Genomic DNA, 72,089 nt, shown 5'->3' with positions numbered 1-72,089 from the left:
TGCATATTGTTTGAATACTTGTTGTCTATGCTGGATGAATGATTTATACATGTTTTAAATGATTTAAACTGTATATTTATTTTATATCTACAAATATGTTGGGATAAAACATGGGTAGATGAAGTAGTTTGTGAGTGATGAAATAAAATTATGAGAGATAAGTGATGATAGGAAGGTGATGATAATTAGGTGAGGATAGATAGGTGATTATGAATCGGTGATGTAGGATACTACGACCTTGTCCGACAATGCGGAGATGTAGTCATCTACCAGACTATAGATGGCAACCACGGACTATTATAGACAACCCCGTGGAAACACCAGCAGGCTAGTAACCTGTAGGTGATGAATTACGAGTTCAGGCGATGTTGTAACTACGTATTCATGCGATGATAGTCTAACCCTTATTATGATGTACGAGTCCAGGCGATGTTGCGGCTACGTATTCATGCGATGATAGACCAACCCTTATCATGATTTACAAGTCTAGGTGATGTTGTGACTACGTAATCATGCGATGATACCCTAACACTTGCTAGACACATATTGAGGGAGTAATCCCCGGATTAGTATTGTCTATGCAATGTAGGCGATGATCCTTAGGTAAAGTTCGTAGGAACAATCACATAAGGAAATACGATGTAAGGAGATGAGAAGTAAGTATGATATAGGAGATGACCCTTGAAATAATATCTTTAGGGAAGACTAAAAGAAGATAATGGGGATGGGTAATTGGGTTGATTGTTTGATTGTTTAAACATAATAACTATATTATTGTGGGTTGAAAACCCTATGTACTCACCAGGTTTCCCAACCTGACCCACTCAGTTTATTTACATCACAGGTGACGATATGAAGTGACATTACACTGAGAGATTTAATGAGATATAGATCACTAGTGTAAATAATTGTAAGTTCTGTTTATGCTTATGTTTCTGTATTAACAATGACATCCCAAACGTTTTAAAATGAAATAGATACGTTTCTTCGAAAATGTTTTAATAACGTATTTATCATGATTTTCTGGGAACAAATTCTGCAACCTTTTTATAAAACGAAGTACTCTGATTTTTATAAAGCATAAACAAAATCGGTCTTTTCTGGCCGTGATAATTGGGGATGTCACAGTTGGTATCAGAGCATTAGTTTAAGCGAACTAGGAATATGGATTTATTTCTAGACTTAAACTTAGAATGATAAGCGATGATTGTGAGGTGTGAGCACTAGCTTATTTTAGGAATGATGCCTAAAATGCTTTTATGTGCTAAATACTTGTGCCTGATATGCTGTTAGTTGTTCGGATCTATGGTCTGTTGCCGACCGGATCTGGAAACCTTATGTGTTTAGGATTCTAAACGTACGAATACGATATTAGAACTAGCATGTAAACGTTTCGGAGTGATAAGGATGATTTAAACGTCAATCCTAAGTAAAGGTCTAGATTCACCTCATTAGGTGTATAGATCAAGATGGTAAGAACACGTAGCGGAAACGTGAATGCAAATGGGAACCGAGATCAGCCCCCAGTGATTGAGCAAATACCGGTGATGGAAGCCACTGCTGAGCTAGTCACAATGGCCGGAGTGCAAGCGATGATCCAAGCGATGTTGGATCGTCAAATGGAGGAAACCAGGCATTTGCTCCAGCAAAATCGAGAGGAAGCGACCATTCAGATCGAACGGCCCGAGTTGAACGAGGGGCAGACTGAGGAGGGAAACTACAGCGGGACTGTTGGTCAAGCCAACCCACCAATAGTTAGGCAAAACCACCAGGATGGAGGAAATGATGGACGTGGATGCAAATACAAGGATTTCATGGCGTCCAAACCACCGAGTCTATCTGGAAGCCCGACACCGGTGGAAGTCATAAACTGGATCTCCGAGATGGAGACGATGTTTGAGAGTTGTGAGTGTAGCAACAGGCAAAAGACCGCTCTCGCGGTTCCTCTGTTGAAATCTGGAGTACTAAGCTGGTGGAAGCTACTAGCTGATTCGATGCCCAAAGGAGAAGCGAGCAAGATGTCATGGGAGGATTTTCTGGTGCAGCTAAAAATGCAGTACTGCTCTGAACAGGATCTTCTGGAAATCAACAACGAGTTTCAGAATCTAAAGAAGGGAAAGATGAGTGTCATCGAGTATGCTGCAAGTTTTACGGAGAAAATGAAGCTTGTTCCTTATCTAGTTCCAACTGAACTCTCCAAGGTCAATAAGTTTGCCCATGGATTACCAGCAGACTTTGGTCCAATGGTCAAACAAGCAACCACTTTGAAAGCCGCCATCTGGGCAGCCAAGAATGTTGAGACACAAATAAGAGAAAAGGGTCTAGAGGAAGTTGGAGTTGGTGAGAAGAGGAAGTTGGAAGGATCCTCAAGACCTGATAATAAGGGAAAGTTCTCGAAGTCTAACCTGGACGACCGAAGGAATGAAGCCAAGTGGTGTGAGAAGTGCAAGAAGAAGCACTTCGGAAGATGCGATGGTGAAGTGACGTGCTATAAGTGTGGTAGGACCGGTCACTATTCCAGAGATTGTACATTCAACAACAAGAAGTGCTACGAATGTGGAAATGATGGGCATATTTCAAAGAACTGTCCAAAGAAAAACGAAGCTGCAAGACCAAATGCTCCGCCGAAACCAAGGGCATTTCACATGATCCTTGACGAAGCAGAGAACCATGCGAGGAATCAAGGATGAGGACTTCATATCCGAAGATCAAGTTATGCAGTAGCCATAGTATTGTATGATGTGGCCTATTAGAGGCATAGTGATAGTTAGTTTTGTTTACTTCTTTTTATAGTTTATTTTAGCATATTTTGATTCATAATTTAGATAATTTCCATGCATATTTTCCATTTTGTTATTTTATGACCATTTCGGGGTACTTTCTAGTTTCTTGAGCATTATTGCAGATTTTCTTGGAAACTAGCGGGGCGACACTCTTGCGAGGCGATTGGGCTTGAAGGGGATTGGAGATTTCATGCTTGATGGCTATGAAGGTGATTCATGGGGTGGACTTGTCAATTGCTTGAAGGCTTGGAAGAATTGAGCTTTAAATTTGAAAGATGCGGGGGAACATTCAAGCGTATGAAAATTATTAATCGGGCGAGTTCACGAGCTTTGGAGGATTTAGAGAGGTCAAATTGGGCTTTAAATGAAGAAAAACTTGAAGAAAATGGGCTAGGAGGTGATTGGATTCGATCTGGGCTAGTGGGATATGCTTTAGAGGCCCAAAATCTCAAAGGAGCCCATGTCAGGTACCACCCGCGCAACCCACCCGCGCAGCAGCACGCGGGTCGCGCAAGGCCCTGCAGGGGCAATTTCGGAAATCCTTCTTTTGAGCTATTTGAGGAAGGTTGGTGCCCATCTTTTGGAGACTCTTGGACATCCGATTTTTGAAGATTCTCTCTGGAGTTTTGGAGACTTTTGAAGGACAAGAACCCTTGAAGAACATCATATTTTTACCTCTTGATTCTTGCTTAATGTTTGGTACAAATTTCTCTAACTTTGTTTCTTTGTGTTTAGCCATGCTTGGCTAAGCTAATCTTGGTTGACTTTTGGTTAATCCTTTGAACTTTTGTTGAATGTTGAAGAATCCATGAACATGTTCTTAAATCTTTATGGGAATGTTTTGTGTTTTAACATCTTATCACTACTTGTATGTTTTAGTTCATGAGTTTAAATGTGTTTGTGGTGATTAGTTGGCTAATTTCTTGATTAAGTAAAGGATCCTCAAATTAGCAAGCAACAAATGATTTTTGTGTTGTTTTTGCTTCACACAATCATAAAAACATTTCCTCCAACATGGTGGTGAAAGCATTTGACCCCTCTTGGATTTGGTGACTTTTTGGTTCTTAATGCTAGTTGACTTTCACTAATTACATGCTATTTGGAATTAGTGACTTTGACTAAGGAAATTGTTGTGAGCTTCTCTAGCCATTTCAACAATTAAGAAAAGTCTAGGTAATCTCAAGCTCCTTGGATTACTATAGCCAAATTAAGGATTTAAATCAAAGTATTGCACCATTGGATTCTAATGATATGTTCATCAAAAGTCAAAGTGAGGAAACTTTAAGTCAACCATCTCTCCCTTATTGATTTTACATCAAACTCTTATTTTTGTTGCATTTGTCTATTTAAATCATAGTTAATTCTAGTTTGTTTCAAGTATTTCAAAACACCAAAACCCCCCATTTTATTTTTATTGTCATTTTACAAGTATTTTTACAAAGAGATTTTTCATAGAGTTATAAATTGAACCAATCTCCGTGGATTCGATCCCTTTACCACTATACACTATTTTAGTGTGTAATATTTAGGGTTATTATTTGTGTTGGCCTCGACAACCACCAAATTTTTGGCGCCGTTGCCGGGGATTGGTTTTGATTTAATCAGTTTGTTTCTCTATGCCTATATCTCATTGTACAGGTACTCTAATTTAAAACCCCGAAATTAAAAAAAAAAAGTATGATTTGGAAATGAACATTCCTTGCACTGAAGACCAACTTTCTGAGCTAGCTCAGTTAGTTATGATGATTGAAAGTGACCAAAGTGTGCAGTCCACACCTCTTCTTTGTGATTTTTGCGCCCAAAATGGACATCATTCCGACATGTGTCCATATTTACAAGGAGAATGGGAAGAAGTGCAAGAGAAAGGAAGCTACTACCGGTCAAACCAATGGAGTTATGATCAGCCTCAACATGATCAATGGTGGGACAACAACCAAGTTTGGGGAAATAACCATTACCAAAACCCATACCAAACATGGGGAAATAACCAATACCAACCAACTCCACTGTTCCAAGAACCCTATCCTTATCCTCCTCAACAAACTGAAACACCAAGCATGTCCTTAGAGGACATTGTGAAAAGCATTGCCAATTCTACCCAAATTTTCCAGGAAACAACTCAAGTTAGCCTCAAAAGCTTAGAGCAACAAATAACACAAATTTCTCAATCATTGAGTATGGTGGAATCTCAACATAAATTACCATCTGAAGAGAGCCCATGTCATAACGCATGTTGCATTCCTTTGAAAGATGAGAAAACTTTTGATGGCCCAAGAGTGTTATATGAAGAAGAGGAAGAAGAAGTAGAAGTGGAAGAGGTTGTTAAAGAAGAAGAAGAAATTGAAAAAGCTGACAATGAAACTATAGAGGAAGTGATATGGGTTAATGAAAGAGAGTTTGAGCCACCCACTACCATTGAGAAACTAACTCCATTAGTAGACCAACCACAAGAGCCAGAAGCGATAAATTTGTCGGACTCTTCAAATGATACGTATCACAAGAAAGAAGACGCCCAACCGGTCACCTACTCAAAAACCATGTCCAAGAGTTTAGAAAAGAAGGAAGAGTTGGTCACCTTAATGAACAAGTACAAGAAAGAATATGATTGGATGATTGCTATTATCAAAGGTCTGAGTCCGGTATGGTTCTCCCGTAAAAAGAAAGTCAAATACAAGAAAAGAGTCTCAATGGAGGTGTGGAAATTAAAAAATGTAGACATGGGGCAAATTTGCAAGGTTAATGGACATCGATTGAAGCCATTCAATGAAGGTTTTGATTCAAATGTCCAAGATGTCGTCCATTTGGACGCCCCAAAGTGTTAAAGTGAAGTTTGGAGGCGTCTCGCCAAAGACGTTAAAGAATGGCATTTTTGGAACGCATTGTGTTTTCGTGTTTTTAATTTCAATAAATGAGTTTTGAAGATGCTTTTGGGATTCAAAAGAGTTGTTTTTTGAATAAATCAAGAGTTTCTAGGTGTTTGGGGCTGTCCGAAGCAAGAACGGGTGAAAATCAAAGAAAAATGAAGCGAAAATGAAGATCAGGATCAGGAGGTTGCGCGACCCGCGTGCTGTTGCGCGGGTGGGTTGCGCGGCCAGGTGTGATGAAGCGACATTGGCCCAAGACTTAACTGCAAGGTCTGCGCGACCCGCGTGCTACACTGCGCGACCCGCGCACTGTGCTGGGCAATTTGGGCTATTTTTGGCTATTATTTGACCAAGTGTTGACCAAAGGTTTTAATGAGTTGACCTTTTGACTTTTCTTGACCAACATTGACCGAAATTGACCCTTTTTGACCCATAGATTAAAATGTTCAGCTTCCCTTCTCCCTCATTTAATCATCTTGACCTCCCACTCCATTCCTCTCATATAACCTTCCAGCACCCACCTCACCGGAAAATTCAAGATTGTCGGAGTTCTACTGGTCGTAATTTCACGAAACCACCGCCACAAACATCTCCCGTCATCCAATCCTCCGATTTAGGTCATTTTTGCCCTTACCTTAAGCATTGAGGACAATGCTTGTTCTTAAGCTTGGGGTGGGGCATTTCATTTTCCTTTTATTTTTTCATGCATTTTTAATTAGGTTGCATAACATTTTAGTTTTAAGCTAATTTTCATTCATTTTTTAATTTTTTTTTAAATCCAAAAAGATTTTATTTTTTTTTCTTTTTCACCTTTTATATTTTTGCATAACATTTAGCTTAGGCATTAGCATTCATGCATTTTTGTTGTCTGTTTATTCCCACCTCTCTTGGATGCCATAGAACAGGTTCATAGTTATTGTATCATTATTGGTCCAGGATCTTGTTGCTATCTCCCCCATCGAACCGGGACCACTAGCTGCAGTTTGGGATTTCATACTTGGGATCAGATGCTGGTAGATTAAAGGGGTAAGTGATTATGGACAGGTAGTTTTCATGAAGAATTATGCATACAATACTAACAACTGTAGGATATACTATAGCAATGGGTGTTCTTAGCCTTGCGGTCACTACCGCGGAGAGGATCACACTTGATCATGTTTGAACTGTTAGGATGAAGCATTGGTGCTTGTCCCCGAGTAGAATCCATATCCGGTCTCTTTACATCACCATATCTTTTTGCGATTTTCTTAGAATTTAGAGAGTCTTTTAGTCCACATTTGGACATTTTCATTATCTTTTAAAAACCACAAGTTTGAAAAGGAGCTTACATTACATCTTTATGCTCCACACATGGTCATTTTCACACTTAGGCCATTCGGATTATATCATTACCCTTTCGGTTCCACCTACACACTTTAGGAACCAAATTTTGAGTCAAAGGGTTGTTATTACATTACCTTCAAGTACCAAAAAAAAAAACCAAAAAAAAAAAAAAAAAAAACCAAAAAAAAAAAAAAAAAAAAGGGGCAGGCGAGTTCCCAGCTGCAGAAATCTGAGAAGGGTGACCGGTTCAATTATTGAACTAAATCTTCCAACATTTTGGTCACCCGGCGTTTGATATTCATTTATTTAGGTATGTTTTAGTGTATATAGATCGAGTTGTTTTTCGCAAATTGGTGATGTTAGAGAGACTGTCGAGTCGGATACTACGGGAGGTTTGGGCCAACACTAAGTGAACTGATTCCTACAACGGTGCCCGAGCGATTAAACCTAGTTACACATGAGAGAAACCGGCAAATGTGAGATCAGAGTGTACACTTAAAGAAGAGCTCCACCCGAGCCCATCCAGTTGCTTTCTCCCTACTACAGATGTTCTTCATTGTATACATGTTCCATTGAGGCTGCGACTGCTCATCCCTCCTTACTCACCTAAAGGAGTTGTCCTGGCTGTGGTTTATGGTTCCATTGTCATCGGATGAAAAAGTTGTGAGATAGCAGCGAAATCAATTCTGACCATGTTGACTAACGTCGAACAGGTTCCATGGCTCTATCCATTCTTTTTATTTTCTCTAGGATAGTTCATCCCATGTTCATTTTAGTCTTGTCTTACTTGAGGACAAGTAAGGTTTAAGCTTGGGGTGATTTGATAGTTAGTTTTGTTTACTTCTTTTTATAGTTTATTTTAGCATATTTTGATTCATAATTTAGATAATTTCCATGCATATTTTCCATTTTGTTATTTTATGACCATTTCGGGGTACTTTCTAGTTTCTTGAGCATTATTGCAGAATTTCTTGGAAACTAGCGGGGCGGCACTCTTGCGAGGCGATTGGGCTTGAAGGGGATTGGAGATTTCATGCTTGATGGCTATGAAGGTGATTCATGGGGTGGACTTGTCAATTGCTTGAAGGCTTGGAAGAATTGAGCTTTAAATTTGAAAGATGCGGGGGAACATTCAAGCGTATGAAAATTATTAATCGGGCGAGTTCACGAGCTTTGGAGGATTTAGAGAGGTCAAATTGGGCTTTAAATGAAGAAAAACTTGAAGAAAATGGGCTAGGAGGTGATTGGATTCGATCTGGGCTAGTGGGATATGCTTTAGAGGCCCAAAATCTCAAAGGAGCCCATGTCAGGTACCACCCGCGCAACCCACCCGCGCAGCAGCACGCGGGTCGCGCAAGGCCCTGCAGGGGCAATTTCGGAAATCCTTCTTTTGAGCTATTTGAGGAAGGTTGGTGCCCATCTTTTGGAGACTCTTGGACATCCGATTTTTGAAGATTCTCTCTGGAGTTTTGGAGACTTTTGAAGGCCAAGAACCCTTGAAGAACATCATATTTTTACCTCTTGATTCTTGCTTAATGTTTGGTACAAATTTCTCTAACTTTGTTTCTTTGTGTTTAGCCATGCTTGGCTAAGCTAATCTTGGTTGACTTTTGGTTAATCCTTTGAACTTTTGTTGAATGTTGAAGAATCCATGAACATGTTCTTAAATCTTTATGGGAATGTTTTGTGTTTTAACATCTTATCACTACTTGTATGTTTTAGTTCATGAGTTTAAATGTGTTTGTGGTGATTAGTTGGCTAATTTCTTGATTAAGTAAAGGATCCTCAAATTAGCAAGCAACAAATGATTTTTGTGTTGTTTTTGCTTCACACAATCATAAAAACATTTCCTCCAACATGGTGGTGAAAGCATTTGACCCCTCTTGGATTTGGTGACTTTTTGGTTCTTAATGCTAGTTGACTTTCACTAATTACATGCTATTTGGAATTAGTGACTTTGACTAAGGAAATTGTTGTGAGCTTCTCTAGCCATTTCAACAATTAAGAAAAGTCTAGGTAATCTCAAGCTCCTTGGATTACTATAGCCAAATTAAGGATTTAAATCAAAGTATTGCACCATTGGATTCTAATGATATGTTCATCAAAAGTCAAAGTGAGGAAACTTTAAGTCAACCATCTCTCCCTTATTGATTTTACATCAAACTCTTATTTTTGTTGCATTTGTCTATTTAAATCATAGTTAATTCTAGTTTGTTTCAAGTATTTCAAAACACCAAAACCCCCCATTTTATTTTTATTGTCATTTTACAAGTATTTTTACAAAGAGATTTTTCATAGAGTTATAAATTGAACCAATCTCCGTGGATTCGATCCCTTTACCACTATACACTATTTTAGTGTGTAATATTTAGGGTTATTATTTGTGTTGGCCTCGACAACCACCAAATTTTTGGCGCCGTTGCCGGGGATTGGTTTTGATTTAATCAGTTTGTTTCTCTATGCCTATATCTCATTGTACAGGTACTCTAATTTAAAACCCCGAAATTAAAAAAAAAAGTATGATTTGGAAATGAACATTCCTTGCACTGAAGACCAACTTTCTGAGCTAGCTCAGTTAGTTATGATGATTGAAAGTGACCAAAGTGTGCAGTCCACACCTCTTCTTTGTGATTTTTGCGCCCAAAATGGACATCATTCCGACATGTGTCCATATTTACAAGGAGAATGGGAAGAAGTGCAAGAGAAAGGAAGCTACTACCGGTCAAACCAATGGAGTTATGATCAGCCTCAACATGATCAATGGTGGGACAACAACCAAGTTTGGGGAAATAACCATTACCAAAACCCATACCAAACATGGGGAAATAACCAATACCAACCAACTCCACTGTTCCAAGAACCCTATCCTTATCCTCCTCAACAAACTGAAACACCAAGCATGTCCTTAGAGGACATTGTGAAAAGCATTGCCAATTCTACCCAAATTTTCCAGGAAACAACTCAAGTTAGCCTCAAAAGCTTAGAGCAACAAATAACACAAATTTCTCAATCATTGAGTATGGTGGAATCTCAACATAAATTACCATCTGAAGAGAGCCCATGTCATAACGCATGTTGCATTCCTTTGAAAGATGAGAAAACTTTTGATGGCCCAAGAGTGTTATATGAAGAAGAGGAAGAAGAAGTAGAAGTGGAAGAGGTTGTTAAAGAAGAAGAAGAAATTGAAAAAGCTGACAATGAAACTATAGAGGAAGTGATATGGGTTAATGAAAGAGAGTTTGAGCCACCCACTACCATTGAGAAACTAACTCCATTAGTAGACCAACCACAAGAGCCAGAAGCGATAAATTTGTCGGACTCTTCAAATGATACGTATCACAAGAAAGAAGACGCCCAACCGGTCACCTACTCAAAAACCATGTCCAAGAGTTTAGAAAAGAAGGAAGAGTTGGTCACCTTAATGAACAAGTACAAGAAAGAATATGATTGGATGATTGCTATTATCAAAGGTCTGAGTCCGGTATGGTTCTCCCGTAAAAAGAAAGTCAAATACAAGAAAAGAGTCTCAATGGAGGTGTGGAAATTAAAAAATGTAGACATGGGGCAAATTTGCAAGGTTAATGGACATCGATTGAAGCCATTCAATGAAGGTTTTGATTCAAATGTCCAAGATGTCGTCCATTTGGACGCCCCAAAGTGTTAAAGTGAAGTTTGGAGGCGTCTCGCCAAAGACGTTAAAGAATGGCATTTTTGGAACGCATTGTGTTTTCGTGTTTTTAATTTCAATAAATGAGTTTTGAAGATGCTTTTGGGATTCAAAAGAGTTGTTTTTTGAATAAATCAAGAGTTTCTAGGTGTTTGGGGCTGTCCGAAGCAAGAACGGGTGAAAATCAAAGAAAAATGAAGCGAAAATGAAGATCAGGATCAGGAGGTTGCGCGACCCGCGTGCTGTTGCGCGGGTGGGTTGCGCGGCCAGGTGTGATGAAGCGACATTGGCCCAAGACTTAACTGCAAGGTCTGCGCGACCCGCGTGCTACACTGCGCGACCCGCGCACTGTGCTGGGCAATTTGGGCTATTTTTGGCTATTATTTGACCAAGTGTTGACCAAAGGTTTTAATGAGTTGACCTTTTGACTTTTCTTGACCAACATTGACCGAAATTGACCCTTTTTGACCCATAGATTAAAATGTTCAGCTTCCCTTCTCCCTCATTTAATCATCTTGACCTCCCACTCCATTCCTCTCATATAACCTTCCAGCACCCACCTCACCGGAAAATTCAAGATTGTCGGAGTTCTACTGGTCGTAATTTCACGAAACCACCGCCACAAACATCTCCCGTCATCCAATCCTCCGATTTAGGTCATTTTTGCCCTTACCTTAAGCATTGAGGACAATGCTTGTTCTTAAGCTTGGGGTGGGGCATTTCATTTTCCTTTTATTTTTTCATGCATTTTTAATTAGGTTGCATAACATTTTAGTTTTAAGCTAATTTTCATTCATTTTTTAATTTTTTTTTAAATCCAAAAAGATTTTATTTTTTTTTCTTTTTCACCTTTTATATTTTTGCATAACATTTAGCTTAGGCATTAGCATTCATGCATTTTTGTTGTCTGTTTATTCCCACCTCTCTTGGATGCCATAGAACAGGTTCATAGTTATTGTATCATTATTGGTCCAGGATCTTGTTGCTATCTCCCCCATCGAACCGGGACCACTAGCTGCAGTTTGGGATTTCATACTTGGGATCAGATGCTGGTAGATTAAAGGGGTAAGTGATTATGGACAGGTAGTTTTCATGAAGAATTATGCATACAATACTAACAACTGTAGGATATACTATAGCAATGGGTGTTCTTAGCCTTGCGGTCACTACCGCGGAGAGGATCACACTTGATCATGTTTGAACTGTTAGGATGAAGCATTGGTGCTTGTCCCCGAGTAGAATCCATATCCGGTCTCTTTACATCACCATATCTTTTTGCGATTTTCTTAGAATTTAGAGAGTCTTTTAGTCCACATTTGGACATTTTCATTATCTTTGAAAAACCACAAGTTTGAAAAGGAGCTTACATTACATCTTTATGCTCCACACATGGTCATTTTCACACTTAGGCCATTCGGATTATATCATTACCCTTTCGGTTCCACCTACACACTTTAGGAACCAAATTTTGAGTCAAAGGGTTGTTATTACATTACCTTCAAGTACCAAAAAAAAAAACCAAAAAAAAAAAAAAAAAACCAAAAAAAAAAAAAAAAAGGGGCAGGCGAGTTCCCAGCTGCAGAAATCTGAGAAGGGTGACCGGTTCAATTATTGAACTAAATCTTCCAACATTTTGGTCACCCGGCGTTTGATATTCATTTATTTAGGTATGTTTTAGTGTATATAGATCGAGTTGTTTTTCGCAAATTGGTGATGTTAGAGAGACTGTCGAGTCGGATACTACGGGAGGTTTGGGCCAACACTAAGTGAACTGATTCCTACAACGGTGCCCGAGCGATTAAACCTAGTTACACATGAGAGAAACCGGCAAATGTGAGATCAGAGTGTACACTTAAAGAAGAGCTCCACCCGAGCCCATCCAGTTGCTTTCTCCCTACTACAGATGTTCTTCATTGTATACATGTTCCATTGAGGCTGCGACTGCTCATCCCTCCTTACTCACCTAAAGGAGTTGTCCTGGCTGTGGTTTATGGTTCCATTGTCATCGGATGAAAAAGTTGTGAGATAGCAGCGAAATCAATTCTGACCATGTTGACTAACGTCGAACAGGTTCCATGGCTCTATCCATTCTTTTTATTTTCTCTAGGATAGTTCATCCCATGTTCATTTTAGTCTTGTCTTACTTGAGGACAAGTAAGGTTTAAGCTTGGGGTGATTTGATAGTTAGTTTTGTTTACTTCTTTTTATAGTTTATTTTAGCATATTTTGATTCATAATTTAGATAATTTCCATGCATATTTTCCATTTTGTTATTTTATGACCATTTCGGGGTACTTTCTAGTTTCTTGAGCATTATTGCAGATTTTCTTGGAAACTAGCGGGGCGGCACTCTTGCGAGGCGATTGGGCTTGAAGGGGATTGGAGATTTCATGCTTGATGGCTATGAAGGTGATTCATGGGGTGGACTTGTCAATTGCTTGAAGGCTTGGAAGAATTGAGCTTTAAATTTGAAAGATGCGGGGGAACATTCAAGCGTATGAAAATTATTAATCGGGCGAGTTCACGAGCTTTGGAGGATTTAGAGAGGTCAAATTGGGCTTTAAATGAAGAAAAACTTGAAGAAAATGGGCTAGGAGGTGATTGGATTCGATCTGGGCTAGTGGGATATGCTTTAGAGGCCCAAAATCTCAAAGGAGCCCATGTCAGGTACCACCCGCGCAACCCACCCGCGCAGCAGCACGCGGGTCGCGCAAGGCCCTGCAGGGGCAATTTCGGAAATCCTTCTTTTGAGCTATTTGAGGAAGGTTGGTGCCCATCTTTTGGAGACTCTTGGACATCCGATTTTTGAAGATTCTCTCTGGAGTTTTGGAGACTTTTGAAGGACAAGAACCCTTGAAGAACATCATATTTTTACCTCTTGATTCTTGCTTAATGTTTGGTACAAATTTCTCTAACTTTGTTTCTTTGTGTTTAGCCATGCTTGGCTAAGCTAATCTTGGTTGACTTTTGGTTAATCCTTTGAACTTTTGTTGAATGTTGAAGAATCCATGAACATGTTCTTAAATCTTTATGGGAATGTTTTGTGTTTTAACATCTTATCACTACTTGTATGTTTTAGTTCATGAGTTTAAATGTGTTTGTGGTGATTAGTTGGCTAATTTCTTGATTAAGTAAAGGATCCTCAAATTAGCAAGCAACAAATGATTTTTGTGTTGTTTTTGCTTCACACAATCATAAAAACATTTCCTCCAACATGGTGGTGAAAGCATTTGACCCCTCTTGGATTTGGTGACTTTTTGGTTCTTAATGCTAGTTGACTTTCACTAATTACATGCTATTTGGAATTAGTGACTTTGACTAAGGAAATTGTTGTGAGCTTCTCTAGCCATTTCAACAATTAAGAAAAGTCTAGGTAATCTCAAGCTCCTTGGATTACTATAGCCAAATTAAGGATTTAAATCAAAGTATTGCACCATTGGATTCTAATGATATGTTCATCAAAAGTCAAAGTGAGGAAACTTTAAGTCAACCATCTCTCCCTTATTGATTTTACATCAAACTCTTATTTTTGTTGCATTTGTCTATTTAAATCATAGTTAATTCTAGTTTGTTTCAAGTATTTCAAAACACCAAAACCCCCCATTTTATTTTTATTGTCATTTTACAAGTATTTTTACAAAGAGATTTTTCATAGAGTTATAAATTGAACCAATCTCCGTGGATTCGATCCCTTTACCACTATACACTATTTTAGTGTGTAATATTTAGGGTTATTATTTGTGTTGGCCTCGACAACCACCACATAGTCTAGGGTGAACTTGAACACCTATGTAATAGTTTCAAGGAGTAATAAAACCTTCGTTTTGATATTTGATGTGTTAAGCTACTATGTGATCTTCTTGTGTGGTGACTTGGAAAACTGCGGGACAGTACTTGGGACGAGTATGAGTAGGTGTGAATGGTAGTAGAGGCCTATACTACCGGAAGCACAGGACTCACACTTGGATCAGGGAAAGTCACAAGGTTACCAAGAAGCTAGTAATTGATTTCGTTTTATTCAAGTGTGTTGTTACCATCGTTTCGGTAATGACTAAGAAGATTGTTGATATTCCGACCCTAGTGGCCATATCGAATCGAGTCCGACTACGATGAGTATGTTGTGTGGTTCAGAGAACCAAGTTTGATGTAGCGTCCAACTTAAACCAAACGATTGAAATCAAAGCGATCAATAGAAATATCGCGCTCGTTGTTAAAGAAGTTGGTAGCTAGAAATGCCAAATGTTAAAATGTGATTATATCACATTAGAACATGAAGGAAGGCATAGCTTGTTTTAGAATTTAACTCTAAGAGACCTAAGTCTAAGTGTTGCAACATACAATGATAGGTCGTTAGAATATGACATATCGATCTATAGTAGTAATAAAAGAACTTATCTCAAGTCTGTATCCAGCAAGGATCGAGATTGTGACTTGAAGGTCATAATTGGGAGTCTAGCCTGAGGTAGAGAGCAGGTGCACGATCGAGTACTCTTACAGCCAATGAGTTTAAGAGATAGACTTGAAGGAATGTAGAAGTTATAATTATTATCTAGGATGAAAAGATGACGTATAGAGTCATTATACGACCATGTTTCGTTGATGATTCCGGGACGTAATCATCCTAAGGGGGAGATAATTGTAACGCCCGTAGATCCGGGCTAGTCAAATTAGAGGCAATAGGGGTCGAAAACGACTTTTTGACAAAAGATTATTTAGAATAAATAATCTTAACCAAGTTGTGGAATACGTCACAAGGTTTCCGTACATATAAAGAACGCCGAAATCCGAGTTATAACGAAGAAGTTATGGCCCGTCGAAGTTTTACGGCAAAACCGGCACGACACCGGGAAGCGTAAATAGTCAATTTACGATAGAGAGAGATTTAGCCTTAGCGATCTAAACAAAAGTCGTAGAATATGTTAAACTAAGAACATCGATAAAAAAGAACGCCCAAATCTGACTTCGTATGAAGAAGTTATGATTTTTCGAAGTCTCGGACTAGCAGTGTACAGCCCGAAATTCGAATATTAGATCGAGCGGTTTTTAGCTGACACGACCTAAACGAGAATCGAAGATCTCATTGAGAGTAGCGTAACGAGAAAAATATGGGCGAAAACGGATGTCGGATGAAGAAGTTATGAGGATTTAACGGACCAATCGTGTCCCGGCCCGTTGATAATATAAAATTTAAAATCGAGCCAAAATTAGCCGACGAAGTCTAAACGAAAGTTGTAGAGTACGTTCCCACCTTCGCGTGGATATAAAGAATGTCGAAAACGGAGGTCGTACGCGAAAGTTATGAATTTTTAAAGATGAGCATGCAATTTGCGAAATCTGATGCGAGACTAGTGACATGGCGCGTTGTGGGCCGTCCGATGAAGTCTCAGATCTCGCTTCGGATCATGCCACGAAGCCTCGCCCTACGCCCCGCGTACGAGATCCGGAACGCCCCGCGTAACCTCGGTCTTATCCGGTCCGAAGAGGCTAACAGCTGGAGTCGGTCTGGCATTCTTATCCGATGACTACTCCCCGCGTAGGTCCGAGGTACGCTCAGCGTACCGAGGCCTCGCAGGGCTATAAAAGGGGCCCGATTTTCCTTCATTTTTCACACCTTTCTTCACTCTCTCTCTAACTTCTTTCTCTCTCTAAGTGTTCTAAACATCCCCAAACCCTAGGGAACCTCCCTAGCACCCTAGGGAAGCCTCGAGGCTCCCGGAGTCCCGAGAAAAAGGAGTTTTTCGGTTTCGAAACGCTGCTCCAATTAAGTTCCGGTTTTCGATAAAATTCGCTGTAGGTGTGCTACGCTTACGCAATTTTTAATATAGCTTTCAAATAATTATAGGAATGTTATTAGGTCCTTAAAATAATTATTTGGGCTATTATTATGAGTTATATCGAGTATTATTAACGCTTAATAATAGTCAGACTAATTAATTTGTCGCGGTTATCGTTAAACTAAACCCTAGTGGTATCGGTACTAGGTTTTATCGAAGGAATATCGTTTTGAGAGTATCGAAGCGCTGTCCGAGTGCTGAGTCACCACCTACTCAGGTGAGTGCATGGTCCCTTTCATCTTACACATAGATATGAAGTATTTTAATATAAATTACGTGCTATGTGTGCATATTGTTTGAATACTTGTTGTCTATGCTGGATGAATGATTTATACATGTTTTAAATGATTTAAACTGTATATTTATTTTATATCTACAAATATGTTGGGATAAAACATGGGTAGATGAAGTAGTTTGTGAGTGATGAAATAAAATTATGAGAGATAAGTGATGATAGGAAGGTGATGATAATTAGGTGAGGATAGATAGGTGATTATGAATCGGTGATGTAGGATACTACGACCTTGTCCGACAATGCGGAGATGTAGTCATCTACCAGACTATAGATGGCAACCACGGACTATTATAGACAACCCCGTGGAAACACCAGCAGGCTAGTAACCTGTAGGTGATGAATTACGAGTTCAGGCGATGTTGTAACTACGTATTCATGCGATGATAGTCTAACCCTTATTATGATGTACGAGTCCAGGCGATGTTGCGGCTACGTATTCATGCGATGATAGACCAACCCTTATCATGATTTACAAGTCCAGGTGATGTTGTGACTACGTAATCATGCGATGATACCCTAACACTTGCTAGACACATATTGAGGGAGTAATCCCCGGATTAGTATTGTCTATGCAATGTAGGCGATGATCCTTAGGTAAAGTTCGTAGGAACAATCACATAAGGAAATACGATGTAAGGAGATGAGAAGTAAGTATGATATAGGAGATGACCCTTGAAATAATATCTTTAGGGAAGACTAAAAGAAGATAATGGGGATGGGTAATTGGGTTGATTGTTTAAACATAATAACTATATTATTGTGGGTTGAAAACCCTATGTACTCACCAGGTTTCCCAACCTGACCCACTCAGTTTATTTACATCACAGGTGACGATATGAAGTGACATTACACTGAGAGATTTAAAGAGATATAGATCACTAGTGTAAATAATTGTAAGTTCTGTTTATGCTTATGTTTCTGTATTAACAATGACATCCCAAACGTTTTAAAATGAAATAGATACGTTTCTTCGAAAATGTTTTAATAACGTATTTATCATGATTTTCTGGGAACAAATTCTGCAACCTTTTTATAAAACGAAGTACTCTGATTTTTATAAAGCATAAACAAAATCGGTCTTTTCTGGTCGTGATAATTGGGGATGTCACATGAAGGTAGCGCCTAGCTCTCGCTGCTGAACATAAAGCTGGTCCTCGTTGTGGCCTCTCGCCCTGAATCACCAGCTCTCCTCCACTTGGGGTCCTGATCCGCACCAACTACTGCGCGCATTCGATCACTGCCCTATTGGGGCTTAGCCAGTCCATACCAATAATAACCTTGTTCCCCTACAAAGGTATGGGAACCAAGTCTACCAGGTAACACTCCTCGAGCAGTCTGAAAACACGGTCCCGATAGACCTCTGATTCTCGCACTGACCGGTCGTTCGCAATCTCGACCTCCAAAGAGCAATCCAGCATGCCCGAAGACTCAAGGAACTTCTTGTTAAGCATAAGGGAGACAAATGATCGGGTAGCACCCGTATCAAACAATACCTGAACTGGGATACTGTTCACATGGAACGATCCTAAACAAAGCACATACATAACATATCAAAATCACAATGACATAATCATAAAGGCTTAAGAAAGAAATCGTACCCGTCACCATATCGGGTGCAACGCGTGCCTCCTCGGCTGTCAACTGAAATGCTCAGCTCCGCACTACTGGAGCGTCTACCTTGGCCTTTCGGCCATCCACCACCCGTGCCGACGCTGGGGTCAGCGATGCCGATGGCGTTGCTGCTGTCGCTGCTGTCAATCTAGGGCAGTTGGCCTTTTTATGGCCCCTCTGATTGCAATGAAAGCAAATCAGGTCTGATATCTGAACTGCAGGAGCAGGGGTAGTACAATCCCTGCCAAAATGTCCAATATGGCCGCACTTATAGCAGCCGGAACCCACCCTAGTGCGGCAAACTCCCTCGTGTGACCGACCGCACTTTCCATAGCGGTCCCGCCCCTGTTAGCCCTTCGACCTCGCGTCAAATCTCTTAGGTTTCTTCCTCGAAACCCCTGCAACCTGCACAGTCTTTGACTTCCTCTTCCTGAGGTGCTATAGATCAATCTCTCTCTCCCGCGCCCTGGCAATCATGGACTCCAGGGTCGGGCAGGCTGAATAGCTGACATGCTCCCGGATATCAGCCCTCAACATATCATGATAGCGGGTCTTCCGCATCTCTTCATCCCTCGCATACTGGGGTACCAACAATGCTCTTTCTCGGAACTTGGTGGTGATCTCCGCCACAGTCTCCGTAGTCCGTCTCATATCCAAAAACTCCCTGGCCAGTTGCTAAAGCTCCATAACTGGTGCAAACTCAGCCCTAAATCTGGTCACGAAATCTGACCAAGTCATAGCCTCGATGGCTGGGGCTTCCAACGAATCACCAACTAACTCCCACAAATCTCTGGCTCTATCCCACAGACATCCCGCGGCAAACCGGACCTTCAAACCTTCCAGGCAGAAGCTCGTCAACTGCGCAAACTCAATGTTTGCGATCCATCTCCTGGCAGCAATGGGGTCCATCACCCAGTGAAAATCCGGCGCACCACTCCCTCGGAAGTCCTTGAAGGACAGTGTGTGTGTATCCGTCTGGATAGACGCCAAATCACTCCTGAATGCTCGAAGGCGATCCTCCATCAACTCAATAATCCCCTCCTTGATCGACCCGAAGATAACCAGGGTTGCATCAAGGATACCTCTCGTGATCTCAGACACGATGAACTCACGTAGCCCGTCATCAACCTGCCCGGATCCTGCACCCGAGCCCAATCCTGATCCTGAACCCGATCATCCTACTCCATGTCACGTGATCGCCATACTGAAACTAAACACATAAACATTAGGATCATACATACCCCTGAGAGGTCTCACGAACTCTCTAATTCCTGGTTCCATCTTGGTCCTCCTTGACTCGAGTACGGATCCTCTGCTTTCAGTAGTACGGGCCCATACTACCTTCTACATCTATCTGTATATCATACAGGCCTATCTCATGATCATGTCACATAAGCACACCAAGATAATTATGACAGAGACAACTATCCACCAAATACCCATGATGGTGGGTCGGCATTATAGCCTTAGACCCACCCATACTAGAAGGTAACTCCCCTCGGTGTCGTACAGTGTTTGAACTATCTTCGGCGTACAAGTTGACTACCCTCGACTCCTCGATCCCTACACGACAATGCTTCAAAGTTATTCATTTGAGTATGCAACCCTAACCGGGGTTATACAAAACCAGACAAAGTCAACACTCAGTTGACCTGACTCGTCGAGTTGTTCTACCGACTCATCGAGTCCATACTCCACTAACCCGATCCAACCCCGACTTCACTCGTCGAGTCTAGCAAGAACTCGACGGGTTCTCCTTCATTGAAATCATCAGGACCATCTTCATCTGACTCGCCGAGTTCTTCCTTGAACTCGGCGAGTTCATCTTCTTCATAAGAATGTGTCCAGTCTACGACTCGCCGAGTTGTATGAACAACTTGTCGAGTCCATCTTCAAAGATTGGGAGATTGACTTGGACTCGCCGAGCCTACTCATACACTCGTCGAGTCCCATAATTCCCATGTCCCTTTTGTGTCTAAACATCTACGAGACCTCCTCCCTAACAACTGGCCCATCCACATAAAGGATTTGGTGGTCAACACACTGCGACTCGCTGAGTCCCAAGAACAAATCGTCGATTCCATCCTTGACCAACACTATACAATCGATTTAAATGGGTCTTAACACAAAAAAAATCATAGATATGGTCTCCTAATGTCCATTTTACACGTAAAGTTCCAAACTTGGTACACATGCAAGGGATCTTTGGCCTAAAAAGCCATAAAAGATAGCCTCCAAGGTGCATGGGGTGTTCATGGCAACAAAATGGGCACCTTTGTGTCATAAAACCCCCCAATAGACCTGGATCTAAAGCATATACTGATTTCCAACACTAAATCCTAAATACAACCTCTCTAGGGCTTAGAAAGATGAAGGAAAAGGCCCAAAAATCAAGATCTATAGACAAAGGTTCAGCTTCATACCTCCAATAAGCTGAAAATGAGCACCAAACTCTGGATCTTCTTGTTTCCCCTTGGTCTCACAAGCTCCTTTCCTCTTCTCAAGCTTCACAACCCACCAAAAAGCACCAAAATGGCCTTAGAACACACAAAAACGACTAGGGTTTCGATATGATGTCTTCTGGGAGTATAAGGGACGATGGAGGCTGAGATAAGGTGTTTAAATAGGGTGCAAACCCTCAATTTAGGGTTTTACCCAAACATCACCTACTCGCCGAGTCAGTCTTCCGACTCGTCGAGTAGGTCACTTAAACTGTCCGCGGATCTCGACTCTACTCGACGAGTTGGGCCTCCAACTCGTCGAGTCCCAGAGAAAACACAAGAAATGCTTGAATTAACTGCATACTAGGAATCAGGTGTTACATCTAGCATGTAGTTCTCAGAATCAAGAATCATACACATAACATAACAAGCATGGGTATCTTGGGGAAAGCTTACTTGAGCTCGGCCGGTCGCACGCATCACACACCTTGTCTGTTCTCAAAATTTCTTAACTTAAAATTTTAGAAACTGTTTTCCTTAAAAAAAATCTTTTAGTCCCTCGGTTTGAGTCCAGACACCCCCGTGGGTGTGTCCGAATCCCTCAAACCAGGGCTCTGATACCAACTTGTAACATCCCAAAAATCGAGGCCAAAAATTTCATTTTTAATTAAGTAATTCATAACATAGTTTACCAAACATTGCCAATGTCATATAACTTTATAAAAACCATAACAACGTGTCTGAAAACCATATTATCGAAAATAATAAAAAATCATAGTACAATCCCAGAAAACTCCATGCGGAAATCATGTGTGTGATGCGCTGCTACACCGCCAGCTCCTTCCCCTTCATACCGCATACCATATAATATCGTAAGCACAAAGCTTAGTGAGTTCCCCCATCATACCGCATACCATATAATATCGTCAGTATCTTTCAATCAGTAACTACCATCGGTATCTTTCAACCGGTAACTATCATCGGTATCTTTCAACCGGTATCCGCCATCAATATCTTTCAACTGGTAATTGTCATCGGTATCTTTCAACCGGTAACTACCATCGGTATCTTTCAACCAGTATCTGGGGACTATTTCATCCCTACCGCCAGCATACAATAGCAAGATATAAACATACAGTCAGGCATATCAGGGTACTGACCTACCCACTGGTCCAAACGACCTATGCCAGGGAAAGACTATTCCCTGTCACTACCACTAACACAGTGTTCATATTACGCAAGCATATCTCATGACCAAGTCACATAACCAAACCAAGATAAATATCACAAAGACAATTATCTACCAAATATCCCTATTGGTGGGTCGACATTGTGGCCTTAGACCCACCCCTACTGGAAGGTAACTCACCTCGTAAGCCTGACTGCTGAAAAGTTGATCGGCAGATGTCTGACTACTGCTCCGGTGATCCTCCGACTATAAGTCCATAAAACACTTAATCTGACATTGATAACTACTCTAAGGGAAAAATGACTATTTTACCCCTGAAAAAGTCAAAGTCAAAGTCAGCTTCCAGTTGACCCGACTCGCCGAGTTGGGCCGCCAACTCGTCGAGTCCCTATCCTTTCATCTGTCCTTTTTCACGCCTCTACTCGTTGAGTTTGGCAATGACTCGACGATTTCTCCTTCTAAAACAACCCCGAATGAAGCTTCATCCGACTCGCGAGTTGTATGAACTACTTGTCAAGTTCATCTCCATCCTATGAACAAGTCCTGCCCTTGAATCGCCGAGTTGTATGAACAACTCGTCGAGTTCATCTTTGAAAATTGGGAGATTGCCTTGGACTCGTGTGAGTTTGTTCATACACTCGTCGAGTCCTATGATTTCCAGGTCTATGGCTAAGTCCAATGCGTTGGGTCACTCCCCCGGACCCCTCTAAGACCACTCTAACACTCACCGGCTCGTCGAGTAGGTCACTTAAAATGTCCGCGAGTCCCGACTCTACTCAACGAGTTGGGCCACCAACTCGTCGAGTCCCAGAGAAAATACAAAAATGTTTAAATTAAATGCGTACCGGGAATTAGGTGCTACAAGCATACACTTAAGTACGCCCAGCGTACTTAAGGGACCATTTATGCAAATAATATAATCCTTAGGGTTTTAAGTCTTACCAAAATTTTCGATGTTACACTTCGTACTCCCATCATACTTACCTTTGCATTAGTATGCCCTGCGTACACCCTATGTATGCCTCGCGTACTAGGGTTTTGCCTTAGACCTTGCAACTTTCCGAAGGCCATAACTCCTTATAAGCCCAATTCCGACGATCCTTACATCCACAAAGAGATTATGAGATGCTCTACACTTCTATCAACTCATACTTGCTTTAAGATTTCCCTAACAAAAATCTAATTTCCATAAATGCCCGAGTTGACACTTTACTTAAATGCCCTTTGGCTCCAAAACACAAACCGAACACCTGGATCATCTAAATTATGTCAACCACACCCAAATGGAAAACGATTCGGGACAGGGCGTTACAAAGAAAACTATATAGTGCCCCAAATAATATCCGCCATCCTATTTCTGTAAATAAATCCCACATCTCTAGTTGCCTTTTCTATATCTGCGAAACGGATTTTCCCCAATTTTCATCTTTTTCCCCAATTTCCCTCTTTTCACAGGTTTTTCTCAAGCATATATAACGCATTTTCATCAAACATTATACCCTAAAACTAAAGAATATGAAAACGGGAAACATAAAATCGGAAATGCATACCCGGGGGCCGTATCCATCGCCAAAAAATGTTAAAGGGATTTAGATCCGTCTCCTTTCGTCGGCGAGGAAAGTTGTGGAGGTGGACGAGACTGCTGTGGAGGTCGACGTGCAAAATGTGGAGGTCGGCGAGGCTAATGTGAAGCAGCGGAGTGGGGACATAATGTGGATGTCGTAATGCATAATCGACAGAACCTCTACAGTTCTACAGAGCCCCTCCGTGGACCTCGTTACATGTCTTCGTGGAGAGATCTTTGACTTCGTGGAGCCCGTAGAGATACCCTAAGCAGAAAGCATGTCTATTTTATTAGAAAATCGTTTTTTTTACTAAATTTTGAAATCCCCTCGCCTCCCCACCCCCCCTTAAAAAATGTCTATTGCTGACAAAAAAAATTAATAACAAATCTAATCTACTTCTAAAGAAAGAAAGACAAAATCTGATACCGCTGATACTGTTGATATCGTTGGGTTAGAAGCTTCCGGTAAACATTGTGCTAGATACCATTTACATTCGCAAACACCACAAATAATTATAAATATTAACTGAAATCATTAAAAAATATATAAAAACTATAAATCTATTCATAGTTATTAATACAATTGTGAGTAACGGTTAATGTCATGGGCCTTATCCCTATGAATAACGTGGCGACATTACAAAGGATTTATCAATCGTCCCACAACAAATATCAAAGGTTAACTACCAAGTTATTATCTTATTTGTGATTATATTGAAGATTTAGTTAGGCATTTTCTATTATGTTATTTATACATATATACTTTTAATAGCAAGTAAATCGATAACTCAATGTAATTTACCCTAAATACAAATAGAGATATTAGTATATGACTCACACGCCCCATACACCATTATTTCCTGATTGTGTAGGAAATGAAATACATCACTAAATATCTTACCATAATGAATATCACTTTTGTGAGTTTTAGAGATTGTAATCCACTCTTCATGTGAAATTCAATACAATAGACTTCTGTTACCGAACAATTATGTAATGTATTGATTTTATGCTTTTATTACAAGCCAAAGTTCCTATATAGCTCTACATTCCTATAAACCCCTATAGTTGGATTGTGTGGCTATCCAAATTATATCATAAAAGTCTAAGTCAAAGATTACTGCAAAGTTTAAATATTCTACTTATAATATTATTTCTCTTTACAACTGAATATTCAAATCTGATTTCAGTACAATCGACCAGTCTATTTCAATTTATCATATAAATATTTACGCGCCAAATTCAAATTATATCATAAAAGTCCAGGTCAAAGATTACTGCAAAGTATAAGTATTCTGCTTACAGACGTCACCTATTGAACTGTTAAGTTTTAGATTATCGTTATATTACGTCAACAACTGAACTTTTAAGTTTACAATAATTGTTACATTACGTCACATGACTTGGTTGTATACCCGCAATCATGTTTTCTTATTGAATATACTGCCAAAACCCTTTTTAGAATAACGACAAAAAATATTATTTCTCTTTACAACTGAATATTCAAATCTGGTTTCAGTATAACTGACCAGTCTATTTCAATTTATCATATAGATATTTACGCGCCAAATTCAAATTATATCATAAAAGTCCAAGTCAAAGATTACTGCAAAGTATTCTACTTACAGACGTCACCCATTGAATCGCTAAGTTTTAGATTATCGTTATATTACGTCAACAATTGAACTGCTAAGTTTACAATAATCGTTACATTACGTCACATGACTTGGTTGTATACCCGCAATCATGTTTTCTTATTGAATATACCGCCAAAACCCTTTTTAGAATAACGACAAACAATATTATTTCTCTTTACAACTGAATATTCAAATCTAATTTCAATACAACCGACCAGTCTATTTCAATTTATCATAAAGATATTTGCGCGCCAAATTCAAATTATATCTTAAAAATCCAAGTCAAAGATTACTGCAAAATATTCTGCTTACAGACATCACCCATTAAACTGTTAAGTTTTAGATTATCGTTATATTACGTCAACAACTGAACTGCTAAGTTTACAATAATCGTTACGTTACGTCACATGACTTGGTTGTATACCCGCAATCATGTTTTCTTATTAAATATACTGCCAAAACCCTTTTTAGAATAACGACGAACGATACTATTTCTCTTTACAACTGAATATTCAAATCTGCTTTCTGTACAACCGACCAGTCTATTTCAATTTATCATATAAATATTTGCGCGCCAAATTCAATTTATCGTATACATATCTGCGCGCCAAATCTATTTAAAAGAATCATAAATAGTTTAAATGCTGTTAAACACATGACATATTCGTTTTAATACATAATTCAACTTATTAATACATAATTCAACTTATTATTTAAATATTTAAATTATAAAAAATATTTGAAATACATGTTATAAATATAATTTGCTTATTTGAATGTATAGAATGAGTGTCACTAGTTTGATAGATACAACAAGATATATTTGTGACCTTTTCAAATGTAGAAAACTACATAATTTAAACAAGAAAGAATTTCTAGATTTAGTCAAAATTTATCTAAGAAGCCTTCTAAACCCGGTCTAATTACAAGACTCAAGTAAATAAATTTGTCCGGTTCACCACTCATTTATATATACACGAGTCACCATTTTCTCTCCCAATTTACGTCAGAAAACCATCATCTTCATCACCGTCACAGCTTAAAGGGAAAAGGGTGCCGTGCAACGGCGACATCTCATCGGCCGGCATCGGAAGTTTAATTTTCGGTAATCTATCTCCGGTAATGGACTATTCCTTTCAATCTCCTTAAGTGTTGTTTTTTCTATTTTTCATTTCAGAAGTCTAATAAATCGATTAGTTTTCATTTATTATCCATTCATTGTTCTGTACTTGTTCATTTTAAATTTTGTGATTCTTATTCACTGAGGTTTTTAAGCTACCAAAACCCTAATTTTACCGACGTTGTTCCAGTTCAGCATTTTATCTCACCGATTATCGTATTGTTATTATTGTTCCTGAAAATAATATGCCATTTCGCGCTTATCTTTTTCTAGGGTTTAGAAAAGGGATTGTAATTCTGATTGTCATATCGTGGATTTTTTGGTGCTATTAGGGTTTGTGATTGAAAGAAGGGAGAAACATAAGGATTGAAGATAGGGTGCTGTTTGAAGGATAATGTGTATACTCTGTGTGATTCAGAAGTGGTCAAGAAAGGTCGCTACCATGCTGCCATGGTTGGTAATCCCACTGATTGGACTGTGGCTGTTATCCCAATTCCTTCCACCTGCTTTTCGTTTTGAAATCACTTCACCAAGGCTAGCTTGCGTTCTTGTCCTCCTAATCACCCTCTTCTGGTATGAAATCTTGATGCCCCAACTGTCTTCTTGGCGTGCTCGTAGGAATGCTAGACTTAGAGAGAGAAAAAGGTTTGAAGCCATTGAAATGCAGAAGCTTAGAAAGACTGCAATCAGGCGTTGCAGGAACTGTTTGACTCCATATCGTGATCAGAACCCTTCTGGAGGTAAATTCATGTGTTCCTACTGTGGACATATCTCCAAGAGACCTGTCTTGGATTTATCTGTTCCTCCTGGCTTAGGTCGCCTTTCAAATTCTGGGATTTTAAAAGATTTGGTAGGTAAAGGTGAGAAGATGTTGAATGGGAAAGTTTGGTCTGATAATAATTGGATATGTGGTCAGGATTGGCTTGAAAATGGTGGTAATTGGGCTCATGGCTCCAGTTCTTGGAAATCTAGTTACAGTGACCACTTCTTTTCTGAAAAATCATACTCTTTTCTTCTTGTTTTTGTCTGCAAGAGTTTAGGTGCTGTTTTCTTGGGTGTTATGTGGGTTTTGAAGAAGCTTTTTAGAGTTAGTTTGTCTGAAGATAACACCTCAACGGATACAGATATTAGGGGTTTATCCAAAAAGGGTGACAATGGTGTAAATTGTAATGAAAGTAAAAGTGAAAAAGCTCGCAGGAAAGCTGAAGAGAAAAGACAGGCGAGATTAGAGAGGGAGCAATTAGAGGAAGAGGAAAGGAAACAGAGGGAAGAAGTTGCAAAGTTAGTTGAAGAACGTAGGAAGTTAAGAGACGAAAAAACAGTAACCGAAAAAGATGAAGAAAAGGATAAAAAAGAAACTGAAAGGAAACGCCACGAGAAAAAGAAAGAAACTGAAAGAAACAAGAAAGGGGACATTGATCGTGGTCAAAATTTGACTTTAAAGTCCAACACCACTGAAACAGGACATGGGTCAAAGGGTACAACGGTAAATACCCATAACAACAAGGGAACTGTTGGTGGAAGGTATTTGGATCGAATGAGGGGTAACTTTTTCCCATCTTCAAGAACACTTGGCACAGGTGGTTTCTTTGGGAAAGGGACAAATGCAAATTCAAATGCAAATGCTGGAAACACAAGAGAACATAGATCCAGTTCTTATTCAGATCATTCCCAAAATACCCCTAATAAGAGAGATTCTTTCCAGAATGATCGTGGATTTGGGAAATCAAATCCACATCCAGATGATCATAACCATATTCGTCCTGTAAGTTTTCTTCTTCTTCTCATTTGTTTCTTTTTAACTCTTTAAATTATTATACAAATAGTATTAGACAAATTTAAAACACCATTTATAATATTTGTTTCTTTTAACATTTATTTTCTCTTTGCAGGCAGTTTTTGAGCCCCAACCTTGTCCTCCTCCTAAAAGATCATGGCAACAGCTATTCACTCGGTCATCAACTACTACTACTACTACTACTCCATCCACCACCACAAATGTCATAAGCCGACCAAACGGAGGAATACCTAATTCCATTCCACCAACCGAAGGAATCACCAATTCCATTCTATTGGGATTACCTTACCATTCGCCATCGAATCCCATTCTTCCACCGGAAGTGGAAGAATTCGACAATTTTCAAGACCCATGTTACGTTCTGGACCCCACATCCTTAATCGGGCCAGTCTCGGAATCACTGGATGATTTTCAACTGGACTTAGGGTTTGAAAAGTCAAGGCCCGTGAAGGCCCATTCGGAAGTTAACAGGCCATCACCGATTGAGTCTCCTATGTCAAGGTTATCGGTTTCCAGCACTCAAAGTAAGACAAATTTGCCCCTGGAAGAACACGGTGGTGGAAATGAGAAGGAGTGGCAAATGTGGAATAGTACTCCTCTTTGTTTGGATACTCTTGGGTTAATGGGAAAACCTAATGATGATCCATGGGGGACAATGAGAACTTCATACGGATCTATGTCAAGTAATAACAATAACAACATTAACATTAACAACAACCGTTTGAAGAATTCAAACCTTCCGGAAGGAATTGGTCATAATGTTTGGGCCAAGTAAGTATTATAATAATTCATAAATATGTTTTTTGATTGTTATCTCATTTATTGAAAATTGATTTTTTTTTTTTTGGGGGACAGAAATGAGAAGGGTGCTGCTGGGGTTTCTGGTGAAGGGGCAGGATTGATGATGCCTCCTGTTGCTGGGCTTTACTCGGGTCAAGATGTACAGGCAGTTTGGTCATATGAATGAAAGATTTAAGAAAAAAAAAAAAAAAACTAAAACAAGAAACTATGAAAAGACTTTAATATACGTTTTTCTTTTATGAAGATGAATGCTCTTTTGGAGAAAAGTTTAGAATATTAAATATGCATATTTTACTTGTTTTGGCTCTCATAGTAATACCAATGCCATGTTTTTTTTGGTTATTAGATATTTAGGGCTATTAGACTGGACAAATTTTATAGGGCTGTTTATGATAATGTTTTTAAAAAATGAGAAAACATGAGTCTTGGTCCTTTATTTTTTTGGTGTGTGTGTGTGTGTGTGGGGTGAGAGAAGTTTGACATTTTTGTTTAGGTGACATCGGTTTTAGTCGGCTGATAGTTTAATTAGTATCCAACCTGTTTTGCTCTATCTACATAACAAGTAAGGCGGTAGAACATGTGACCATATTCAATTGCTAGCTAATAATAGAAATAGCTCTTTCTTTTTTTAGGTTGCTTGGGCTTGCCTTTACGTGGGCATGTTGTTTAGGAATATTTTAATGATGACCATGAGGACATTTATGTTTTTATTTTTTTTTATAGATATAGAAAATTAAGAGTGAGTCTATGACTCATTATTTTTAATAGTGGAAAATATTACAATTATGTTGCGCATCACATTTGGCTTCGAGAGCTTACAATTATGACGTAGTTTTGGATTAAAACTAAAAGTACGTTGTTTTGATTTTAAAAATGAAGGAAATGTTGCTTATCCATCACATAGAATTTCTAGTAAACCATGTTGATATGTAGAGTGTCACAATTAAGTTTTTTTGACAGACTTGATTAAAATATTTGTATTGTTGCTTGATATCCTGGAATTTTAAAAAAATTGTACACGTATTACACATATGTTATAAGGTGAAGTCCTAAGTAATGTTAAGTAGTATACAAAGAAAAAACCATACATTTGATTAGTCTTTAGTTCTTCTAGCATCATTCTTTTCATACACATTGTAAAAAGGTCATCTTTCTATCTTTGTCTTTTCAATTATTTTACATGTACGTATCTAATTTATATAAATTACATAAGTAATCTTACATGCTAATATTTTGTATTTGTTTATTTAGTTGGATATTGTTTGTTATGTTGTTTGGTTCTTAATGGATAGTGGTGTTTTGTTTTGAGTTCATGTTTTGATGTGTGAGAAAGTTAACGCGATAAAGGATAACACGAAGTAATCATGGAAGATGTTACGATCCCATATCGGTCAAATGTAAGTTTAGATGGTTGCTTATAAGTCTAGGCGTTTTGTCATCTTACAATTTGGATTTTGTGAACAAGTTCTACACTTAGGCTTATGCCTAGTATGTGATGGGTATTTATCAATTGGTATTAGGGGTGTAATCAAGCATGGTGTTTATTCTCTTTGTATAAAGATGAAGAAACATAAGCTTCACTCATACATTAATCTTTCAAAAATATCCAAATGGTTACAAGATATTATTAGTTTGGTTGATTGGAAAAAAATCATTCCTACAAGGAATATGATATGAACTAAGCGGATAAGTGGGATTGGGTCTATAATTTATGATTATTCTAGTATCTTTATTATTTAGTATTTATCTAGTTGATTTTAGTTTCCTTATGCAGTTAGGGTTTCCCTTTATGAATATAGTTTCCTTTTATCAGTTTAGGAGAGTCAATAAATAGGTTAGGACCGGCTCTTCTAAGAGGAGGAAAAAATTTAGTGAGTCGTTTTCTTTTGTTTGGAGATCCCCTGAGTCTCGAATATTAGGCACCTATCTTTGGTTCTTTAAGCATTAAGTTAAGATTGAGTTATTTTCTAATCTGTTCATATCAAATTGGTATCAGAGCACTTTCCTGGAGTATTGTTCTCGACAATTGTTCATCATAGGTACTGTTCACGTGGTTACTGTTCACCGAACACAGTTCACGTCGTTTACTGTTCCTCGAACACTGTTCACGTCGTTTACTGCACGATGCCGAAACCCGACGCCAAATCTGATACTGCTGCCCTGAATTTGAATAAAGATTTAGTCTTGGAAGAGAGTTCCTCATGGGATCGGATTGAGAAGATGGAGGCAGAATTAGCAGAGATCAAGACCGAATCAGAAAGGTGTCAAACCTTAGCTGATTAGCGCCATGCAGAAGTTATGGCACTCCTGATTAAGGTAGCCCAACCTGCCACCCAACCGCCGCCCGCTACATCCACAGATCCGCCGTTAGTCAGGCAACTGACGCCAATCATCCAATCATTACCACCACCCATCACCACCTAGGACATGGAGAGGGATGGGTCCCAAACGTGGACTACAAATTGAGAAAACTCAAGATGCCGCTATTTGAAGGGGAAGATGTTTACGGGTGGGTTTATAAAGCGGAACACTTCTTTGATATGCAAGGGTTGGCAACGTCAGGTGAGAGACTACGTGCAGCAGTCCTATGTTTGGAAGGGCCAGCACTGGCATGGTATAGATGGAGCGATACCCGGATGACTTTCCGGTGTTGGGAAGATTTAAAGAATAGGTTGCTGGAACGTTTCCATGCGTCACAGGAGGGTAGTTTGCAAGAATAATTTTTTGGATATACGACATATTGTGTAACACCCCATTTAAAATATAATAATTTTATAATAAACCCGGAATCCCAAGAAGCAATTATTATTATTATATGATATTATTGTCCAAAATCAAATAATAATTAGTGGGGTATTGGTTTTGGGGAGCAAATGATTAACTTTTGATTTTCGAGGGATAAAAAGTAAATATCGGAATTATCCTGGGAAGGGTTCTTGAAGCCAGGGTCGAAATGGTAATTTATGGATCTTAATTGAGAATAATTTGTAGAGGAGGGATTGTTTTGTAACTATTGGGCTTATATTGGAAAGAATTAAGGGAGTGAGGGTTTAAATGGTAAATTAAGGATTTATTTGAAAGAAAAGAGGGAATGAGGGACTGAATATGTTATTATGGAACATAAGTTCACGAGGGTTCGGGGTATTGAACCCGTCACCTCCCAGTCGAAACCCTAACCCTATGTAACAACAGCCGCCACCACCTTATGTCTCCCACCTCCGGTCGCCGCCACCTTCTATCCCCTTCCTCCCTCCACTACAGCAACCCAACCGTCGTTAAGTGCCATCACGTTGTTGTTGCTGGAAACGTAAGTGAAGCCGGAAAAGCGGATGAGATCAACGTGGGAGGCTGAGATCGTCGCCGCTGCCATTGGAGGTCGTCAACATTACCGATAAGCATTGCTGTTGGAGTTATCGGGCCAGCTGCAACCCACTTCTTCTTCTCCTTCATTGTTTCTGGCGTGCGTGGGGCAGGGAACACCTTTACTGCCACTGCCGGCATCAATCGCCGCCTCTTTCTTCTCCACCTTCTTCCGCTGTTGTGTCGCCATTGTTGCCCCAACGACTGCTCATTCCTGATGACGTCCATCGATCGTTTCACGCCACAGGTGGGTGGCTTTGTTCGAGTAAGCATAGGCTGTTGTTGCTAGTTTAGTGTATCGTGGGAGGGGTGCTGCTTAGTCGGAGTTTACAGAAAAGCCACCCCCACCACCGTAAGGTGGTGGCTGCCGCCATTTGCCGCCGGTGTGTGTGTATGTGTTTATTTTAGTATAGTGTGTGTGTTATTCCGTGAGTTCATTGTAATTGTAAAAATTGGAATAATGAAAGGAAAATCAAACCACCACTGTAGGGTGCTGGCTACCGCCTCCTGCCGCCACCGGCCTCCGTGTCAGGTGGCGGTGTGCTTGCCTCGTTGAGTTCGATTCGTTTGGGGTGCTTGAAACCCTAATGGGCCTATTAAGCCCTAATGGACCCAATGAAGCCTAATGGGCTTAGTGAAAACCTTAATGGGTCAAATGGACCCTAATTGACCCAAACGAAACCCTAATGGACTTAATGATATTCTAGTGGGCCTAATAGGCCCAATAAAGCCCTAATTGACCTACAAGTCCAACAAATTGATAAATGGGCTAGTATTTGGGTTGGAAACCCTAATGCCAATAAAACCCTAATTTTAAGAATTAATCGGGACACACACACGAGAATTATTTAATAACTTGAGATATTAAATAATAATCATTGGCAAAGATTAATCCAAGCAATATTGGACTTAATGGATTAAGTCCTTAATGGGTTAAGTGAGAAACACTTAACCCTAATCGTCATTTTATGTGAAACCCTAATTTCACTTGGGTTTATTGTTGGGCCTTTCTATTGGGCCTTAATGGTTTAGGTTATTAATGGGTCATCCAAAGTCAAGCAATTGGACTAGAATATGTTGATGGGCTTAGGGTAAGGCCCATATGAGGGTGTGGGCCCAATTTGGAAAATCGGGCCATATGTTGGGCTTTGGCCCATTACTTGACTATTGAGCCTTTAGTGTGTGAGTTGGACTTTGGGCTTGGAACCCAATTATTAATTTGGTGTTGTTTGATGTTGACAGTTCGGGAATCTGTCAACCAGCAGGTGGAGTTTTATCGGCGGGACTTCAACAGTATCAGGTGAGTTCTCCTCACTATATCAACAGGGTCTAAAGCACCAAGGCCGGCCCTTTATGGATTATATTCGGATTATTGCATGTTATGCATACTGATTTATATCCTGGCAGTTAGGATGGTGATATGCTATGCTTTAGTGACCTGTTAGGTCGATATCTTGGTTATAGGATTGTTGCTATGCTTTGTGATCCGTTAGATCGGTTTGACTGTTATATATATACATGCTAGTGTTATATGATGTATATGTGCACATGATTGTCCTGGTTATTGGATGATGCTATGTTAGTGACCGGTTAGGTCTGTATCCCGGTTATTGGGATGTTGCTATGATTGGTGATCTGTTAGATCAGTTTGACTGTTATATGAAATGAGCTAGCATATGATATTTATGTGCACATGTTTGTTTGATTGGGGGTTGGGTTGAGGCGGTCCTGCTTTGTGTTGTAGGCCAACATACCCGGCGAGTTTTTCAGATAAGCTGTAGGCCCTGCGTGGCGGTCCAAACGTGCCGAAGGCTCGAAGAGCAGTCCATATAGACTGAAGGCCTGTGAGCCGGTCCAGTCAGGCTGATGACTCATTATGCATGTTGTTTTGTATTGGTTATATGATATGGTTATGTTTGTATGGTGTTGGTATTTTGGGGAAACTCACTAAGCTTCGGGCTTACAGTTGTTGATTTTGTTTCAGGCACTTCGGATGATTACGGGAAGGCGAATGCGTGATCATGCACCTCCTCATATTTTCATGATTGATTATGGGAATACTCTGATGTCTAGACTATTTTGAAAACAACATGTAATAACTTAACAGTTTTAAAATGTGTTAAAAAGTTTAAATTTGGCTTGAATTTTATGGGTGTTACAAGTTGGTATCAGAGCCTTGGTTTGAGTGAATTGGAGGAACATTCGTGTGAATCCAGTCTCAAATCAAGGAAAGGTTTTCAAAATGAATTCTAAAATGGTTTTCAAAATAAGTAAAGGAGGATGCTGGGTGTACGATCAGCCGGAGCCAGTAAGTAGACCCCAAAATACCATATAGTTATTTGATTATGTGATATGTTAGAACAAGATGCTAGTGCTAGGCTAAGGATCTTCAGGAATTGCATGATAGAATTGCCTGATTACATTATGCCTGCTAGCCTAGGGTTTTCCTTATATGAGATTGACATCATTACTGTAGTTACTTGTGTATGCATCACGACTGCATATAATTAAGATCTTGTAGCCTGAGAATGTTTGATTTGGCCTTATGTTTTATTCTTATTGATTAGGGATTAGGGTAGGATCGAATATTTAAAAGTCTATGGGGTCCAACGTTATGTATGGCTAGCATACATTAGTGCTGCAGGGTTGGTGGAAGTTTCATGGATAGGTGAGTTGTGTGAGGCCGAGAGGCCAGTTATGAGATATTTAGTATTCCTCTAGGAGTGAGGATTGAGCGCTCGCTATGTTTATGTATATTGTTAGGGCGTTGTGATGATACTTGGGACAAATATGGGTAGGTGTGGAAGGTAGTATGGGCCCGTACTACTGAAAGCACAGGACCCATACGCGTAGCAAGGAAGTTACAACCCCTAAGGTTGGGTAGGGAGTTGGTCCCCTATTATATTATGGATTATCATAGATCTTTCTAGTGACTTACCAGAATGGCGGTTACGAGACGACTTGAGACCAGATCCAGGTTAGGATCGGGAGTTGGCAGCTAGGATAGGCCATCATTGTTAGAGGATCGTGTCAGTGAGATCACCCGGGAGGAGGTGATTGAGATTGTTCGGGGATAGTTGCCGGAGATGTTTGGGTCTATCAAGACCATTATGGTCGACTATTTCGACGAGTGCTATAAAGCTAGTGCTGAGACGATTGCCGTGGTAGCTATAGCTACTGTAACAACGACAGGGGGAGGAGCCAGTTAGGCTTTCTAGTATCGGGACTTCGATGATACGAAGCCCCAACTTTTGATACGGTTCAGGACCCGGTTATAGCCATGAGGTACCATATGAAGTGAAGGGATGTTGCTTCACATGTTCATGTTCTACTGACCAGAAGGTCAGGCATGCTCTGAACTTGCTAAGGTCCGGGGCTAAGGATTGGTGGGGACTTGTTATTGGGATGAATTCTGAGGAGCAGAGAGCTACAATTACTTGGGATCAGTGAGGTGTTCTGTACTTGTTACAGTTTGCGGTTTAAGCAGGAGAATCTAGCACATGCGATTCTAGATTGAGGCTTGGGGGTTTTGCTCGAGGCTGGAATGTGAGTCGCGGGGACCCCGGAAAGGAGTAATGATTGTGTTCAGCTGGAGTTATGCAGCTGGAATTAAAAATTGTTTATTGATAGGATTGGAATGTCGTTTTTTAGGGCAAGGATTGTGCCCTTTTAGTTTACGAGCTCGAAGGATTAAGCAGGCTTGTGACCCCAGGATCAGGTTGTATTCTAACTCGGGGTTAATTGGTCGTTGGGATTGGCGACAGTGGTTTAGCGCTGGTAAGCGCAGGTGGGTCGATGTGGCATAAGTATTTTGGAGGTCCATTTCACCTTGGATCTCTTGTATCGGACGATAAGGACTGATTGTGTGATCTATTTCACTTTCAGGATTGTAGACTATGTCTTCAGAGTGGTTGTAGCCTGGTTTAGGGCAAAGGTTGTTTCAGCTACTGCAGTTCTTCTGTGGATGATTGAGCTGGTGAGTGAGTCAGGGTGCGAGGCCCTGAATGATATGATTTCTAGAGCCGAGAGCGGGAGATTTGTTGGAGCACCTTGGGAAGAAGGGTATTATATGGGAGGCCTGCGGACATGGTCCCAAATGATGGTTATTTAACATTGTCAGGATTAAGTAGTTTTAGTAAGCGTTATTGATTGGCGGAGGAAAGCACCAAGGGAAGTAGCTCGTTGTTGAGACATTAGTTGAAGTATCTATCTTTGGACTTTAAGATTTGGGAGTGGGATCATTCGAGCATTGGGGACTGTTGGTGTCCCTGGGATTCAAAAAGTGTTCAGCTAGTTGTTAGAAGTGTGTGATCACTGGGGATTGGCTGGTAATGGAGCACTAATTGGTAAGAGTTGGTTGTATTTGGATTGATTGTTGGTAGTGAGAAAGATTGGAAATTCTCCAATTTTCATGTATTGTAAAGACTTAGTCGAATCTAAGTGGGGGAGAATTGTCCTGTGATATAGAGGCAGGATTGGTTTTGGAAATAGGATAAGTTTCATATCATTGTCATGAAGGAAGACAACCTAATTGGCTATTTGGTTTGTGGGTTGTGTGAATTGGGAGTTCGGTAAAACTCCCGAGCATGTGTATCACGTTTTCCTGGTGCTTGATAGCAGAAGTCGGGAAACTAGGTTGGAGTTCTAGTCATGAACTGTGTTCAGTTCGAGTATTCGGCCGAGGGTGTGCTCGAATTTGAAGGTTTTGGATTGATAGGTTAAGGGTTTTGATAGCTGCCATGACTCGACAGTACATTCGGCACAGGTGTGCGGGTTATTAGCATATGCGGTAGACACGCAGGTCAGGGAACAAACCACAGATTTCCGAGAGGATGGACGATCGACATGAGGCCTAGGGTTAGGCCGGGGTTAGAGTCCACGAAATGGATCAGGAGTTCGGAACCCTAAGTGGGTGAAAACAATCTGCATGGGAAAGATCACCAGGGGGTGGTCCAAGGAGATGTTCAATAGTTTAGAGTGGTCCAGATGACTGAAGGCCTAGTGAGGCGGTCCAGTCATGTTGAAGACTCTGTATGTGTTTGTAGATGTATGTGCGGGTATTGAGTATGCTGCTATGCTATATCAATCAGTAGGTCTATTCCCAAGTGTTGAACGTGTTGCTGGAGTAGGCTGAAGACTCCGGTATATTTTGGGCTGATCGGAAGTTGTTATTAGAAATCGGATAGAGTACAGTGGATCTTGGTGACCTCCTCAGTTCGGAGTGTCTCATGGGATTAATCTGCTTGGATCAGGTAATACTCCAGTTAGCTGACCGAGAGTACATCTGAATGGGTATCCGTCAGTTTTAGGAAGGCTTGGGATTAGAATGTTCTATCGTTCAGGTTCTGGGAACCGGATTAGACCTGGTTAAGCTAGTGATAAGACTGTAGGAACACCACTATAGTTATGAGGCTAAGGAAGCAGTGGATTGCTTAAGGTTCCATGTGATGTAAGGCTACCAATGGTCATGTAGCAATCACATTTAGCCATGGGTTGGTAGCGACGAGATTCGACACATTGATCTGATCGGGTGGATCAGGAGCCTGTTGGAGCCATAGTGGCATGATAACTAGTGGTAACTAGTTCCAGGGAAGGATTTCGTTCGAAATTCATATGAAACAATTATGTGGGAGTCCTTTAGCTCCGCGACCGGGCCGAAGCCCGGTAGGTCAGATGATTGGTGAACGAATTGAGACCAGGGAGGTCTCGGTAGATTTTGGAAAGCAGCCATGGGGCAGCATACTGCTTCAGGCAGATTAGTGTTCAGACAGTTTCCGTGATTAGGGCGGTATTGACAAATTGGGTCTTCAAGTGTATGAAAAGTATCTCGATGTTGGAACTCCCAGATACCAGGAGTTGAATAGTTAGATGAGAGACAAGCAGACTGGGCTCAACAATAATGATTTGGTATGAGAGGCCTGTCAGAGAGCCAGACAATCACGAGACTTCAGGTTTTGGATCGAGTAAATGTGATCATATTGTAAGGGATTCGTTTATTTTAAGTTTTAAAATCCTGCGAGGGTTGGTTACGGTTGCCTTGGAAAGGCTAGGGTTATGCTTGGGATTGTAGTTCAAGTTGTTGGCGGGTAAGGAATGAAAAGAAACGATTTCAAGGACGAAATCAAATTTAAGTGGGGGAGAGTTGTAACATCCCATTTAAAATATAATAATTTTATAATAAACCCGGAACCCCGAGAAGCGATTATTATTATTATATGATATTATAGTCTAAAATCAGATAATAATTAGTGGGGTATTGGTTTCGGGGAGCAAATGATTAACTTTTGATTTTCGAGGGATAAAAAGTAAATATCGGACTTATCCTGGGAAGGGTTCTTGAAGCCAGGGTGGAAATGGTAATTTATGGATCTTAATTGAGAATAATATGTAGAGGAGGGATTGTTTTGTAACTATTGGGCTTATATTGGAAAGAATTAAGGGAGTGAGGGTTTAAATGGTAAATTAAGGATTTATTTGAAAGAAAAGAGGGAATGAGGGACTGAATATGTTATTATGGAACATAAGTTCACGGGGGTTCGGGGTATTTAACCCGTCACCTCCCAGTCGAAACCCTAACCCTATGTAACAATACCCGCCGCCACCTTATGTCTCCCACCTCCGGTCGCCGCCACCTTCTATCCCCTTCCTCCCTCCACTACAGCAACCTAACCGTCGTTAAGTGCCACCACGTTGTTGTTGCTGGAAACGTGATATGTGTATTTTTATATATATTTTTATGCACTTTATCTTAATATTTTGGCCTTATTTATTCTATTTTAGAACTAAAAAGTACTCATAATGCTTTGAATTATGTTTTGCAGCTATTCGTTGTCAATAAAGCACAAAAGAAAAGACTGAAGCGGAAACCGGACTTCGAAGCTTAAAGGAATTAAATTGCTGAATTAGAAGATTACACCCCGCGTACCTTAAGGGTACGCCCCGCGTACAGACTTGCACCGGATAGACTTGATCGCGAGTAAATCTTGAGTACGCGCCGCGTAAACCTAAGTACGCCCAGCGTACTTAGGTCGGCTAAAAAGACTATAAATGCCGATTTTCAGCTAACCAGGGAGGGGGATTCGACTTCTAACCTAATTTAGTCGACAATTAACTTCTGTTAAGCCATTTTGAGGGTCTAGAAGGCGGCCGGAAGGCCGTTAAGCTAACGGGAGCAGAGATCGGAAGGGTTGGAGAGCGGATACATGTCGGTAATCATATGGATTGCTAACATGACCATGTTTAGCATTCCATTGTGGTACTTTTCTGTATTTAGTTTCTGATTTGGGTGTAAAAACCTTTTACTTTGTGTTTATGATTGAATGAAGCTTTGATTATTAGACTAATTGCTATATTAAATAGTTTGTTTGTGTTTAATTTATCTTGCCAAGCTTGTTAAAAGATCCTCATGTGTTCATGATGATTATTTTCTATTAATTGTTAAGTGAATTAAGTTGTATGAACATCTGCTTGATTTGCTTGTCTCTTATGACTTTTGATGACCATCAAGATTATAAGACTAGAAATAACGAATGTGAAACTAGATTTAATTTGAGAATAAGTAAGTTAATGTGTGAGCTTTGTTTGATGACCATCAACAAGAGGTTAATTAAATGTCTAAATTGATTAACTATATTTACAAGTCTTGCTCGATACGAACTGAACACTAGGAAGCATGTTAGTTTAATCAACTGATCACTGTTTAAATTGACTTGTTTGCTAAAGGATTAGTTATAGTGGACGTGAATCTAATCATTTTAGGAATCGGTGAACATGAATAAATGAATTTGTGTATGCAATTGTCTATGTTTTTAAGGTGTAATTTATCTAAACCAAAGTACCTGAAGAGATGTGCTTTCGTGTTAGTTTATCGAGAGTAGTTAATTGTTAGTTTGAGATTTATTAAACCATTTTATTTATTATTTTCGTGTGACCTGTAACCTATAATCAAATATATTAAATTAATCCACCGTTCCCTGTGATCGACACCCGACTTACCTAAGCTATACTATAATCTGACTAGGTACACTGCCTATAAGTGCATAGATAGTCTAAGTTTGTCAGGTTATAAATATTAAAATTAGTGGGTACTTTTGTGCACATCAAAACGTAAGTGAAGCCGGAAAAGCGGCTGAGATCAACGTGGGAGGCCAAGATCGTCGCCGCTACCATTGAAGGTCGTCAACATCACCGATAAGCATTGCTGTTGGAGTTATCGGGCCAGCTGCAACCCAATTATTCTTCTCCTTCATTGTTTCTGGCGTGCGTGGCGTAGGGAACACCTTTACTGCCACCGCCGGCCCAATCACCGTCTCCTTCTTCTCCACCTTCTTCCGCTGTTGTGTCGCCATGGTTGTCCCAGCGACTTCTCGTTCCTAATGACGTCCATCGACCGTTGCACGCCACAGGTGGGTGGCTTTGTTCGAGTTAGCATGGGCTGTTGTTGCTAGTTTAGTGTATCGTGGGCGTATACTGCTTCGCCGGAATGTAGGGGAAAAGCCCACCATGGCCGCCGACGATGGTGATTGAGGCCTTGAAACCATTTCTGCTACCATAAGCCACCATGAGGTGGTGGCTGTGTAGGTGTATCGTTGGAGGGGTGCTGCTTAGTCGGAGTTCATGGAAAAGCCACCACCACCACCGTAAGGTGGTGGCTGCCGCCATGTGCTGCTGGTGTGTGTGTATGTGTTTATTTTAGTATAGTGTGTGTGTGTGTGTTATTCCGTGAGTTCATTGTAATTGTAAAAATTGGAATAATGAAAGGAAAATCAAACCACCACTGTAGGGTGGTGGCTATCGCCTCCTGCCGCCACCGGCCGCCGTGTCGGGTGGCGGTGTGCTTGCCTCGTTGAGTTCGATTCGTTTGGGGTGCTTGAAACCCTAATGATCCCAATGAAGCCTAATGGGCTTAGTGAAAACCCTAATGGGTCAAATGGACCCTAATTGACCCAAATAAAACCCTAATGGACTTAATGATATTCTAGTGGGTATAATAGGCCCAATAAAGCCCTAATTGACCTACAAGTCCAACAAATTGATAAATGGGCTAGTATTTGGGTTGGAAACCCTAATTAGAGTTTGGAAACCCCTAATGCCAATAAAACCCTAATTTTAAGAATTAATCGGGACACACACAAGAATTATTTAATAACTTGAGATATTAAATAATAATCATTGGCAAAGATTAATCTAAGCAATATTGGACTTAATGGATTAAGTCCTTAGATGATTAAGTCCTTAATGGGTTAAGTGAGAAACACTTAACCCTAATCGTCATTTTATGTGAAACCCTAATTTCACTTGGGTTTATTGTTGGGCCTTTCTATTGGGCCTTAATGATTTGGGTTATTAATGGGTCATCCAAAGTCAAGCAATTGGACTAGAATATGTTGATGGGCTTAGGGTAAGGCCCATATGAGGGTGTGGGCCCAATTTGGAAAATCAGGCCATATGTTGGGCTTTGGACCATTACTTGACTATTGAGCCTTTAGTGTGTAAGTTGGACTTTGGGCTTGGAACCCAATTATTAATTGGGTGTTTTTTTGATGTTGACAGTTCGGGAATCTGTCAACCAGCAGCTGGAGTTTTATCGGCAGGACTTCAACAGTGTCAGGTGAGTTCTCCTCACTATATCAACAGGTTCTAAGGCACCAAGGCCGGCTCTTTATGGATTGTATTCGGATTATTGCATGTTATGCATACTAATTTATATCCTGGTAGTTAGGATGGTGATATGCTTTGCTTTAGTGACCTGTTAGGTTGATATCCTGGTTATAGGATTGTTGCTATGCTTTGTGATCTATAAGATCGGTTTGACTGTTATATATATATATATATATATATATATATATATATATATATATATATATATATATATATATACACATGCTAGTGTTGTATGATGTGTATGTGCACATGATTGTCTTGGTTATTGGATGATGCTATGTTAGTGACGGGTTAGGTCTGTATCCTGGTTATTGGGATGTTGCTATGATTGGTGATCTGTTAGATCAGTTTAACTGTTATATGAAATGAGCTAGTATATGATGTTTATGTGCACATGTTTGTTTGATTGGGGGTTGGGTTGAGGCGGTCCTACTTTGTCTTGTAGGCCAACATACCTGACGAGTGGTCCGAATAGGCTGTAGGCCCTACATGGCGGTCCAGACGTGCTGAAGGCTCGAAGAGCAGTCCAGATAGACTGAAGGCCTGTGAGGCGGTCCAGTCAGGATGATGACTCATTATGCATGTTGTTCTGTATTGGTTATATGATATGGTTATGTTTGTATGGTGTTGGTATTTTGGGGAAACTCACTAAGCTTCGGGCTTACAGTTGTTGATTTTGTTTCAGGCGCTTCAGATGATTGCGGGAAGGCGAAGACGTGATCGTGCACCTCCTCATATTTTCATGATTGATTATGGGAATACTCTGATGTCTAAACTATTTTGAAAACAACCTGTAATAACTTAACGGTTTTAAAATGTGTTAAAAAGTTTAAATTTGGGTTGAATTTTATGGGTGTTACATATTGGATCGGCCCGTGAATACGTGGGGCCTTTTGAACAGATGGCTGCACAGCTCAAGGGCATCCAAGAGTGAATTTTGGAGGGGACTTTCATCAAGGGGTTGAAACCGGACTTGCACAAGGTGGTTCGGATCTTGTAACCACATGGTTTGGGACAGGCGATGAAGTTGGCACTTGTGGTAGATGAGAACGGAACTGGAACAATCACGGGGTCAGACAAAGGAAGTACAAAAGTCAATGTGAACCATGCGTTGGGCATGGTTAAAACCACAACAACAGTTGCATTGGCAACCCACACCCCCTTCCGAGGAATGACTGACACGAAATTCGCGGACAAAAAAGCCAAAGGGTTATGTTTTCGCTGCAACAGGAAGTTCGGTCCAGGTCATCGTTGCCTAGAGAAAACCCTTCAGGTGTTGTTAGTGGATGATGAAGAAGGGGAGGAAGAAGAAGATGAAGAGACAGAGACGGTTGAACACGCAACAATTTCCAGGTTTCCACCTTGAGGACAAGGTGCATTTTCACCGAGGGGGTATGGATATGAACCGAGCGGATAAGTGAGATTAGGTCTATAATTTATGATTATTCTAGTATCTTTATCATTTAGTATTTATCTAGTTGATTCTAGTTTTCTTATGCAGTTAGGGTTTCCCTTTACGAATATAGTTTCCTTTTATCAGTTTAGGAGAGTCAGTAAATAGGTTAGGGCCGACTCTTCTAAGAGGAGGAAAAATTTTAGTGAGTCGTTTTTTTTTTTTGTTTTGTGACAACCTGATATTTCAACTCTATGTAATGACCTAAAAAGTCAAGTATTGGAACCACTTTTGATATAATGAAATTAAATTCGAAAATAAAATGTCCAAAAAGTCTCTAAATAATTACCTACTATGTTTGAAGTCATTAAACCGTGATGGTACGTAAAAAGAACGCCCAAATCCGACTTCGTATATTGAAGTTATGATTTTTCCAAGTTCGACTTAGCGACAGACAGCTAAAAACTCAAAACAGAAATCGAACGACTTTTGGCTGGAATGACCTAAATGAGAATTGAAGGTCTCGGCAATGGTATTTCAACGGTAAAAAGTCTGGCAAAAACAGACGTCAGATAAAGAAGTTATGAATTTCTAACGAAATTTTCTTACCGCGACCTTTTAAAAATAAATAATAAAAATAATTTCAAAATTTGCCGACGGAATCTAAGCGAAAGTTGTAGAGCGTAGTCTCACCTTCGCGTGGATATAAAGAACGTCGAAAACGGAGTTTGTATGAAGAAGATATGAATTATTGAAGTTTATTAAATAATTAATATATAAATTTTATTAATATACCTTGGTATTATCCGAAGGAGAAGTCATCAGGTCGGGCCGAGTTACACCCAGTGTACGCTCGTACGCCCAGCATACTCGAGGCCTAGGCCTCAGATCGTCCATGTCGCGCCCTATGCGAAGCTAGGCCGTCCCATCCGGATTCCGAAGCAGTCGAGGATGCGCTCATGCATGACGCACGAGTACGCCCAGCGGACGGAGGCGGTTCCCAGGCCCTATAAAAGGGATGCGAGGGTTCCGAAGAAAGGGCTCATTTCTCTCTCAACTTTCTTGCGTTTTGCCTCGTTTTCCGTGCAAGTGATATCCCGAAGTCCCGGTTACCTTGCTCAAGTCCCGAAGGTCGTTTGTGCTCCCGAGATTCCCGAGAATCCCGAGGAAATCCGCTTTCTCGAGTCGAAATTCTGCTCGGTTTTCATTTCGCCTTTTCCGATCTTTCAAGTGAGTTCATACCCTTATAATCCACACTTTTTAATGTTTTATAAATACTTTTATATGCTTTTAAAGGGGGAATACAAGTAAAACACACGATTATTATCGTGTGTTATATAAAGTTTCATTATACACTTTTATCAATGGAATCATATGTGATTTATAACTATTATAGGGAAACATTCGCATGCAAAATATATCATGATAACCTCATATCTTTTGTAATGAAAAATGTTGATATATATATGTATAAATCAAACACTCTGCTTATACTGTATGTATAGGTGTCCATCTTAGATACTATAAAAATTACACTTTTCATAACAAGTGAGCATTTTACTAGGGATTACTATGCAAACAAGACACATTTTTAGAAAACTATAATAGGTATAGTTTTACGAGAACATTACGAACTTTTACATACTAGAAACACTATTTCAAGAAGTTTACTTTCATATACAAGAACAAACGAACATTTTCACACGTAAATCTGTTTTATACTAAGTTTTGTGAGACATTAACTTCACGTACGTTCGAGTACGCATTTCAAGTCTTGTATTATATACCAGAATCCCTTGGAGGGGGAGCATGGTGTTTGTGTATAGATCTATACGGGCTTGACAACCCGCGCCCAGACTGTTAGCTACAGTCCACCATTTGGGGTGACAAACGTCAGAACATTCCAACGTCTGAAGAACGTTGTGTATAGGCATTTCTAGTCAATAGCATGGTTATAAAACTCACATGGAGTATTAAAAACACATTGATTTACGGGGTTTTCAGACGTATTGGAAATTTTATACATCCATACATTTTCTAGAAACAAACTTTGGATTTTAATAGAAGGCTACATTTATGCTAGTAGAAAATATGAGATTTTCTAGGAACGAACAAACAAAACATTTCATTTCATACAAACATTGTCATTTAATACTTATGAAACTCACCAGTTTAAATGCTGATCTACTCTTTCAAAACTACTTGTATGTTCCAGGGATTCAGTAATTACAGGTAACAAACAACTTTTGAAGAAGGGATGCTGCGGCGCCAGTTTAAATTCATATTTTGGCATCATATTGTAATTGGTTTTTGAACATGTACCTTTTAACAATGTAAACTTTCAATTATATATATGATGGTTGTATTGCTTTCTTTACTATGTATTCATTTGTTACGTTATCACATGAAGTCATCCGCCCCCGAACGTTTCCGTCGTTCCGGTTTGGGGGTGTGACATGTTTGGAGTTTGGAGATCCCCTAAGTCTCGAATATCAGACACTTATCTTTGGTTCTTTAAGCATTAAGTTAAGATTGAGTTATTTTCTAATAAGTTCATATCAGACTACATTCTATGATCAATAAACTCGTTGTTATAAATCGAAGGAAGAAAAAAAAACAAATTTAAACAAATCTTATAAGTTTGTTCCCAAATATGTTTTTTTAAGCCACTATTTTCACATCTATACGTGCCAAATGAGCCATAGACTACAAATAATTAACCTTTTTGGTAATTATTCAAAAGAAAGTTAATTGAGTCCTTAAAAATAATTAACCTTTTTTCGGTAATTATTCAAAAGAAAGTTAATTGAGTCCTTAAATTCAAAAGAAAGACGCTAAGATATCATTCCAATTTCATGATTAAAAGATAACAATCGAGCATAATTTATCCTTAAATTCACAAGCACACAACACCACTATAAACAAATGCTTCCAACAAGACTCCAAATCATAAAACACCTGCCAAAACTAACACCAAATCATCGGCTTTGTTTCCACGTCTTCTTCCTTGCCACCATGGACGAAATCCCACCAAACCCCAACTTCATTCTTTTCGCCGGAACTCCCTTCTCATCACCACCACCACCACCACCACAACCACCACCAAACCCCAACTTCGCTCTTTTTGCCGGAACTCTCTTCTCACCACCTTTCTTCGCCCCATTACCACTACCTTTCCCAATAATTTCTGCCAACGAAACCTTCCATCTCATACAACTCTTCTCCGGACGCTCTCCGGCCAAAAACAACTTCCGGCTCAATATCTGCCCTATCGACATCATCGGGCTCGACACCACCACAGCATCAGAATCCAAATATGTTCCATTTCTAGTGGCCTCAACTCTTCTTAAAACCTCTTCAAGAATCCTCGTACAATGCTTTACGTCTTCAGTTGCTTCCTTTACCCTCTTCAAGATTTCGTTTTCCGATAACTCCACTCGTACCTCGTTGTTTCGATCTTCGGATCGGTGAATGCTGGCTTCGGCTTTGACTTCTTTTTGCAGTTTGACTTTTAACTCTTCCAGGGTTTCTCGTTCTTCTGTTGCCGAATTGTTCTGCAAATGATCGAGCAATTGTTCGCTGCTAGTCTGCAATCGATTGCAAAGAATTGGAAAACGCAATAAGTCGAGAAAATAAATATGAAACGTCATTACATAATCAAGCATGCATTTAAATTTAATCAAGTAAAGTTACGAGAGAGATAAATATATATACCTGGGAAGGTTGAGTGGGATTATGGGAGTGAGGTCTCCAGAAGCCGACTCCACCAAACCGGCTGACAGCCTCCATCACCGACGCAAACGGCGGCGACGTGTCCACATCCGTGGTCAATGGACCACCGGTATTCTCTTTCTGCTTCTGCTCCGAACCCATTTCAGTAAATTCACTCCAGGAATCAAAAGATACTCTATTCGTGGAGGAAGGACAAAATTTGAAGATATAATTGGGAGAAGAGGACCCTAAAATAGATGTAGAAAAAGGAAAAGTGGAGCTAACGGTTGGATTGTCCAGTTGACCAGTAGAGAAACCCCACACAGCTTTTGCCGGAGGAGGGAAATTATTTCGAAGACGTGTCTCTATCCTGGGCAAATGTTTTATGCAAGGAGTTTGAACTTTTAACACCTTTAATTTCAATCATAAAAAAAAGTAGTATTTTTCTTAAGTTTTTAAACTTTTTAATAACATCTATCCTGGGCAAATGTCACGCTACCCTATCACTCCAATGTTTATATTTACCACCAAACTTTAATAAAATGTTGCCCTCATATATGTAAATAAAAATAAATAATAGTAGAAAATACTTATAAAAATATTAATTATATATATAAAATTGTGGTCTTACGTCATGCCTTACAAATGAAGTGACTCGTCGAAGCTCGTAAAAGCTTGAGGTTTGACATTGCCGTCAAAGTCACGCTTTACGTTATTTATAACCTTGCTGGTTATTGATTTATCTTTTTACTAATTATAAAATAATATATTAATTTTAACAAACAAAAATATAACTGTAGTATGATAGTAAGTATTACATCGATCATGAAATCAAACTATTGGTTCGGACCCATTTTCTACCAAATCCAAAAGATCTGGTCAGGTGAAGGCATAGTGAAAGATGTGAACATTCAAACCAGTTGAAACCGGTCTTACAAAAAGGAAATAGGCCGGATTTGATCGGTTTAAGATGTGGTTCCATTTTAGACCGATGGTCTTGGATTCCTCCGTATTTTCAGGTATCAAGAGGTCTCCACTCAGTCTTAAGTCGAGTCAATCCCGATCCAAAAACAATGAGGAAAATTCGGTCCAATCAAGGTGACGACTATTTTTTGAATCTTAGGACTAATATATGCTTCTGTTTGGTCTAATTCGGTCTAGGTCCAGTCCAGACTTGTTAACGGCCATAAAAGGTTTGTTTTAAAAAAAACAAAAACAAAAATTTACCCTATAAATACCTAATAATCTGTGTATGTGTATGTATGAGTGTTAGAGCTTATCAATTTAGATTATATCTTTATCTTGTTTCATTGTCATTAGTTTATCTTTTGAATATTTCTTATAGATATATCCTTATGTGATAAGAATACTTTGTATTATATATACTAGACATATTAATGAAAGAGAAAATGACAAAAATAGCCATTTACACTAATTACATTACAAAAATAGCAAAAAAAAAATCGAAATTACAAAATTAGCCCACAATTTCGCAGATGGAAATGCCCCATCTGCGAAATAAGCATCCCATCTGCGAATGTACAAGCAGCTAAAGCACAGCTGTGCTTTAGCTGCTTGTACATTCGTAGATGGAATGTTCCATCTGCGAAATCGTTGTGCCATCTACGAAATACCTTCTCTTTTACTATATAAACGTTTTTTTTTCTCTATTTTCACCATTCTCTACACAAAAACTCTCTCTATCTTTGGGCTTCTTTCGGAATTTTGGCTAGTTTTTGAAGAAAATGGAGGATTATGTCAACAATCCCTCAAATATGGTTAGATTTTAACTCTTTTAATGTTTAAACTTTTTTTTTTATTTTATCATTTATTGTATTATTTAGTGTTAAAAAAGGGTAATTTTGTTGTGTTTGATAGTTTTAATATTTCTTTAGTATACTTGAAGTTTAAATGCTATTTTGTTAGTGTTTGTTTGAATGTACAAGTAGAGACTGCGTTGATAATGTTTACAATTTGTTATTTTTGTTGTTTGTTTAGTTGTTGTATAACTTGAAAACTTGTATATTCTTATCGTATAATTGTTTATATAAAGTGAAAAATAGTTAAATTATAGTATGTGCAAAATAGTCGTTTGTATATATATTTGTTGTATAAGTATAACATTTGTATAAGTTGAAAATTTGTCGTATATATATTGTTAGAAATTGTTTGTGTTTGTCGTATAAGTTGAAAATTTGTATAAAGTTGTCGTATAACTTGCAAAATTGTTAATTTGGTTGTCGTTTTATTTGAAAAATTGTTTGTTTATATGGTTATAAAATGTTAGTTTATATAATTAGAAAGATAAAAATTGTTTATATATTTGTCGTTTAAGTTGAAAATTTGTTTAATAAAATGTTTATATAATTATGTATGATATTGTTTTTTATAGTAAATATATTTGTTATATAACTTGGAAAATTGTTTATATATGTGTGTTATTATTTTTTATCGGAAATATATAAATTATTAATTAAGAATTTGTATTTGCATTACTAATTGTTTATGTACTTATTGCAGTTCGTAATCATATATTTTAAAAACAAAATATTTTTCAGTTCTCTAATTTGTTTTTGTGTTTTTTTTTGCAGTATGATTTTAGTTTTATCAATATGAAAGCCTTTGTGAACTTAAAAGACTCGGGCGGTAACATATGAGAAGTATTTGAAGTTTTAGATGATGTCAGACGTGCCATTTTCAGAGATACCATATTTGGTTATTTTATTGATGTCCCTCGTTTACAAGGGGACGCATTGTTGTTCCACAAAATGTTCCTTCATCAGATCCGGCCGGACCATGTTTTATCTCCAGATGGAATAAAACGATTATATTTTCGAGTAGGCAATACGGAAATGGTTTATGGGCCGGAAGAGTTTTGTTTGATAACCGGCTTCAATTTTGGGGAGTATCCAAAAAACATTGGGAGAAAATGGTCGGAAAAATTATTAAGCAGTAAAAAAAGATGTTTATTGCGTGAACGGCTATTTCCGGACCATACCAATAGTTCGGTGAAAATCGGCGACCTGAAACGTTTAATTTTAAATCGAACATTCCTAGAACTTGACGACGTTGATGCAGTTAGAATATGTTTGATATACATTTTGTGTGAAGGTTTTTTGGGAAAAGAAGTTAATGATCGAGTGCCACAAGATTGGTTTTTTTTTTTGCTGAGAATTTGGATCTCTGGAACAGGTATATTTTGTTTACGTTAAAATTTTTATTTTATTAAAGTTATAATTTATATAAAAACCAATTTTGTTTTTTTGTTTTGTTAGTTTCGCTTGGGGTAGCTATCTTTGAGATTTTACTTCTGTTGACCTTGAGGATACATGGAACAAAATATATAATTATTTATCACTTTCTGAGCGTCGTCAAACTTTAAAGTACTCCGTCTCAGGATTTACGGCTCCAATAAGGGTATAAAAATTTTCTTATATTTAAATTGTTTTATTGTTATGTTTTTTATTTTAATTTTAACTTTTATTACTGTAATTGTAAAAAATTGTAGATATGGATATATGAGATGATTCCAGCTGTTCGTACATGTAGATTTGTATTGAGAAAAAATAAAGACTTGCCTCGGATGAAACGATGGAGTGGAACAAAAAAATTGAAATGGGTTGACGTGAACAAGATTTGGTCAAAGATACAGGTTTATAATTTTTTCGTTTATTATTAATAAACTTGATTATTATACTTTTATATGCATTTTTAAGATGTTTAATTTTTTAGGAGGGGCAACCACCAAGACAAAACATGTTACCGGGTGATGGTGAGATGACATCTTGTTATTATATGTCATTTCAAGAGTATGTATATGGTGAAGGGAAAGCAGTTCCATCCCCAATACGGGACCATTTTAGGAGACAAGACGAATCTTCGTCTAGCATGTCGTCCAGTGGTCGCTCTCATGGTAGAGGTAGGGGCAGTGGGAAACACAACCTAGACGAGGTGTTGAAACGACTACATGCACTGGAGTAGCATGTATTTATGAACCGACAACCTACAGAGGTTTTTGTTGAAGAAGTGAATACTGAACAATTTTGGAACGACATTACTTTTGATGATCCGATAGTGTCACAAAGAAAATATGATGAACATGTTAGTTACATGCTACATTATTTTTTAAATTTTATTAACATATATGAATACCTGTGTTCATATTTTATATTTGAAAATATAGGTTGTGCAAGATGAAGTGATGAATAAAAACAATACAACTGAAAATGTTTTTGGTGATATTCAAGACGACAAGGTTGTTATAGATATTACCTTTACGATTTTAATAATTACTTTTTAATGTGTCTTTCGTTATTAAGTAAAAAGTTTTATTTTTAATGTAGGTGTTGGAGGAGAGGAATGACTATGCGGGGAACAAATTTGATGATGATGTGTTTGATGTAAATGATTATAGTGAAGTTAAAGAGGTTCTTATAGTTACATTAATTTATATTTTGTTTTTAGTAGATTAAATCATTTATTTAATTAGATATTATTGCTTATTAAATTATGTGTATTTCGTTATTAAGTATAAAGTTTTATTTTTAATGTAGGAGTCGGAGGAGAGGAATGACAATGCGGGGAACAAATTTGATGATGATGTGTTTGACGTAAATGATTATAGTGAAGCTAAAGAGGTTCTTATACTTACATTAATTTATATTTTGTTTTTAGTATATTGAAACATTTTTTTAATTAGAGATTATTGCTTATTAAATTAGGTGCCGGACGAAGACGAAATAATAATTACGGGAATTGTAGATTATTTTGATGAGTATGATGACAAAGAAGTTACACCCGATAAACCGAGGACTCGAAAACCATCACAATATTTGTGCCCTCCTTACACCGAGGTATTCGTTTTATTTATAAACTCATGATTTTATGTTTATGTGAATTATCTGAAAGATAGAGATTTAAACATTTGAATATTGTTTTTAGTTGCACACGACACCGAAGCAAAAAAGAAGAACAAAAAAGAAGGTTGATATCAAATCAACAAGCCCCGTTCCTCCTCCAGTTTTTGGTGTTGCTCATGACTTCTCCATGTTGCGCCTGCAACCTTACATAGCAGGCGGTGAGGTTGTCATCCAAAATTATTTATTTCATTCATATGATGTCCAGCATCGTTTGTTTAATTTCGTGTTAGATAGAGATTTTTGGAGCTCATTGTTTGGGCATACACATGACGGATGGTTGGAGTCAGCGGTAAATTAATTGTTAATTTATTATTTTAAAAGTTAATTGTTTTTTAGTCAATAACAAAAGTATCATGTGTGCAGCATATAACCATTTGGTACCGACTATTGATGGAGAGACGGTTTGAGGGCGACCGACATACAATAATGCCTCCAATTTTTTTTGTTTCTCATGCTTTGGAAGAAGGGCAGGACTAAAGGGCATTTATGACTGGTATTGCTACGTACCCCAACTTCATGGTTGCTTGGTGGGATGTTGATACGGTAAACTTAATTGTTTATATTGAAAATAATATCGTTATTTTTGTTATGTTTTTGTATTGTGATGTAAAGAAACATAATTTTATTTTCTGATCCTTATACAAGTCTTATTGCCGATTCATTCATCCCCTAATCATTGGCTATTTGGGGAACTACGATTAGCGTCAATGGAAGTGCATATTTATGACAGTCTTGGTAGAGGGGCTTATGAAAAATTCAAATCTGAAGGAATCTTTTCCAAATTTGAACGTCGGGTGGCAAATTATTTGGATAAGATTAAGTATTGGGCCCGGAGGAACATCCCAAGGATTCCATTGAATATGCAATTCATTTATGAAGAAAATTTTCCCCAACAAAGTAGTCATTTGGGAGATTGCGGTGTTTTTGTTTGTATGTTTATGGAGCAATTCGTTTTAGGTCAACCAATACGTGTTCTTATTGACCCAAAGAACGCAGCTTTAGAGTTCCGTCAACGGATGACAAATTTTTTTTGGGGGTCTAGTCTTGGTCCTATGTAGTTGGATTATATAATTGTATATCTAAATTAATGTTGGATTTGATTATTAGTTTATTTTTACAGTTTACTCAACGGATGGCAAAAAATTTAACGTTACGACAATTACAATAAATTAATGATACTAATAACTTATCAATACATACAACATAAGAACGACTACAACATTTGTTTTAACGTTACAAATACAACAATTTATTGACCTAACAACTTCAAAACCATAAAAACAATATTAAAAAGTTTACAACTTGTAAAAAAGAACTGCCAAGAACAACACCCAACTACAAACCAACGCTATCTTTAACTTCTTATTTTCTGATTGAAAGAGCTTATTAGAGTTAGCTACTTTAGCTATTACCATAGATGATTGGTCCTTCTCTTCATCAACCCAACCGATAAACCCGCATTTTGGTCCCTGTTAAATTTAACATTGACAGTAAGAAAATAAATTTTTGTCATGTAAACACGAGGGTTTAAATTTGAATGACGTTAACAACATGATACCAAATATGGGCAAGCGTAAAACAATCTTCCTGGGTTTTTAGCTGTACCCGAAATCCTAACGATACGTTCCCCTCCGCAATTGCAGTATGCCATTAGCCTTCTTTTTCTTTTAAATCGGAGTTACTTTCTCAGTTAAAATTTTCATACTGAGTGACACCCATTTATAGAAGAAATCATATTACAGAAAATTCTTTTTGACTATGAAATGAACTGGTTTGACTATGAATTCAAAAAGTTGAACTACGAAACCCAGACAAGTACATTCTGCAGTATTGTCATGTCGGCCAGTGAAATTTGACTGTGAAATGAACTGGTTTGACTATGAATTCAAAAAGTTGAACTACGAAATCCAGACAAGTACATTCTGTAGTATTGTCATGTCGGTCAGTGAAATTTGACTATGAAATGAACTGGTTTGACTATGAATTCAAAAAGTTGAACTACGAAATCCAGACAAGTACATTCTGTAGTATTGTCATGTCGGTCAGTGAAATTTGACTATGAAATGAACTGGTTTGACTATGAACTCAAAAAGTTGAACTACAAAATCTAGACAAGTACATTCTGTAGTATTGTCATGTCGGTCAGTGAAATTTGACTATGAAATGAACTGGTTTGACTATGAATTCAAAAAGTTGAACTACGAAATCCAGACAAGTACATTCTGTAGTATTGTCATGTCGGTCAATGAAATTTGACTATGAAATGAACTGGTTTGACTATGAATTTAAAAGTTTAAACTATGAATTTTGAACAGTAGAGATACAATATTTTCTATTTATAATTGCATTTGTTTGATATTGCATTTTTGTGATGATTGTAGAGCACTATCATCGGTATTGAAAATGAGTACTTACAGCGAAAGAAGCTTTTCTCAACTACCAATTTTCTTGCATAACCTTTAAAGAACAAATCCTAATACCTTCACAGCCATTAAGAAAACCGATACCAACCGCTTTCAATTCTGTTTTGTGGCTTTAGGTTGCATGGTATAACATACTTCTTTTATTGAGTTATATAATATTTCATGGTAATGTATCTCGATTAGTTTTTACTTATCACTAATATGTGTTCGTTTTTATGTAGATTCGTACCTTCCTTAGGTGCATGATACCGCTGATATATGTGGGTTATTTACCCCTTCTTGGGAGCTATCTGACAACAATGTACTTCGTAGTGGCTTTAGATGGAAATCATGAACCACTACTCTTAGCAATTGGTTTGGGAACCTTAGAGTGTGAAGAATCATGGAGATGGTTCATGATGATGTTAAAAGATTGTTTAGGTGAGGACATAGAGGTTGGTTTCATAAGCAACGTGTGTGATAAAATAGACTTTGGTGTTCAGAGTGCCTACCCGGATTCCTATCATGGATATTGTCCTAAAAATATAGCTCGAAAGATACGTGAGTCTGTCGGACATAACAATACGGAAGTCGAATCGTTGTTTTGGAAGTCATGCAATGCATATAGCGTTGATGATTTTTACTTGTGTTTGGAAAGGTTGCAAAGTACATGTAGGAAACCACCTTTCTGCACCTTGCTTAGGAGTCCAATTTACTGGCTTGACGATATACCGATTTCAAAATGGACACGAGCGTTTTTCCCAAAAATACGTTACAATGTTAAATTGATTGACGTCCCTGAAATTTTGCAAACTATATCCACACGTGAGTTTCCTATAACAACGATAATTGAGTTAATCACCACGTCGATACAATCAAAGTATGCTGAACGGGCCGAAGTGGCGGGTAAGGGAGATTGTTATATTTTTTTTTTATTGTGCTACTATTTTTATTAAAATATCAAATTTTACAGGGAGGTTGTCTGGTGGGTTGACCCCTTACATTGAGAGTAAGGTTCAAAAATGTCTCAACAAGTCTTATAATTGAAATGCAAGACGTTTGTATGGGGATACATTTGAAGTCGATGACAATTTTGCCACTAGCAACGTACAACTTGAACGAAGGGTATGTAGTTGTGGTAAATGGAAAAAAAGTGGTATACCATGTGGCCATGCTATAGCATGTCTAAGAACCCGTACATCTGAATCCATTCACAGAATGATTGATTACAAGTTCACTAATTATGTGTATCGACTTGCATATGGATCTGAGTTGGTGAATACTATACCATCACATGTGCATTGGGAAATACCAAATGAAACGGTGATCCTGTTACCTCCCTCAATGCAGTAGTTATTCATGTAGCACCTTTATGTTTTATGTAGTATTACGTATTAGTTTTTTTGTACCCCGTTTTTATTTTAGTGTCGTGTTACGTATTAGTTATCCATGTACCCTGTTTATATTTTATGTCGTATTATGTATTAGTTATTTATGTACCCCATTTATATTTTATGGCGTATTATGTATTGGCTATTGAGGAAACAACATACATTAAAAGAAATGGACGTTTATTAAATAGTAACGACTACACACATACAACAACAAGCAACTTAAATAACGAAAAACAATTAACTTAACCAACATGTATATTAAAAATAAGGGACATTCTTAAAAAGATTCCATGCATCTAAGTGGGTAAACGCGCTACCATCATATTCAAAACGGTATAGTTCCAAAGCCACCTGCCGTAGAATGTCTTCATCCGTATTTGCATGTTCGTTATCCAACTCGTTATAAATACGTTGAAATTGTTTCACCTTTATTTTCAAATCCAGAAACTTCGCTTTGACATCTCTTCTTCTTCGATATTGAGTACGCCTCATTAAATGGTGAAACAAATGACAGACACGAGACCAAAATGATCCAGCACGAACTTGTGGGGGACCCGGTGGAAAATCCTCCTCTACAGTTATAATCCAAGCTTGAACCAAAGCGACCTCCTCTGCGTTCCTCCATATATGTGGTGAATCCATAATTGCAAGGAGGGAAGTAATACGATACAATTACAACGGATATTAAAATCTATTTATAATGACTCCTTACTTTCCTGGTGCAATGGCTTGTCAATTCAAGCAGCAATGTATTGTGTTGTCATTCAACCGGGGATGGCTTGTCAACTCGAACAGTGATCTGTTGTGTTATAAGTATAGTACACTGCATTCGTCAGTTAATTTTGACTATGAATTGCAGACATATTAGAAGATTGGACTGCGATTTTGTGTAGAAACTACTATAAATTGACCTTAAGTTACATAATTACTTTATTAAATAAACCAGTATAGCTGTTCAAATATTGTTTTTTAGATTCTACTCTCTTTGTTTCAATGAAAATGAGTTCTATATCATGGAGCAATGAAGAGTTCTTGGTTCTTACACATGCTTATATTCATGTGTACGAGACAATCAAGTTGAACGATCCAATGTTTTGGAGCCGTTTAACCAATATTTTCAATGCTGAAAACCGAATGGCTACAAGAAACGATCGTGACGAACTAGACATCTTAGCAAGATGGTATGAAATGAAAACCGAAGTTCTATTATTCAACGATCTTTATACCAAAATTGATGACACCCGTTTAAATGCTATTGAGGAGGTCATCTTGGAAGCTGCTAAGGAGGAATACAAGTCATTAAGTAACGGGTTGGAATTCCAGTTTGAAGCCCCTTGGAATATTTTGAAATATATCCCGTTTGTTTAAAATCTATTTTAGTTTATTATGTGAGTACTAGGTTATTTTCATGTATTTCGTATGTATTTCGTTTGTTTAAAATCTATTTTAGTTTATTATGTGAGTACTAGGTTATTTTCATATACTAGGTTATTTTCATGTATTTCGTATGTTTAAAATCTATTTTAGTATATTATGTGAGCAACTGGTATGATTAATTTGAATTAATAAACGCCCATTGCATTAGTTTTCACAATACATTAGAATATATTACTAACAAGGATTCAATGAACCATTACAAACATTACAACAATTACATGAAAAACAACGACATAATACGAACAAAGCATTAACGTAAAACACAAATCCATGGGTTATTCTTAACATAATTTAGAGCGGTCTACATGAAATACTGTTTATCTTTAACAACCTTCCAAACTTCCTCATATTCGAAGTCTCTGCCGTCATGCTCACAGATGTAAAAATCTGTAACAACTTCCAAGAACTCTTCTTCGTCCCGATAACGAACATTGTTACTTTTCGCATAATTACATGCTCGATTGAACCATGTCACTTCTTCCTTTACATCCATCCACTTAGTAACAACATCTGATTTTTCTCTTTTTTGTCCTTCTCCCATCTCATGGTTAAACAAAGATGTTATGCGAGTCCATTCATCACCAATTAGGCAATGCGGGGGAGCAAGTAACGATACACCATCCTTAACACTTAGCCAGCATCGTGTTAGAACTAACACCTCGTTTGTCGTCCATGGCCTTTCAGAATTGGAACCAGGTACTTCATTCGAAGAACTTGCTGCATTCGACGACAATTCTAATAATAGGAGTTCGTTTCGTTTAAGTGATTTGGGTGTTTGGTTTTTAGATCTTAAACATCTATTTATATAAATAAATAGACTATGAATTAATACTTTGACTACGAAATGGTTATATTTGGACTACGATTTTCAGCTTTATGCAGTGTTTTATCATGTCAAACTGTCATTTATCTCTTGTCACTTAAGGGTCCCACTACGATGTGCAGGTTACTACAGTGACTTGTCATTACTGTCTAGTCATTTCAAAGTTGGACTTGTCATTACTGTCTAGTATGTATAAATACCACTTATAGCTCCAGTTTAATACAATATCGACTTTATTATGAGTTCCTCACACAAATTCGAAGTTTGCTCATGCAACGAAGTAGATTGTTACTACTGTGATTCGGTAGACCCTTTTTTTACACCCTCTTCATCCAAGCCATATATGTCACATGAAAATTTTGAAGAATTAAAGAAGGCTGAAGCACAACAAGAAGAGGACAAAGAGTCATCCCGACTTCTCACTCAACTTGCTAATGATATTGAATCGGAATGCAAACAAGCTCAAGAATGGATTGACCTCAATAAAAACAAAATAAAAGAGCATAAAGATTGGATAAAAAAGAGTAAGAAGGCAATCAAAACGACTGAAAAACGGCTTGCTGAGAAGGATGAGCAGTTGATACACATTATGGTAAAAAAGGATCGTTTGGAAGACAAAATGAGAATTAGGGATGACTATATAACAATGGAGAAAGAGAAGTACCCATCGCATTTCCCTGAGTTTAAAAATTAGTTACAAAGTTGTTGTAATATTATCATGAAACAGATTAGGTTGCAAAAGGATCGTTTGTTGTTTTTTTAAATAACATGTTGTAACTGTTAAAAAAAATCTGCAGACTATATTTTATAATATAAAGGCTTCATTAATTGTTATAATCAACAAACTTAACTAAAATATGAAAGCATAGCAATGTCTTGTAAGAGTTAATAAAAATATTACAACACATAATAAGTAAACAAGTCATCATTACTCTTAATTTCAAGGTTGTTTTATATCAAAATCAGCGTTATAGGTTTGTGAGCAACCCGCTGAACCACCAATATTATATGCCATTTCTGCAGTAGAAATTATGTGACCTGCTCCGCTACCGGACGCCCTTCTAGTACAATTATTTCTCGTGTGTCCTAGTTGACCACATGTAGAACACTCTTTTATAATTGGACCCTCGCCTTGGGATGGAATGCGGTCTGTGTTTCTTGACCTGCCTGGCTGACATTTATCCATTATAGGTGGCTTAACAATCATCAAATCATCGGGGATCTCCAATTCGGATGGCTTTGGCAGAGGGTTTATTGATTCCTCATATGTTTTCCTCAGTGTTTTGGTAAAGTAAGCACTTAATGCAAACCTCGAGCAGTCTTGGTAATTGTTCACTGTTAAACATCTTATGACATGACCATAAGGTATCCCATCAAGTTGCCAATGCCTACATGTACATGTCATATGTTGAAAATCAACAATGACATTTTGTGCCCCCTTTTTGACCTCGCATTTCGTATTTGAGATCATGCGAACATCCCATTTGGTAAAAAATTTCTTGTTTTCTTTTACAACTTCATCCGCCCAAGGGATAAGAATTGTTGTTGCTTCCGCTAAAAAAACAACCAAAATGAAGAAGTTAAGATCAATAACATCAAAATTAATAAAACATTAATATTACAAATTTACTCAATACCTGCAAAGTTACGTCTTTGAAACCACCATTGTTGCATTGTAGCACGAAAAAAATCGATCAACATAAGTATTGGCACCTTACGTGCGTGTCTAGATAATGCATTTATAGACTCCGCACTATTGGACGACATAAGATTGTATCGGTCCCCTTTAAAATGTGCCCTTGACCAAGTTTTTGGACTTATACTTTTTAAGTACTCCCATACTGGTTCTTTTGTCTTTTTCATAGCATCCATGGCAGCATCAAAAGCATCAACTGTGTACTCCCTACACGCCTCCCAAAAAATTCCTTTAACCGTCTTACTCTTGCCGAATCTAGATACTATGTTGAAATACAAATGGACACCACATATTCCATGATGAGCGTGAGGAAAAATGTTGGCAACGGATGTTGCTATAGATGGAGACCTATCAGATATAATTGTAAGCTCCTGCATATTTCCTATGCAATCATGTAGTTTTTGAAAAAACCATGTCCAAGAATCGGTATACTCATTTTTGCATATACCATATGCAACCGGTAATATTTGGTTTTGTCCGTCCTTAGTAACTGCAAGTAACATGGTACCTTTGAACTCGCCCTTTAGGTGAGCTCCATCTACTACTAGGGTCGGCTTACAAAAATTGACAAAAGCGCGTACCTACAATACATTGTATATCTATTCAAATACACCAAAATAAATATTAAAATATTAATATAATATGATAATACTAACCGAGCAACCGAGTGCGACGTACAAAAACTCAAAGCGATCATCAGCATCTGTTTTAATATGTGTGACAGTACCCGGATTGTGTTTGGCCAAGTTGTGACAATACGCCAGAAGTTTGGTAAAAGAATCCTCTTTCGTACCCCTTAACGACAACAATGCATATTGCTTCGCACGCCATGCCTGATGGTATGAGATATTGATATTCAATTGAGCATTCATATCATTAACAATTTCTTTTCCCTGATAAACTCTACTATAGTCTTCAGCCAAAACATCAACAACATATTCACCCAAAACATATTTGTTTGCTTGTCGATGATTAGGTTGCAACAATGTTGAAGAACATGTGTGTACATCAACAAATTTATTCACTTGGAAAAGTCCATCAGAATTTTTAATTGCTTTTGCTCTTAGTAACCAAGAACAATTTTTCGAAACACACACAGCTTCATACCTTGATTTGGTGGATCTACTTGTCCTCGTCTGGAAACCTTCTCGAAGACATTTTTTTACCAATACACCGCTTTAAAAGTTCTTTGTTCTTAAATATACTCTCACATTGAATCTTTTGAAGATTCATGTCTACCATCTGTGTTGGGATATCTTCATTAAGATCAAGTGGGCATGCTGGTACAGGGAGCATACCGTGAAAAAGGTTATCGGGAAACTTAGCTTTAACTTCATCACCCAACTCATCTCTATCGGAATTGCTTTGTAGCTCGGTTATATCTAAACATACATCACCAACATCAACATAATGCCCATAAACATGATTTTTTTTCATTTTTTTGACTTGAATTTTTTTTCTTTTTAGTTTTATCTACCACACGCCTATTCATAACTTTAACTTCTTGTTCGACAACATCATCACAACGACCACCCACATCATTAAGATATGTACCAACATCATCATCACCAACATACTTGTAATTCTCACTATTCACATAGTGAATAGGTGAATAACTAACACTTTCACATCATCATCACCAATTTCACCACCCCCATTAACCTCCTCAACTTCATCAACCACCACAAACACTTTCACAGCCCTTCCTCCACTACATTTGATTACGTTTATCAACATTCTAACATCCATGTCTTCAACTATAGCTACATAATAATTTAATTCAGGATGGTGGAAACGAAGACTAATTCTATATTTGTCTAACAAACCAATTTTGCTTCTTACCAAAGATACAAAATCAGTATAACTAATATACTTAGAAAATATCAAAGCAAGTTCAGAAATACCTCCCTGTGGACATATGTATTCCAGATTAGTTCCATTAACTTGCCATCTCCCACCGGTTACAAGACAAACCAAATATTCAATCATTTTTTGAGCAAATTGTAGAGAAAGTTCCTAAACAAATAACAACCAAAATGATAATTTTCTACAAAACTTTTTATATAGCAACATGATTTCGTAGTCAAACTAATTAATTTCATAGTCAAACTAAAAAAAAACAAAAAAAAAACCACAAATTCGCAGATAGAATGAGAGTAAATCGCAGATGGACCTATTCCATCTGCGATTTTACCCCTATATATAGAGAAAAAAATTAAAAAAAAAATTAAAAGCACCTGCGAATGTACAAGCAGCTAAAGCACAACTGTGCTTTAGGTACTTGTACATTCGCAGATGGGATGCTGATTTCGCAGATGGGGCATCTCCATCTGCGAAATTGTGGGCTAATTTTGTAATTTCGATTTTGGCTATTTTTGTAATGTAATTAGTGTAAATGGCTATTTTTGTTATTTTCTCTTAATGAAAAGGTCAAGTCGTTTTATGCACTTATTTCGTGGTATCAGAGCGGGTTTGAATTAAACCTAAAATCATGGACAACTCATCTACACCACCGCCTCCACAAAAAATAGAACTGAATTCTCCTTTCTTTCTTTGATCATAATATCGTCCAGGAGATTTCTTCACTCTGACCAGACTTCGAGGAGAAAACTACGATGACTGGGGTAGAGATATCCAGACGAAACTGGAGGCACATCGGAAGTTTGGGTTACCGGATGGAACGATTAGCCAACCAACTCCTCCCTGCATTGAGTCGGATTGGAACACCATCAATGCGATACTTGTATCGTGGATCATGAACACAATCGATCCAGAGGTAACATGTTATCTTTCAACATACAGGGATGCAAGACGACTATGGGATACTCTTAAATCAATGTATGTTGTAGTGAATGGACCAAGGATTCAACAGTTGAATTTCTCTATTGGCAAATATGAGTAGACCAAGATTATGTATGTTGTTGAATACTTTAGGAAACTCACGACTCTGTAGGAAGATGTACACAAACATGATCTGATAATCAATTTTTCATGTTGTGAGGCATGTACAGCAGGTAGCAGCCACAAGAAAAGGAGATACATTGACATGTTACACAAGTTCCTTATGAGTGTGTACCCTAATTACTTTTCTACCCTTTACATCGGTATTCTATCACAAGATCCGTTTCCAACTCTTGATAAAGCCTTTCATGTGGTGGTACAAGACGGACGTGTGCGTACTACAAATGTTGAAGAAAAACCTCCTTAAGTCCTTGGTTTCTAAGTTTATGTTGGTACAAATAAAGCTCGAGGCAAGGGAGATAAACCTGATAAATATAAAAATTCTTGCAGTCATTGTAAGAAAACATGACATGAAGTATCAAGTTGCTTTAAACTTGTGGGTTACTTAGAATGGTGGGAAGATCGAAGCAAAACCGAAGGAGGAGATCGAAGTGGAAAATCTGGTGGTCATGGAAGAGGAAGTGCTCGTGCTAATTCAGTAGCCATGAGTTACAGTTTTGGTGGTAATGCAACTAACAATAATACATCCCCACTGTTGTTCATGACTGAGGAGTGGAAGGCTCTTACAGGTCTTATGAGTACTTCAAAAACACCTGCTGAACGACTGAATGGTACGTTTCAAAAAGTGGCTTTGGATAATTGATATGAGGGCTACTCACCATGTAACCGGTGATGTAAGTTGGTTGAAAAACATTCGAAAGATACTTGGTCGTCTGGTGGGTCTTCCAAATGGCAAAAAGGTTTTAGGTACACATGAAGGTTGCATTTAATTTTCAGATAAAATTACCCTTCCATGTGTTCTTTTGGTTCCAGTACTAAACGGTAACTTAATTTTAGTTTCACAACTAAATGATTATATGCATTGTATTGCTCAATTTGAATCTTATATGTGCGCTATATAAGACTGATCGAGGAAGCTAATTGGAACAGGTGTTAGACGGGACGGACAATAATACTTTGGACGAGATAAATCTATTCTACATGTTTCAGTGAACGGGGCAACCTCAACATTAGATTTTTGGCATAAAAATGGGACACCCTTCTGAAAAAGCGGTGAAACTCCTTCCTTTTGCTAGTAATATTAGGAATAGTTTGAATAAAGCATGTGAAGTGTGTGTTTCGAGGTAAACAATCTAGAGATAAGTTTCCTTTAAAATTTAATACAACAAGTGGAATTTTTGAGAAAGTACACTGTGATTTGTGGGGTCCTTACAAACATCATTCAAGTTGTGGGGCTCATTAGTTCTTAATTATAGTAGACGATTACTCTCGTGCAGTTTGGGTATACCTATTAGTTGATAAAACTAATGTTTTTCAAATGTTTATGCCATTTATTGCGATGATCAAAAGACAATTTTCACAAAAAATTAAGATCATACAAAGTGACAATGGAACGAAATTTTACTGTCTTCTAGATTATTTTTCTACATATAGAATTTTGTTTTAAACTTCGTGTGTTGGCACACCACAAAAACCGGAAGGGTGGAAATAAAGCACAAACATATTTTGAATGTAGGAAGAGTTATTATGTTTCAAGTAGGTCTACTGGTGCGTCTTTGGAGAGAATATGTACTTACAACAGCTCACTTATTTGATCTAGACATCAAATAGTTCTCTGTTTCTTGTGATGTAAAGTTTTCCAAGGACATTTTTCCATATGTGGATATAAATATAGCACTAGACAAGGATCAAACCATAACAAATGATATTCCCATATGTTTTGATACGATGGCGGATGAACCAAACCCTTCTATTAACATCTATGAACAATTAAATTCTGATTAGCCACTCATGTGGAACCACCATCTAGACTTTCACTCCGATTGATCAACCATAAGAACAAGAACCTAGTGAACAAACAACATGGGTCGTGGTCAATGAGAAAAATAGCCATATGTTTTGCTGAAAGACTTCATCACTCACGCATTTACTGCCTAAAGTCCATCTCATAAACAACCGTCTCCACAATCTTCCTCAGTTACTCCTTATCCTATAGCTCATTATATAAATTATGATCGTTTTCTTTTAGATATCAACAACTTATCAATGTTATTGTCTCGAGACAAGAACCTCATTACTTTAAAGAACCTATGAAAGATGATCGATGGAAAGCTTCCATGCAAGAAGAAATACGTTGGTACTTGGACATTGGTCTCTCTCCCTCCTAGGAAACATGCTCTTAGAAGTCAGTGGGTATAAAGGATTAAATATCACTCCATCTTCATCTGAATCATTCATCTTCTAGGTTTAGTGTTTTTAATTTTGGGTATTTTGGGTATTCCTGTCTTATCTTCCACTAGGGTTTCCTTTGTCGATTCTAAATTTCAGTTTCCGATTGCTTAATTTTCGAATTCGGTTTTTGGTTGGTTGCATTTAGTTACAAAAAAACAATTTTCATTTTTCGTTTTTTGTTTTTCCTTTTTAGTTTTCGTTTTCTGTTATTAGTTTTCATTAGAGAATTTAGAAAACGCATTTAGTTAAAATTTATCATTTGTCATTTTCAGTTTTAAAAAGTTAGAAAACGTGTTTAGATGTGTATTTTTCTATGAGTTTTCATTTTTAGAAAACAGTAGCAGTGGTAGGGAGGGGTTGGGGGCGGTGGCGGTGGTGGGGGGCAGTGGGATGTTGATGGTGGTGACGGTTGTGGTGGTGGTGATGGTGGCGAAGGCGACAACTGTGGCAATGGTGGTGGTGCTGGTGATGGGGTAGTGGTGGTGATGATGGTGATGGTAGGTGTAGCGCCTGGTTCCTGGTATACATTTAATTTATAATTTTTTTTCATGTTTACAGAGCAACTCGACGAGTTGGAAGCCCCAAACTCATCGAGTAGAGATCATCAGTACCATGTGATTTAAGTAATCTACCCGATGAGTTGAGAGGCCTCAACTCGACGAGTAGACTGGCTGGGATGAAACCCTAATTTCCAAGGTTTTGCACCCTATTTAAATGACTTAATCTCTTCCCACTAGCCCTCATCAACCTCCCTAAAACCCTAAATCGTATTGTGAGCTTCTTGGTGAGAAACTTGAGGTTTTGAGTGGATTTTTATGTGTTTTTGTGCTTGGTGAAGGACTTGGAAGAACTAGAAGGTCATTGATCTTGAGGGGAAGCACTAGATCTGGGATCTCGTCCATCTTTGGCGACTTTCTAAGGTAAAAAGTCCCTAACTTGATGATTAATAGCTTAGATCTCTCTTAGCCTTGTTTTATGGGTGTTTTTGACCCCATTGTTGGAAACATGATAAACTTCATAGTTCTGATGCTACAAACTCCCATTCTCCGTGTTATTTGTTCCTTATATTCATAAAAGGGTCCTAAACCCGTTCTTATCCAAGGAAAGACCATGTCCATAGATGTAGGTTGCTATATCTCGAGATTGGGTCCATTTGAAGCATGCAAAGCCATCAAGTTGTTGACTTTACAAAAATATGCCGTGGAAACAATACATATATATATATATATATATATATATATATATATATATATATATATATATATATTCTGGAACCTTAGATCTGAGGAAAGGCCTGAATAGACTAGAAACGCGAGGAACTTGGCAAGTTCATATAGGAACTTGACGAGTTGGGTCGAACATTCCCGATTCTATTAATGGAACTCAACGAATCCACTAGGGAACTCAACGAATTGTACTAGGAAAGTCCCGTTTTTGTTGAGAAGGAGGAACTCAACGAGTTAGAGGAAAAATCGACAAGTTAGATCACTATATCACGATTCTGTGATTCCTTAGAACTCGACGAGTTGAAGGGTAAACTCGACGAGTTGAGTCAACTCGGAGCATTGACTTTGACTTGACCTTGACTTTGACTTGACTAGAGTTGACCTTTAAGGCTTATGAGTATGGAATGGTATCTAAGGGGTTGTTTTGGTCCAGGGAGTGAGTAGAGTTGATTCTGCTCAGAGATGTTCCAGCTAGGGGTGCAAACGAGCCAAGCTACTCGCGAGCTACTTGGGATCGGCTCATTAAAAGCTCGACTTGAAACTGGTTTTAAACGAGCCCGAGCCAAGCTCGAGCTTAATATTAAGCTCGTTTATTAAACGAGCTCGAGCTTGAGCCTATGTCACTAAGCTCGATTAGGCTCGCGAGCCTAAACAAGCCTTTATATAATATAATTTATTATTATTTTCTTATATTAAAATAAAAGCATATTTGGGAAATTATGGATTTCGGGTATTAGTAAACGAGCTTTTTAACGAGCTTGATCCGAGCTTAAGCTTATTTAGGCACATCAAACGACAAACGAGCTGAGCCCGAGCCCGAGCCGAGCTTGTATAATTCTTTACGTGTTCGAGCCGAGCTCAGTAAAAGAAAGCTTGAATCGAGCCGAGCTCGAGCTTGAGCCTCGTATAACTTAAACGAGCCCGAGCCGATCCTAGCCAGGCTCGGGCTCGGCTCGGATCGTTTGCACCCCTAGTTCCAGCCATCATCTGACAGTGATGTGAGTTTCCTCCTGGTTTGAACGGGTCGAAGGCACCAAGGCCGACTATATATGTTATGTGTATTGATTAGTACCTGAGTGTGGGCGATGTCCGTATATCATAGATAGCGGAGTGTGGGCGAGGCTCGTACCTCATAGTATTATGTGAGTATGGATACAAAATTGATTGATAGATTTGGTTATACTTGTTGTCTGTGTGACACTTGTATGTATGATTAGTAGTTGAGTGTGGGTGAGGCCCGTATCTCATAGGTAGTTGAGTGTGGGTGAGGCTCGTATCTCATAGATAGTTGAGTGTGGGCGAGGCCCGTATCTCATAGTTAACGGAGTGTGGGCGAGGCACGTATCTCCTAGTTAGCGGAGTGTGGGCGGGGCCCGTATCTCCTAATAGCATGTTTATGTGTATGGTATGTGGTTGTTGGGGGGAAATTCACTAAGCTTCGTGCTTACATTTTTCAGTTTTGGTTTCAGGTAGTTCTGGTAGCAAAGGGAAGAATTCGGGATGACTGCATTGCACACACCATGATGTTTTACCTGGGATGTTTACTTTGATGTTTTGATGTGATACTCTGATTTGATACTATGAATTATGTTTTTGAGATGGAACGATTTTGATAACTATGGTTTATTTGATAAATAAAAATGAATTTTTTGGTCTTAAATTTTGGGATGTTACAATTTGGTATCAGAGCCTTGGTTTGAGGGATTCGGATATACTCTCGGGTGTGTCTGAACTCAAACTGAGGACTTGGTATAAAGATTTTCAAAAGAAAATCATTTTTGTAAAATGGATTTTGAAAAAAGAAAAAAAAGGGTGTGGTGCATGCAATCAGCCGGGCTCAAGTAAGTCTCCCAAATTACCCATACATGTTTGTTATGATTAGATATAATTATGAGAACTACGTGCTAGATTATGGCTAAGGATCTAGGAAGGATGTCTTGTATGCCTACTGTATGAGCTTGTTGAACTGTATGCTAGTATGCTTGGTTTTGTTACTCAATGCTTGAATGCTGCTTACTTTGTGCTTTTAGGAGTCCTAGTTATCTTTAACTAACAAGTAAAAAAATACGTTAAGTTACATATGATGAGGACCAAATAATTTTAGAAGGTTAGGTTTAGCTCTATTTCACAACTCTTGTTTGAGTCTAACCGTTATAGGGTAGGACCTCTCATTCGAAGAATTATCTAGTCTTAGTGATATGTAGTGGTATTCGCGAGCTAGTTAGGGGGAGATAACAAGGACTTCTTATGCAATTGATGGAGGAGAGTGGGTCAGAGATTACCCTAGGGAAAACCTAGGAAGAGATTAGCGTAGAGAGCAGTAGTAGTAAAAGGAACTTAGTGGATTCAAGGCAGTTCTTGAGGAAAGTATGGATTGATGTGGATGATAGTATGGGCCCGTACTACTGAAAGAAGAGGATCCGTACTCCAATCAAGGAAGGCCGAGATGAACCCAAGGAACTTGTAGTATGTGAGATCCCTTGAGTTATGATGAGTATTATGATGTTTGATATGGTGTATTTTTAGTATGGTGACGCTACACACTAGACCAGTTGGCAGCTCTGGCGCCGGTGAGGGATCGGGCTCGGGCTCTGGAGCCGAGCAGCTCGATGATCAGATGAGGGAGTTCATCTCATCTGAGATTACGTGTAATATCATTGATCAGACTCCTATGATCTTCGGCAGGGTCAAGGAGGACATTCTGAAGATTCTAGATGAGAGGTTGGGTGCATTCCGCACCGAGATGGCGGCCATGTTGTGGGCGTACATGATGACTTTCAGGGAGTTCTGAGCTTGTGGAGCTCAAGAATATCATGGGGCTCAGGACCCCATTGTTAGCAACAGGTGGTTGGTTAATGTCGCCAACGCCTTTTGCACCAGCCGTTGTCCCGAGGGGGACAAGGTCCCACTTGCTTCCTGCCTTTTGAAGGACAAGGCACATGATTGGTGAGAGGAGGTTGGGCATGCTATTGGTGATGTTGCCGTTAATACTATGACCTAGAGCGACTTCTCAACCAGGTTCAGGGCCGAGTTCGCACCTGTGATTGAGGTGCAGAAGCTTTCATGAGAGTTCTAGGATCTCCGGAAAATGACTGAGACGGTTACAGAGATCACCGCTATTTTCAAGGAGAGGGACCTTCTTGTTCTACAGTATGTGGCAGACGAGGAGATGAAAAAAGGCTGGTACCATGAGATGTTGAGGAGCGATATTCGGTAGTTTGTGAGCTGATCCAGCTGCAAGATGTTGGAGGATATGATTGCGAGGGATCGAGAGATATAGATTGATTTAGAGATGGAGAGGAAGAGGAAACCAAATGTGGCATCTGGTGTGGAGGGTTCGGACAAGAAGCCCAAGGTAGATTCTCGAGGGAAGGGCCAGCAGGGCCAAGGCCGAGGCCGCTGCAGTAAGTGTGGTAGGACGCACGAGGGGACGTGCAGGGCGGGTAGTTCGGGCTGCTTCAAGTGTGGCCGAACTGGTCATGTCAGCAGGGATTGTACTACTACCTCCACCACCACGATAGTATCTGACCTGATTTGCTTTTAGAGCAATCAGAGGGGCCACAAAAGGTCCTAGTGCCCGAGTTTAGCAACAACAGGACATGTGGCGGCACCCACTCCCGCTACATTGATGATTACTGATGGACGTCAAGGCCAGGCTGAGGCGCCAGTGGTGAAGAGTAGAGCCTTCCAGTTGACCACAGAGGAGGCTCGTGCAACACCTGATGTTGTGACAGGTATGTGTCTTCTCCTTATCTCTTTATTTATATTGATTTATTGCTTATGTTTATGTGTTTCATTATACGATCGTTCCTTGTGAACGATATATCTGCTTTGGTATTATTTGATTTGGGAGCTACCCGGTCTTTTGTATCGCTCGCGCTTAACAAGCGATTTGTTGGAGCTCCAGGGGAGCTAGATTGTCCACTTGATGTAGAGATAGCGGATGATAGGACCGTTCGGGTTGCGAGGGTTCATCGGGGTTGTACACTACAGTTGTTTAACGAGCAGTTTCCCGTGTATTTAGTCCATATTCCCCTGCGAGGGAATAGGGTTATCATGGGTATGGACTGCTTGAGCCCAAATGGGGCGGTAATCGACTACAAGCAACAACTAGTACGGGTTCTGACCCTAAGTGGGGGAGGTTTAGTGATTCAGGGCGAGAGGCCACAGGGTGGATCGACTTTATGTTCAACACCGAGGGTGAGACGCTACCTACAATAGGGTTGCGCAGGTTATGTCACCTATGTTATGGATACCTGAGATAAGGGTAATGCGACCGTGTATGACGTACCGATCATATAGGAGTACCCATATGTGTTCCCAGAGGAGTTGCCTGGGGTACCTCTGGAGAGGCAGGTAGAGTTCAGGATTGACCTAGTCCTTGGTGTGGCTCCAATAGCCAAGGCACTATATTGGTTGGCTCGTCTCGAGATGTATGAGTTGTCTACACAGCTGCAGGAGCTGTTAGACATGGGATTTATCAGGTCGAGCAGTTCGCCGAGGGGAGCCCTGATCCTGTTTGTGAAGAAGAAGGACGGGTCACATCAGATATGTATAGATTACCGGGAGCTGAATAAGGTAACAGTGAAGAACCGTTATCCCCTCCCGATGATTGATGATTTATTTGACTAGCTTCAGGGTGCATCTTGGTTCTCTAAGATTGATCTGCGATCAAGTTATCATAATATGTGATTCAGGGATGATGATGTGCAGAAGATAGCCTTTCAGACTCGTTATGGTCACTATGAGTTCGTGGTGATGCCGCTTGGGATCACTAATGCTCCTGCCGCATTCATGGACCTCATGAACCGCGTGTGCATACCGATGTTGGATCAGTCTGTAATAGTCTTCATCAACGATATCTTGGATTATTCCAAGATTTAGGAGAAGCATAAGGAGCACATGAGGGAGGTGCTGGAGACACTGAGGAGGGAGAGACTTTTCACAAATTTCTCCAAGTGTGAGTTCTGGTTCGCGAGGTGTAGTTTCTGGGGCACCTTGTCAACCAGAACGGTATTCTGGTCGGTCCGGCCAATATAGAGGCCATGATGCGGTGGGAGGTTCTGAGGTCTCCATCTGAGATTCGGAGTATTCTTGGTTTGGAGGGTTATTATCGGAGATTAATCTAGGAATTCTCCAAGATTGATGTTCCATTGACCCGACTGAACAAGAAATCGATGACATTCTGCTGGGGGGGCTGAGCCGCAAGCAGCCTTCAAGACTCTCAGACAGCAGTTATGTGAGGCACCGATTCTTAATTTTCCGGAGGGATTCGATGATTTCGTGGTTTACTGTGACGCTTTGATCACAGGTATCGGTGCAGTACTGGTGCAACGAGGTCATGTGATTGCGTACGCTTCGAGGCAGTTGAAGCCTTATGAGGCGAATTACTCGCCGTACCATTTGGAGCTGGGGGCCATGGTTTTCTCCCTCAAGATTTAGAGGCACTACCTCTATGGGGTTTGTTGTAGCATTTACATGGACCACAAGAGCCTAAGGTATCTGATGCACCAACGAATCTGAACTTGAGGCAGCATCAGTGGTTTGATGTGGTGAAGGATTATAACTTTGAGATCCTTTATCACCCTGGAAAGGCCAATCAGTGGTAGCTCCGATTAAAGACATATGTCTGACGATGATAATAATTACTCCGTTGTTGGAGCAGATCCGGGAGGCACAGGTCGAGGGTATGAAGGAAGAGCACCAGAAGTGTGAGCAAATCGTAGGCCAGGTGGCCTCATTTGATTACGACAACGGTGGGTTGTTGACCCTGCATCGGAGGGTCTAGGTTCCTTACTGGGGCGGAGTGCACAAAGTTCTTATGGAGGAGGCGCACAAGTCGAGATTCTCCATCCATCCCTGGGCGACGAAGATTTATCAGGATCTTCGCCCTGACTATTGTAGGCCCTGCATGAAGTAGGAGATATCATGGTATGTGGAGTGGT

At 39.0% G+C, this 72,089-nt stretch overlaps 2 protein-coding genes across 3 annotated transcripts; one reads left to right on the top strand and one right to left on the bottom strand.

The window, feature by feature from the left end:
- Positions 1-26,170: 26,170 nt before the first annotated feature.
- Positions 26,171-29,132, top strand: LOC111896173 (uncharacterized). Of its 2 annotated transcripts, none has more exons than XM_023892190.3 (4): positions 26,171-26,327; positions 26,661-28,093; positions 28,221-28,897; positions 28,982-29,132. In XM_023892190.3, exons 2-4 carry the CDS (start codon positions 26,723-26,725, stop codon positions 29,091-29,093), a joined length of 2,160 nt encoding a protein of 719 aa, XP_023747958.1. In that variant the 5' UTR covers positions 26,171-26,327; positions 26,661-26,722; the 3' UTR covers positions 29,094-29,132. The 2 variants fall into 2 exon arrangements, with proteins under 2 accessions (XP_023747958.1, XP_052621950.1); XM_052765990.1 differs by having other exon boundaries at positions 26,190-26,313.
- A 17,030-nt stretch (positions 29,133-46,162) lies between these two features.
- On the bottom strand, positions 46,163-47,586 carry LOC111896217 (WEB family protein At3g51720). Its single transcript, XM_023892231.3, has 2 exons — positions 47,058-47,586; positions 46,163-46,930 (listed from the first exon to the last, which is right to left on the bottom strand). The coding sequence occupies exons 1-2, from the start codon at positions 47,214-47,216 to the stop codon at positions 46,322-46,324; spliced, it is 768 nt and encodes a 255-aa protein (XP_023747999.1). The 5' UTR covers positions 47,217-47,586; the 3' UTR covers positions 46,163-46,321.
- Between the last annotated feature and the right edge of the window lie 24,503 nt (positions 47,587-72,089).

This window comes from Lactuca sativa, chromosome 8 (genome assembly GCF_002870075.4).
Source record: "Lactuca sativa cultivar Salinas chromosome 8, Lsat_Salinas_v11, whole genome shotgun sequence".
Lineage (NCBI taxonomy): Eukaryota > Viridiplantae > Streptophyta > Magnoliopsida > Asterales > Asteraceae > Lactuca > Lactuca sativa.
The sequence above is the reverse complement of the archived record's forward strand: the minus strand, read 5'-3'. Positions and strand labels throughout refer to the sequence as shown.

Bases quoted from the DNA above. Each gene is read 5' to 3' on its own strand.
- LOC111896173 (XM_023892190.3), top strand. From the start codon at position 26,723: ATGTGTATACTCTGTGTGATTCAGAAGTGGTCAAGAAAGGTCGCTACC. The intron at 28,094-28,220 runs GTAAGTTTTCTT...TTCTCTTTGCAG, and splicing joins ATCATAACCATATTCGTCCT to GCAGTTTTTGAGCCCCAACC. The intron at 28,898-28,981 runs GTAAGTATTATA...TTTGGGGGACAG, and splicing joins GGTCATAATGTTTGGGCCAA to AAATGAGAAGGGTGCTGCTG.
- LOC111896217 (XM_023892231.3), bottom strand. From the start codon at position 47,216: ATGGGTTCGGAGCAGAAGCAGAAAGAGAATACCGGTGGTCCATTGACC. The intron at 46,931-47,057 runs GTATATATATTT...AATCGATTGCAG, and splicing joins ATCCCACTCAACCTTCCCAG to ACTAGCAGCGAACAATTGCT.